This window comes from Odocoileus virginianus, chromosome 10 (genome assembly GCF_023699985.2).
Source record: "Odocoileus virginianus isolate 20LAN1187 ecotype Illinois chromosome 10, Ovbor_1.2, whole genome shotgun sequence".
NCBI classification, from domain to species: Eukaryota; Metazoa; Chordata; class Mammalia; order Artiodactyla; family Cervidae; genus Odocoileus; species Odocoileus virginianus.
The window spans coordinates 448,411-519,875 of NC_069683.1; the positions used below are offsets into that span (position 1 = coordinate 448,411).

The 71,465-nt window shown below is 44.5% G+C and overlaps 3 protein-coding genes across 3 annotated transcripts; 1 reads left to right on the plus strand and 2 right to left on the minus strand.

Annotated features, from left to right (window-relative positions):
* Nucleotides 1-671: 671 nt before the first annotated feature.
* Nucleotides 672-16,796, minus strand: CBLIF (cobalamin binding intrinsic factor). Its single transcript, XM_020900102.2, has 9 exons — nucleotides 16,564-16,796; nucleotides 15,450-15,626; nucleotides 14,452-14,565; nucleotides 13,896-14,036; nucleotides 11,839-12,020; nucleotides 7,280-7,457; nucleotides 5,533-5,734; nucleotides 3,242-3,360; nucleotides 672-790 (listed from the first exon to the last, which is right to left on the minus strand). The coding sequence occupies exons 1-9, from the start codon at nucleotides 16,640-16,642 to the stop codon at nucleotides 729-731; spliced, it is 1,254 nt and encodes a 417-aa protein (XP_020755761.2). The 5' UTR covers nucleotides 16,643-16,796; the 3' UTR covers nucleotides 672-728.
* A 6,596-nt stretch (nucleotides 16,797-23,392) lies between these two features.
* TCN1 (transcobalamin 1) lies at nucleotides 23,393-38,498 on the minus strand. Its single transcript, XM_020900103.2, has 9 exons — nucleotides 38,365-38,498; nucleotides 35,637-35,816; nucleotides 34,524-34,664; nucleotides 32,439-32,594; nucleotides 31,021-31,202; nucleotides 27,860-28,043; nucleotides 25,749-25,932; nucleotides 23,927-24,045; nucleotides 23,393-23,620 (listed from the first exon to the last, which is right to left on the minus strand). The coding sequence occupies exons 1-9, from the start codon at nucleotides 38,441-38,443 to the stop codon at nucleotides 23,559-23,561; spliced, it is 1,287 nt and encodes a 428-aa protein (XP_020755762.1). The 5' UTR covers nucleotides 38,444-38,498; the 3' UTR covers nucleotides 23,393-23,558.
* A 22,205-nt stretch (nucleotides 38,499-60,703) lies between these two features.
* Nucleotides 60,704-61,621, plus strand: LOC139037214 (uncharacterized). The gene has a single exon (XM_070473706.1). The coding sequence runs from the start codon at nucleotides 60,704-60,706 to the stop codon at nucleotides 61,619-61,621; it is 918 nt and encodes a 305-aa protein (XP_070329807.1).
* The last annotated feature ends 9,844 nt before the right edge of the window (nucleotides 61,622-71,465 follow it).

The window sequence follows — 71,465 nt, forward strand, 5'->3', positions numbered from 1 at the left end:
GATAGGGTGAAGTTATTGATACATACCTATATTTTACATCCAAAATATTATATGTGTTATTTATGGAGCACAGCTACAGATATATGTCTACGTTTAATATATAAAACATTTTATATGCTAAATTTATATTAATATTAAATATAATTATGTATAAATATAAATTATACCAAATATATTTGAAATGTGATTTACCCAGAACAAATATTGGAAATGGAAGGGGAGAGTTGTGATATAACATCATTGATCTAGTTCTGAACCTTCTGGGAGTTTCGTATGGAATAATTTTTGTTCCATGTATGGATGCATGTGTGTGTGTCTATGTTTACAATAGGTAATTTGAAAAGGAGTACTTGGTATAAGATATAAAAAGTTTTTTTTTCAAAGATTTCCTTTATAGAATAAAAGACTGCGTTGGTTAATCAATCAAAAAGAGATCAGAATGACCTTCCAATATATCAGCCAGGGGCCCCTTTTCCCTCACCCTACATTTAAATGATGTCTGGCCATCATGGTCGTGAAAAACCAGACTTCTTTCATGGATCACAGACATTGAGACTCCGGTGATTTGCATCATTTATTTTACATTGTGGTTTCCATATTTTAACCAGTAATACGGTGGCATCGTAAATACCCACTTTTTTTTTTTTTTTGCATAGATTTCAAATGCTGTGAAAAACGATTCCAGCCATCCTTTGGGGACGTTTGATAGAAGCTCAACCCCCCTTCTCTTAGTACTGTGTGAAGTTGGCTGTGATGTGCTCCTGGTTGAAGGGCACGTAGTCAGCGACTCCTGGGAACAGGCAGACAACAACCGGCAGTGACCGCGGTGCCCGTGGCACGCCCGCCCCCCGCAGGCCCCCCGTCACGTTGGCTGCCAGGCGGCTGCTGAGTCGCGTCAGTCGTGTCCAACTCTCCGCGACCCCATGGACTGTCGCCCGCCAGGCTCCTCTGTCACGGGACTCTCCAGGCAAGAAGACTGGAGTGGGTGCCATTCCTCCTCCAGGGGGCCTCCCCCGCCCGGGGATGGAAGCTGCGTCTCTTACGTCTCCTGCACTGGCAGGCGGGCTCTTTACCACCAGCGCCATCTGGGAAGCCCGTTTAACTGGTCAGGGGAACAAGATCTCCAGAGTTGACTAGTAAGAAGGAAGCATGGAGTTGAGACTTCGAGGTCTTTTTTTTCAGGCTCGCAGCTGCCATGTGGAGCAAATGTTTGGCCAAACCCCTCAGACTGTCCCAGCCTCCTTCCCTCCTACGTACAACTGGACTACTAGTATTTATGCTGGAGAATTATCTCCAGGATTAGAAATAATGACTGCCAGTGCCTAATACAGTACCTGACACATAATACATGTGCAAGAAAGTTGTTACTATTAAAATGGCGCATGTAAGCCAAATTTAGAGCATTCAAGTTGCGAACGCCTACATTTTGGAGGGTTTGAGGAAGGGCAGTTCGTTGAGAATTTTTGTCTTTCTGGGCAGGGAACACAGATTATGACATAACTGATGATTAAGTTTGAAGTAGCCAGGCGTCAGAAAGCATGACAATTCCAGGCCCAAATCTTTCTGGATCTCAGAGGACATTTTTTTCCCCCAGAGAAGAAAAGTAACTAGCAGACAGCAGAATAAGCCTGATTTAAGTTTCCAGGGCAATTAATGAGATGAAAACTGTAAGAGAATTGATAACAAGAGTGATGCACATTTTTGAACAAATACCATGCAAAAGGCAGTGAACTTACTCATCTCAAATGTGTTATTTCTAACCCTCACAGTAACCTAAAGGGTATTGCTATTTCCAATTGATAGCTGGGGGCACTGTGGCTCAGAGAAGAGTCATTATCTGCTTAGCGTAGCTAGAAAATAAGAAAAGGGGCTTTGGGAGTTGCCTCTTGGTCCCGTGGTTAGGACTCGGTGCTCTTTCTGCCAGGGGCCAGGTTTGATCCCTGGCTGGGGAACTAAAATCCCACAAGCTGGGCCATGTGGGGGCTAAACAAGAGAGAGAGGGGTTTCAAACCAAGGCTTATGAGACTCTAAAATCTTTCTTATATGCTTGGCTGCAATTCCACCAGTTCTGACGGGCCAGATTTTGTTCAATCCTGACAGGTGCTAGGAAAGACATCTCTCTCGTTGTTATCTTGGATAGTGAAGCATCTTAAAGCTCCAGTCCGACTCTGCTAAGACTCTACTGACTTCACAACTGTGTGAAGGGATAGTCACATCTCTCTGTGAACATCTGGTTAACTTAACATCATCCTTAGACAAAGTAGACCAGTGCTCTTTAAGTCAGATAATATTTTAGCATTTGTACAAACACTTTGGAGATAGTTAAGGTTTTTGCTGAGTCTGAGTTTCATTCTTCGCAATTTCTCCAAGCAAACATTCTTCTTTTTGGCAATTTTTAAAAACACTGCTATGAAAGAAGGTGAAAAATGGACTTTGAGGGAAGCTGTGGACTTGATTCCTGCTCCATTACATACTATGTGTGTGCCTTGGGCAAGTCTCTTTTTTCTTTCTGAGACAGGTTTTTTTTTTTTTTTTTTCTGCTTAAAAGGACAGTTACTAATACCTACAGAGTTGATCTGAACAGGAAATAAAATAACGCCACGACATTGATAGCTGTTATTTTATCCCGCATTGATTTCCTCTGGCTGTGAGTTTGCTGTTCTCTTGTTTCATGCACACGTGTCTTTTAACCCTAAAGTGGCCATCTTCTTAGATCACACGCTTTTTTGTTGTTATTTTTTGTTGGTTTTAAGTCTCTCACATCTGCTTTTTCTTTCTTTAGCTCTTATTACTTTAGGTCAATCCACTTTTCTTCACTGACTTTTTTTTTCCCACTAGCTCAGAGTGATGTTAGAATTCTTGATTTTTTTTTTTTTTTCTGAGCCACACAGCATATGGGATCTTGGTTCACCGATCAGGGATCAAACTCTTGTCCCCTGTAGTGGAAGCATGGAGTCTCCTCTGCTGGACCACCAGAGATGTCCCAGGATTCTTGATTTTTTAAAAATACATTTTAAAATAACTACTCATTTGTTCTATTTATTTATCTATCTAACACCACTGTATATTCATGATATAAGTGCATATGTACATACAAAGCTGCTATATATACAACTATTGTATATACACATACTCTCACAATTATTTATTGATTAAATAAATGAATGAATTAAATTTGGAAATGAAAGAATTTAGACTTCAAACAGTGGAAAAAGTGCCTACATTCCTTTTCTTCACTCACCTTCTATTAAAGGTGTTTTGCCACTCAGGAATTGCCAGTATGTCTTGTCATTAACATTTCCAGCGATATTGTTAATTGAAGAGACCTGAAGTCCCCAGGATGTCATGGTGGTTTCAAATCTGTGAGAATAATATCATACATGATTAATGCCTCACTCCAAGTCAGGCAATAAGAAAAGATGAAGGGCCAGAGACCTTCTAAATGCTTCAAAGATCAGAAAGATGTCTAAAAGAGAAAGTGCAAATGACTAATGAACAAATCATTTACTTCACTTGGAATTAAATAAAAATACAAATGGGTTTTAAAAAACTTATCAATAAGCAAATTAAAAAATGTTAATGTCCAACAATGGGCAAAAAATTAGGTGAGTGATGGAATAAATATCCAAGATTGACTCTTTGGCAGTTATAAAATGCATATTTTTCAACAGTTTTCAGTAACATGGAAAAATGCTTATGCAATAATATTAAGTGAAAATGTGGGGTACACATTGGATGAGAAATATTTATCTATTTCATGTATATATGGATCACAACTATTTGTAATACACATGGACAAAATACCTGTAAAATTATAAAAACTATCAACAGTGATTATGTTCTGGATAGACTATGGATGCTTTGTTTTCTTCTTTACGCTTTTCCCCCTCAAAATTTATCCTATGTGTATCTACTACAGTTTAATTAGAAAAATAAAATTCAGGCACAATTAAAGCTAAGGTTGGAGAGGAAGTGAAGTATATTCAGAGGATCGTTGGCAAGTTAAGTCTTCTAGGAATGCGATCTCTATCCCACCTGTTCTACAGAAGTGGGAGAAGTTCCGCAGCTGGTCTGCAGACACGTGCACTTACCCTAACCCTGAGCCACTGCTCCCGCGCCACCCATTCGTCAATTCCTCGGCCTTTGTCAGTCTTTCTCCCGGACATCTCTCTGCAGAATTTGGATTATGTCATCTTTCCTTTGAAAGTAACTCATCTTTTCCTTCCCATGGCTCAGCATCTTCCCTTTCCCCCTCTTACAGCTTAGCTTCTCCATATTTCCCTACTGTTTCCTCTTTTTGCAAACTACAAATATTCCCCAAAGCTTAATGTTCTCCTTTTTATTTAATTTTTTCCCCAACTGGGCAGTGGGGAGAACATGGGCTTCGGAATCAGTTAAATGTGGCTTCAGATCTCAACTCTACTAGTGACATGTTATGTGATCTTTAGAACATTACTTAACTGTGTTGGATATAAGTGGTTCTGTCTCTAAAATGGGGATAATTATATCTGTCTCAAGATTTTAGTGGAAGCATTGTATCTGCCACCTACTACACAGTCCTTAACTTCCATCATCGTCTCTGTCGGATGGGACCCAGTCTCTTTTGCTTATCCTGCCCTCTTTTTCTAGGACTTCTTTCAGACCTCCAAAAGCTTCCTGATGATTCCACTTCAAACTCAGACAATTAAACATGTCTAAAGGGATTGTTTTTCTCTGAAGGACACTCTTTCTTCCTGACACTCCCATCAACAGTTTTGAAGCTTCTTTCTCTTGCCCCTACACGTCCAGTCCCTCCCAAGCCCTGGGGCATCTTCCTTGGTATGGGTGCCTTTCTCCTATATAAAGTCCTCCTCACTTTGTATAACAGCTCCGTTTCTGTAGTCACGCCCCTGCTTTCCTCCTTGTCATTCATTCTCCAACCCAGTTAACATTTTGCAACACTTATCTTACTCAAAAACTTGCAATGCTTCACCACAGCATGAAGTCCCATTTCCTTAGCCTGGGATTTCAGGCTGTCTATGGTATCACCCAGTCTATCCCTTCAGGCACCGTTCATTTAGTTCAGGCCTGTATTCTGTTCTCTAGTCAAGCTGGTTTATTCATTGACCCTAAATTCCTTGCTAGTTCTGTCTCAAATGTTTTGTCCTTCTTTAAGAGTTCAAGGAATTTATACCCAAACTTGTTATCTCTGGGGTGATAAAATCCCCTCCTCTTGGAACACCATCCTTTCATATCTTCCTCTATGAGACCTATTCTTTGAGGCAATCAAAAGCATCCCTGGACCCTTCTAATCCACTCTGTGCTCTCTCTCTGAATTCCTGTTTTGAAAACTCCATCATCTATCAACTTGAGTGATTTAATTTTTATGAGGGCCTTGCCTCATTACTAGATCGCAGACACCTCAAGGGGCTATTCGATAAAGATCTATTACTTTATCAGAAGGGAAAAAAGCAAGAACATGAAGGAAGGAGAGAGAGAATGGGGATTCAGACTGAACTTGGGAGGAGCGTCGAGTGTCACTGGAGCACTCACTTGAACTTGGGGTTCCGGCGCTGTGCTTCCTCCAGGACAACGAGCAGCACGGATCCTTTCTTCACGCTCACACTGATGGTCACGTTGAAGAGCAGCTCCACACCCCTCAGCTGGTTACTTATGGTGTAGATGACAGTGATGTTGGAGGCTGAGGTGGGAACAGGGCTGGGAAAGTCAGACTGAGTTGGTTTCACCTCTTGATCTGTGAAGAGCACAGAGGCCAAACTCGTTAAAGACTATGGAGTTGGCAGTCTAGGTGCAGCATCTCTATCTTTGGCGGAGCTTCCCAGAAACATTTCAAGAAATTACAATGATTCTGTGTGCTTTGTGGAATGTTCTGAGAAACTGGTGTGATCTATGAAGCTGTTTACCTTTCTAGAGAAATGGTCACAGCCAAAGAATCAACAGCTCCCTTAACAATGAACATTTCTTTTGTTAAAAGAATTTTTAAACTGAAGGGAAGATTGTGACCGCTAAGTCACTTATTGTACATGACACTCCCTGTTCACTTGGGGCTTTTTGTCAACCCAAAGAATCTGGAAGCAAAGGTAATATGTTTCAGACCATTTAACAAAATACCTGGGTAACTAGTGTGGAATCCTAGGAAGGACTCTATGGTCACCTTGCTCAAGTTGGGAAATCTTTGGTAAGCAGCCTAAGGAGTTAGGTGAGTGTAGCTGAGTTTGGTACAATTGGGGCTGGATTGCTTAATTGTGGTGTCTGTACATTCGTACTGAGACTGACAAGGAGCTTGCTAATCACTGCTTGTACCAGGAAGTCCATGCAATGTAAGAAGAATCATATTTTATGTTAGTATGTGACTAGAAGGAAATATATAAAATCTCTGTGCCCGGTTTTCAGCCCATCCCTGTGGTGCACTGTGGGAATATTCTTACGTCTCTAAGTCTTGACCACAGAGTCAACTTTGCTCTCCTCCAGGCAAACTCAACGATTGGTCAGACTTTCTTTGCTTTTGCAGTGTGTGCGCTTCTATTTCTACTCAGTACTTCTTTCTTTTTAAAGATTTTTTTGATGTGGACCATTGTTTAAAGTCTTTGCTGAATTTGTTACAATTTTGCTTTCATTTTGTTTTTTGGGTTTTTGGCTGTGAGGTGTGAAGGGCAGGGAAGTCTGGCATGCTGCAGTCCATAGCGTCATAAAGAGTCGGACACGACTGAGCGAGTGAACACATATGGGGTCTTAATCCCTTAATCAGGGATCAACCCTTCACCTCCTTCGTTGGAAGATGGAATCATAATCACTGGAGTGCCAGGAGGTCCCTACTTAATATTTATTTCACTCTTCCAAATGCTGTAGTTTTTGTCTACACTTTATCTCCTGGCTTTGTAATGAGCAGATATGATGAGATATTGCATCATGTTTGGTGCACTTGTCAAATGAATGAATGAGGTCATTAATTTGCAGGCCCATGGACCTCTCTCCACCAGCATCCCACAAAACGCCTTACCTATAGTAGGTGCTCAATAAACGTGTGCCAAATGAGGTGGACGTGGGGCTGAATTCCAAGAGCAGGACAGCATGGCTGCATGCTGGCACACAGCTCTGGGGGACCGGACGGCAGATGTGGCTCTGTCTGCCTGGAAATCACGGGTGTAACAAGCCCTTATGCCACTTACGATTGGTCCACTTAGGCTCATCTGTCATTACATGTATCGCTTAGGTCCACCTGTCATCCCTGGCATAAGACGCCACTTTATAGGGAGGGAGAGATGTTCAGAGTCCTTACCAGGGCTGCAGGACACTTGGGGCACATCTAGGTAGGTCTTGCCTTTCAGTGAAGGGAGGATTTGGGCGATGGACATGGGGTTTTGGAATTTCCCTTCCTTGACCTCGTCCAGTACAGTATCCACGGTCTGCTGGCAATCCCACTCCTTGTTAGGTCTCTCAGGTGTCACGGAGAGAGCCTGGGGCCAGGGGGAAGTGACACACACACACACAGATTAGGTATAGTCCAGAGTTGGCCTTTATAAGTCCTGTGAGGGTTAGACTCCATCACTAACCTTTGTGATCAGCCAGAGGCTCCAGACAATGTCTGTCTCATTCACAGCTGTGTCCCCACTGCTTAGCGATAGCAGTGCCTCAGTAAATATCTGAGCTACACTTAGATGGAGGCTTCCCAGGTGGCTCAGTGGTAAAAAAAAAAATCTGCTTGCCTATGCAGGAGGGGTAGGAGATGCAGGTTCAATTCCTGGGTCAGGAAGATCCCGTGGAGGAGGAAATGGCAACCCACTCCAGCATCCTTGCCTGGAGAATCCCATGGACAGAGGAGCCTGGCGGGCTGTGGTCCACGCGGTCGCATTGAGCCGGACACGACTTCGGGACTGAACAACACTTAGATCCAGGGAGCGCTATCCGGGCGGTTGCATTTGCTCACAGTTCTTAGATGGAGAAGGGCGAGGAGAGCTGGCAAAGTTAATGGGTTGGGGTTGCTGACAACTGATCCATCTGATGCTTTGAATGAAAAATGGGAGATGGGAGAGGGGAGCCAGATGTAGTTGTGAGCTGGAGGCAACAGTGTCAGCAAACAGGCAGTTCTGACAGGCACTGTTGACCTCCGCAACCATGACAGTGGCTCTTCCTAGAGTCCACTTTACTGGGCTCTTTGGTTAAAGGGCATCCATTAGGACTTTCCAGCAACCATGTCTTGTCCACTAGCCATGTTCCTCTCCCAGATCCTGCTAAGTGATCTGTATCCCTTTGGGATAAAACATCACCAACAGCAACTCTCTAGAAAGGAGTGATGCATTAAGCAAAAAGGAAGGGGGCGGCAGAGGATGAGATGGTGAGACAGCATCACTGACTCCGTGGACACGAATTCGAACAAACCTGGGAAGATGGTGGAGGACAGAGAAGTCTGCTGGAGTGCACGGTGCTGCAGTCCATGGGCTTGCAGCGTCGGACACGACTCAGTGGCAGAACAGCAACAATGATGCGTTCATTGTTAGAAGTCAATAGTAGCTTGGCAGGAGAAGTTTACCTCTCCAAGTTAAGTTCTTGCCAGAGGAAACTTGAAAGCATTGGCATGTTGATGGAAGAAAGAGCAGGGATTCAGGAACAGAGGGAAGGCCCCATGAGTGCCCCTGGGAAGCAATGTGAGTGGCCTAGGTCACTTTAAGGGCAATGATAGCAGGCAGAGGTGAGTGAAGGCTGAGGAGAAAGCTTAATTCACCTTATTCCCTTGGGAGAGACCTCAGTTATTAAAAGCCATGTTATGTCTGTGATTTTTTTATACCTTTGCTATTATGGGGAAAATTAAATCCCAAGAGAGTCAATATTTGCCCAAGATGGTGGTCAATCTGGGATTCAAACTCAAGTTGTTAGAGCCTTAGAAACCTTGATGCTGAAGCTCCAATACTTTGGCCGCCTGATGTGAAGAGCGGACTCATTAGAAAAGACCCTGATGCTGGGAAAGACTGAAGGCAGGAGGAGAAGGGGGCGACAGAAGACGAGATGGCTGGATGGCACCACCAACTCAATGGACATGAGTTTGAGCAAGCTCCGGGAGATGGTGAAGGACAGGGAAGACTGGCGTGCTGCAGTCCGTGGTGTTGAACACGACTGAGAGACTGAACAGGAACAGAAACACTTGGCTTTTGACACCAGAATATTTTAGATTAGGAAAAGTTTGTATAGTAGATACCTGGTGATTTCAAACTTCAGATTGCCTGGGTAAGAAACTCCGGCATGATGGAGTTAGGGAGAGGCTATGTAACTGACGAGAAATTCGCCTGGCCTTTGATATTTGGATATGGATGAGGCCCTGCCTTTTTCCAAGGGAAACTTTTAATTCTCAGGTACAGCTTATCACAGTGTACCTTGCAGAACTGACAAACTAAATTAGCAAAAGCAAACACTTCTCTTTCTGGCACTAAGGAGAGCAAGGTTATTTTAAGTGAGTCATGAACAAAACACCATGAATTTCTTCCAGACTTCCTTTGTTCCACTACAAAGCTTTCTAGACCAGATCCCTGGGAATGCTCTTGTGTGATTCAGCCAGTAAAACAGTGTTTTGTTCTCTGGCAAAATTCCACTGACCAAAACATGATGTAGAAACTGATTTTATTTTCACTAGTTGGTTCCATGGCACATTGGGGGTTTTGTATCCACTCTTATGTGTAACATGAATGAATTTCTAATCTACTTATGGCCTTTGCTGGTTTTTTAATCTTAATTTTAAAAATATTTTAAAAATTGAGATATAATTGACATGTAACATTATATTTGTTTCAGGTGTACTGTATATTTTATGCTTGTATATACTGTCAAATGGTTGCAATATAGTCTAGCCATCCATTGCCACACATAGTTCCACTGTGTTTATACTGTGATAAAAACTTAAGATTTACTCTCTTAGTAACTTTTAAATATATCATATAGTATTATTAACTATAGTCACCATGCTATACGTGGCATTGCTAATTTAATATATAGAACACCAAACCATTCTATACATCCTCCTGCACTAATCCAGAACTAAATTAGATTTAGGACTGGCATCATAACACCATGATTCAGTTTCTTTATTTTTTATTGATGTACAGTTGATTTATGGGTTTTCCTGGTGGCTCAGCTGGTAAAGAATCCGCCTGCAATGTGGGAGACCTGGGTTCGATCCCTGGGTTGGGAAGGTCCCCTGGAGAAGGGAATGGCTACCCACTCTAGTATTCTGGCCTGGAGAATTCCATGGATTGTATAATATTATTTTAGTTTCAGGCATATAGGATAGTATTTTTGCAGATTATACTCCATGATAGGTTATTACAAGATAATGGCTATAAAGCCCTGTGCTACATCGCATACCCTTGTTGCGGATCTGTTTTACACCTAGTAGTTTGTATCTGTCAACCCCAGGCCCCGAGTTCGTCCTCCCACTTTTCACTCCTTTTTGGTAGCCACAAGTTTGTTTTCTTTATCTATGAGAATGTTTCTGTTTTGCATATACATTCATTGTATTATTTTTTAGATTCTACATGTAAGTGATATCATATAGCATTTGTCTTTTTCTGCCTGTTTTATTTCACTAAGCATAATATTATGATTCTCTGGCTCTTGGGCATTCCATGTTGGCAAGGTCATAATGTAGTTTTTCCATCACTCCTATAGGGGTCAGAAGGTAGACCTCCCTCCAGCAATGCGGGAGAACCGGGTTCGATCCCTGGGTTGGGAAGATTCCCCTGGAGAAGGAAATGGCTTCCTACTCCAGTATTCTGTCTTGGAAAATCCCATGGACCGAGGAGCCTGGCAGGCTACAGTCCATGGGGTCACAAAGAGTCGGACACCACTGAAGCGACTTCACTTCACTTCACAGGGCATTTTGAGATGATTTGGCTGCAGATAACCCTTTAATTTCTGATTCTAGCTGGTTCTCTCTCCCTATTTTATTGGTGTGTTTTCCATAGGAGGCTGCTGCCCTAATCAATGGAGGGAGAGGTAGGTGTGTGTGTGTGTGTGTGCGTGTGTGTGTGTGTGTGTGGTTGTATTTGGAGCTATATCAAGCAGCATCTCACAGCATCCGAACCTGAGACTCAACCCCAGGGGAACGCTGCACAGAGTATAGACTGGATGGCCATACATATCTGGCGTTGCTGTGTAGTAGGGATCTTTGTGAGGTTCAATTGACATCGAGAGAGTAAAACAGCTTGACAAAAATTAGTTGTCTAGGCAGCTTTGGCTTATTTTCATTAATCATTTCGAATATGATCCCACATTTTTTTTGGATCAAGATATAAGGCTGGTAAAAGAACATTTGATTGGCAAGATGGAGTCAGAAAAGTCAATGTTATTTGAGGACATACTCTAATAGCCTTATTTTTTTTTAATAGACCAAACTGTCGTGCTAAGTCACTTCAATTGTGTCCCTTTTGAGACTCTTTGCGACCCCATGGACTGTAGCCTGCCAGGCTCCTCTGTCCATGGGATTCTCCAGGCAAGAATACTGGAGTGGGTTGCCATGCCCTCCTCCAGGGGGTCTTCCCGACCCAGGGATCGAACCTGGGTCTCCTCTGCCTCCTGCATTAGCAGGTGGGTTCTTTACCACTAGGGCCACCTGGGAATTTTTATGAACAAACTGATCATTATTAATAGCAAACAAATACATTTCTTGGATTTATTATTTTTCCCCAAGGAAACAAAGAGTTCATGTTTATTTGTTTTTATACTTTACCGGTGAAGTTAGGGGAATTAAGGCTTACCTGCATTTTTTTTTTTTTGGCCAGGCTGTGCAGCATGTGGGGTCTATTTTCCCGACCAGGGATTGAACCTGTGTCTCCTTCAGGATGCGTTTACCTGCATGGCAAGGCCAGTGCTGTAGATGTCTCCAATGATGCCGTTGTCTCGGATCCTTGTGCTGATATCCTCCACGATCTTCTTTAGTAACTGAGTGAACAGGGCACGGTACCCTTCCTCCGAACCTATGGGGATCCTGTTGTACATACAGGTCAGAGCCAAGGTCGCCACTGCTCCTGTGTCTGTGAATCAGAGCAGAGGGTAAGACCACCACTCCCTCCACAGCACGAACAGCCCACGTTTTCCTGTTGGATTGCTGCGTCCAATGGGGGCTTTCCTAGTGGCTCAGCTGGTCAAGAATCTGCAGCGCAGGAGACCCGGGCTTGGTCCCCAGGTCAGGAAGATCCCCTGGAGAAGGAAATGGCAACCCACTCTGGCACTCTCGCTGGAGAATTCCACGGACAGAGGAGCGGGACAGGCTGCAGTCCATGGAATCTCAGAGTCGGACACGACTGTGGGGCTAACTTCACTTTCTCACTTTACAGTGTTCAGTAACCTCCCTGACCCTTCAGGATGGCCTCTGAGATAGGCCCTCTGATGGTCTCCACTTCAAGGATGAGTGTGAAGGCTCAGAGAGGTTGGGGAACCCCCAGGGGCGGCACAGCTAGTAAGCAGCAAGGACCTGAGAGCCGCTCCGCACGACGCCCAGGCTCACGCCTGGAACGAAAGCTGACTGGTAGCGTTTTCAACCCCGCTTTCCACGTCCCAGCGTTTATCTTTCAAAAAGTCAGTGCTTGGTGAAGTCCCAGCCATCGTCACTTCTCAGCGAAGCCTCCTCTGTCATCCCACCCAACAGGCGTGGTCTCTTTTCTGAACTCCTTCAGCATTCGTTGCTTGTACCTGTTTTTCCCTCTTGGCCCTCTCTCCTGTTGCTCTCAGATGAAGGGGAAGGGGGGCCTGCCTCCTCCGGGGTACCCGGTTACAGGCGTCCTCATCCCTTTCCTTCTTACTAGGTGTGAACTAAATGGGCAAACTCTGGTACAGTGAGAGCAGGACAAACAGGAGACTCACCAGATGGCATTTTTTTTTCCTCACTAATCTTTTCCTCCCCACCCTAATCTCCACCCCAAAGTTGCATCATCTTGCTAAGGATGACAGTGTTGGCCGAGAAGTCCCAATTTCCTGAACTGGCAGAGATGCCCCAGTCATGGGAAGGCCCCTGATGGGAAACAGAGGCCAGTCTGTGTTTGACCCACAGGGAAGATGCTTGAGCAAACCTCGACCTGAGTGTTGGTCTAACAGAGGCTGGAATGAGACAGGCCGCTGAAGCTGCAAATCATGCGTGAGGGGTGAAAACATGAGCTGATGCCATTGCTTAGACAGTGGTGGAGGAGAAAAGATGACCACAGATGAGGGACCTCACAGAGGGCATCGTGCCGAGAAGGGGTCATTATGTGTGATGGGGTGGAGGAGAGAGTCTCCATTCACAGGCAGCCTCGCAGGATGCAGGAATAAGAAGGTTCCAGTGCACCCTTGAAGGAGAGCGCCATGGCTTTAAGGTTCAGAGAGGAGCTGTTTAATATAAAGAGAATGTTTGGACGTTGTAAGGAGAAGCACTGAGAAGAATAGAGTGTGGACGCATCAGTTCAGTTCAGTTCAGTCGCTCAGTCATGTCCGACTCTTTGCGACCCCATGAACCATAGCATGCCAGGCCTCCCTGTCCATCGCCAACTCCCGGAGTTCAGTAGGGTTTAAAGGGGAGGCTCAGGGTGGGGCTGAGTCTAGACGTTGGTTTAACAATTTAACTGCTGTTTGGGAACGACTCCTGACTTGGATGACATGCTTATTGGTTCCCGTGGAGATTCTGTAACTGCCAGACACGTCGAGTTTTGCCCTGGTTTTCTGTTTTCCTTTCTCTGTTCGTGTGTGCCTTACGTTTCGTTTATCCCTCACACGCCCACCAACTGTTTGCCCAGCATCTCTCACCTGCGGGCATCTTCCTGGTCCTCGCCTCCTCCTCGGTGGAAAGCCCCCCCCCTCCCACGGCACCCCCAGCTCTACCCTTCAGTGACCTTGGTGTTCCAAGCTCAGGGCAGTGTTAAAACCCGGCCACTTACCCACATCAAAGGGAGATGAGTTGGCCAGCAGGATCTTGGCGAAGCGGGCTGCTATGGGTAAGGTTGTCTCTGGGTTGTTCTGGCACAGCGCCAGGATGGCCAAACTGGGCCCATAGAAGGTGGAAGCATAGGAATCCAGGCCTTGAGAGGGGACAGGAGCCTGTGTAAGACCAACGTTCACCACAAGGAAGGCATTTGTGAAAAAGGAAAAGCCAGACCTTTGAAATGAGCATGACTAGAAATCCTGTCCAAAAAGAAAGATACCGTATTGACAAGAGATAACTTCCTGTGTCTCAGAACAAGAATGGCAGCTGGCAGGGGAGAGGAATATAAGGGAGGCTGCTGTCTTCAGGTGAAGGCATACAGTCATGTCCTCCCGGGAGGGTGGTCTTTCTAGTTCGTTAGACCAGAAGTGGAGACCTCACGTGGGGATTATGAGTGTCCCTGAGTGGAGGAACATCGGGTCTTTTCCCTCCACATCCACCCTCCTGTCTTTTCTTTACAGAAATTCTCAGGAAGGGCCTCACTCCCTGCCCCCCTTCTGATGAGGTCTTACTGGAAGGTGTCCAGTTCTCCATTTGTGTCCGCAGAGTTGATATTTTGTCCCCAGGGTCTCGGCAGGAGGAGGTGAGGGCCATGATGGTGAGGGCGAGCTGACCAGCGGTCAGGTCTGTGGAGGAGAGAAAACCGTTAAACAAAGGCATTCCCAGAGGGGACAGCTCCAGCGGTCAGGTCTGTGGAGGAAAAAATACCATTAAACAAAGGCATTCCCAGAGGGGAGAACTCCAGTGGTCAGGCTGAGCTCTCTGCTTCTTTCCAGATAATTTTCATTTTTTCAAAAATAATGTGATCAGATAGCTTTTTGACCTTTCTTAAGGAAAGAGTTAGGGGAAAACACTGCAGGAATGTTCAACCTGGTGGCCTCTATGTGGTTTGACCACCTCATTCGGATTTCCTAGAAAGGCAGCAAGAATACCCCTGCAAATTCACATGGAAACATGTCTAGTTATAAGACACTTTTAACTCTACTCGTTTCTCTAACTTGGACCTCAAGGAAACTCCTGTGAGGTAGGCAGAACAGAGATTTTATTGCTTTTGTTATTATTGCTGTTCGTGTTTATTTTTTCGGTCATGCCATATGGAATATGGGGTCTTAGTTTCTCCCCCAACCAGGGATTGAACTTGCGTCACCTTACATTGGAAGTGTGGAGTCTTAACCACTGGACCGTCAAGGAAATCCTGCTACTAGTGTTACTGCTATTTGAATGACCAGCATTTTGTAAATGACAGAGGTGAGGTTGACGGGAATCTGTGACCACTTCAAGGTCACAGAGTTAGTAAGTGGAAGAGTCAGACCTGGAAGCCTGCTCACTTATGTTTAATCTAGAGCTCTTTCTGCTTTACTGCCCTCCTATGTGAGTGCCCAGACTCGAGGTTCTGCCCTTCCAGGGACGCAGGGAAAGGTGTTTGGGTAGCGTTGGGGTGGAGGGACTTGGGGAGGGGGGTCTGGGAGTGGAGATTCAGGGAGCCCGCTAAGGGGCTCTCGTTTCTCACCGGCTGTGTCACTGGCCATGAGATCGAAAGTCAGGAGCTTCTGGGCTTCCAAGTTGTAGGCTCCGGCCAGGTTCATGGCAATCAGGATGCTGGGGTTTGGGAACGTGGAGTTGATCACTGAGTCCTCCATGATCACTTGGATGCCGTTGACCCAGGGCAGCTCTGCTGAGGGAACAGCTGCGAAGGACAAAGCCATTTACTAAGCCCCTCATCTTCACTGTCTCTCCTCAGAAATGTTTTCTGCATCAATTAGGAGAAAGCATCTCTTAGTATCCTTGGGGATGCCCCCACTAGGGGTGATTATTAAAGAGAAATGGAGAAAACGCTGAGGTTTCCTTTTGAGGCCAGTCAGTTCCTGCACGCATGGTCAGTCACTTCAGTCATGTCTGACTCTTATGACCACGTGGCCTGTAGCCCACCAGGCTCCTCTGTGCATGGGATTGTCATGGCCTGTAGCCCGCCAGGCTCCTCTGTCCATGGGATTGTCCAGGCAAGAATACTGGAGTGGGCTGCCATGTCCTCCTCCAGGAGATCTTCCCAACCCAGGAATCGAACCTGTGTTTCCTGCATTGCAGGCAGATTCTGAGCCCCCGGGAAACCCCAGTTAGTCCCTACACCTTTCCAAAGAACTGTGATCTTTAAGAAAGTGATTTTTTACTTAGCAGCATCAAATGCTATGGCCCACAGACATTTCATCTATTTCTAGCATGTTCGAAGAAATCACTGATTTCCTTGCACCCTCTTTTTCTCACTTTTGCATGAGATATAAGAAGGATCTGGGCTCCGACCTATCCTCAGCAGGTACCCCACATTCTCACTGCTAGTGGCGCATGGTCAGAACAGTCACTGAGGGCTTCCCCTGAATCATCAACCATCATTCGTGCAACAGTATTTCAGTTTCTCTTAATGTGAAATGCAGAGATCTGCCTCTCAAAGAACTCATGCCATTAAGTCAGGAGAGATGAACCATACACACTCACACCCTGTGGTGGAACTCCTGTCACAATTGCTACTTTCAGGCACTCTCTCATCATTAGATGTCAGTGTCTGAGGTTTCTGCCTGTCCCCAGGGTAGCCGCTTCCTCGACCTCCTTGGAAAAAGTGCCCTACTCACAGCAGGAGCTTTGGGTCTGGGTGCTGGTCCTCGTCACAGCCCAGAGAAGGGTCAGGAGCAGGAGCGCAGCTCGGGCCATCCCACTGTCTCCTGGAGTGTCCGTGTCTCCTCTTCCCAAGTCCCAGCGTGTGCAGCTTTCGCGTGTCTCTGCTTCCCCTTATGTATGCTGCTCTTTGTAAAGCAGTCTGCCTGCCTCCCCATCCCAGCCACTCCTAACCGCTTATGCTGATTTCTGTTTGCTTATGTAAGCTTATGTACTCCAGACCTTCCAGGGTGTCTGAAGGTCATGTCTAGGCAGCACGATCATAGGAATCACTCAGGACTTAGTATGCGATGAAGGCCAAGTGTCCTTTACTCAAGTCCCGGGAGGCTGGCTAATGGGTGAGTCTTTAGGGGACTTTCTCCTAAGCCTTTTCATACCCAGAAACCTCTTGGCTATTTATCGGCAACCACTTCATTGAAGTTGGAGTGATTCCTGGGGCCCCACCTCACTTACAGTTCATGGGGTTCTCGTGGCAAGAATATTGGAGTGGTTTGCCACTCCCTCCTCCAGTGGACCGCATTCTGTCAGAACTCTCCTCTATGACCCATCCGTCTTGGGTGGCCGTGCACGGCATGGCTTCATGGAGTTATGCAAGCCCCTTCGTCACAAGGAGGCAGTAATCCGTGAAGGGGGAACATGGGCAAGCCCCGGGAGATGGTGATGGACAGGGAGGCCTGGTGTGCTGCAGTTCGTGGGGTCGCAAAGAGTTGGACACGACTTGGCGATGAACAGCAACACCTCAGTTACAGTCTGAGGCACCTGTTTTACGAGAAGTCCTCTGAGGCTCTCAGGTGAGCGTCGGGGGTGAGGGCTGGCTTTATGCAACGAACTAAGTCATCATGACTTGGGTTCCCCACTTCCCCAGAATTTTTTATTTTTTAATTTCTCTTTCCTTTCTGGGGAAGAAAGCCATTTCAAACACCCAGGGCTTTCAGGTATTGTTTTTTAAAGTAAATAATTGGAAAACATGGGATCAATGAACTATATTAATATGTATATATTAATTTTTTTAGGATTGTGGCTGTATAACAAAGTAAAGTAAGCCTCCTTATCATGGAGAACTGAAAATAATCAGATTATGAAGGAGGGAACTACTTTTTTCTTTTCTAACAACCTAGACAGCATATTAAAAAGCAGACACATTACTTTGTCAACAAAGGTCCGTCTAGTCAAGGCTATGGTTTTTCCAGTAGTCATGTATGGATGTGAGAGTTGGACTATAAAGAAAGCTGAGTGCTAAAGAATTGATGCTTTTGAACTGTGGTATTGGAGAAGACTCTTGAGCATCCCTTGAACTGCAAGGAGATCCAACCAGTCCATCCTAAAGGAGATCAGTCCTGGGTGTTCATTGGAAGGACTGATGCTGAAGCTGAAACTACAATACTTTGGCCACCTCATGTGAAGAGCTGACTCACTGGAAAAGACCCTGATGCTGGGAGGGATTGGGGGCAGGAGGAGAAGGGGACGACGGAGGATGAGACGGCTGGATGGCATCACCGACTCGATGGACATGAGTTTGAGTAAACTCCGGGAGGTGGTGATGGACAGGGAGGCCTGATGTGCTGAAGTCCATGGGGTCGCAGAGTCAGACACGACTGAGCGACTGAACTGACCTGAACGACCTATTTTAAGTAGCTTCTTTTAGGAGGTCATTCTCCAGTGACTCCCAACTTAAACTAAGATTCAAAGTCCTTCAAACAACCTCCGGCCCCGTGAGATCTGCCCTGGTCTTCCTTCTGGACCTCACCTCCGTCCACTCTCCCTCGCCCTCGCAGCTTCTGTAGCACCTCTTGTTCCGCGAGCCCGTCGGTCGCCTTAGGTCTTGCCGGACCCCCTGCCCGGGACATCTTCACTCCAAGCGCTGGCACGACGGCTCCCTCACTTCTTTCACTACTCCGCTCAGAGGTCAGGTTCTTAATTTTATTTATGTTTTTACTTCCGACGATGCTGGATCTTCGTTGCCGTGTGCGTCAAGTGGGGGCTGCTCGCTGGTCGGAGGGTGTGGGCCGCCCTTGCGGCGGCCTCTCCTGTCGTGGAGGCCGGGCTCTGGGGCCCGTGGCTCGGTCGCCAGGGCGCGCGGATCTAGGGTGCGGGCTCAGTGGTTGTGGCGCAGGGCTGAGCTGCTCCGCAGTGCGTGGGACCTTCCCGGACCAGGAACTGAACCCGTGTCCCCTGCGTTGTAGGCGAGTTCTACACCACGGAGCCACCAGCGAAGCCCAAAGGCCAGCTTCTACTTGTTTTCCTGTTTCCGTTTCATTTTTATCCTTTTAATTTTAAACTTTTAATTGGTGTGTAGTTGCTTCACAAGGCGCCCGTCCCTGCTGTGGGCACAGCGAATCAGCCACGTGTGTGCGCACACCCCATCCTGGGGTCTCCTCCCGGAGGTCAGCCTGGAGCTTTGAGTGGCGTTCCCTGTCAAAGGTCAGCTCTCGGAGACGCCTTCCCAGACCCCTGTGTGCGAGGCGGCCTCCACCGGACACCCGCCGCCCCTGTCTGCGGCAGTCCTCACCCTCCATCACACCGCGCGCGTCATGTCCCGTCCACCTCCTTCCCGCGACGGTGTCGGCTCCAAGGTGCCAGGGACGTCCTCTGTTTTGTCCACGGCTTTGTCCCAGGTACGTGAGATGCTACCTCGCTCCTAGTCTGAATCAAAGGAATATGTAAACATTTTTAAATTTTATCTTTTTATTGAAATACAGTTGATTTACAATGTTGTGTTAGTTTCTGGTGTACAGCGAAGTGAGTCATACATATGTATATTCTTTTCCATCATGATTTGTTGCAGGATCTCGAATATAGTTCCCTGGGCTATACAGTAGGACCTTTATCTATTTTATCTATAGCAGTGTGTATCTGCTACTCCCAAACTCCTAAGTCATCCCTCCCCTACCCCTTTTCCCCCTGTGGTAACAGTACATTTGTTTCCTAAATTGGTGTATCTGTTAATGTTTTGTAAATAAGTTTATTTGTATCACAGTTTAGATTCCATATATAAGTGATGTTGTAAGGCATTTGTCTTTGTCTGACTTGGTGTGATCATCTCTACATCTCTCCATGTTGCTACAAACAGCATTATCAAATGAATACTTTTTGAATGAGTGAATTAGTGAACAAATATATAGCATAGGTGATAAAGCATTTTTTTTCTTTCTTGGAGAATGTCAGTGGTGGTGTGGGTGAGAACACAGGATACATATTAGGGTGTGATACACGTCTAACATCATCTTATGTTTCCACCTCCTGGCGTTCATGCCCTTATATAATCACTCCTCTTGAGATGGTTGGATGGCATCACCGACTCAATGGACATGAGTTTGGGTGAACTCTGGGAGTTGGTGATGGACAGGGAGGCCTGGCGTGCTGCAGTCCATGGGTCACAGAGAGCCAGACATGACTGAGCGACTGAACTGAACTTCTTTAGCATATGAGTTGACCTTGCTTCTAACAATCATAATACAGGAAAAGCGATGGAATGAGTTTGCAGAAGAGCAGCTCCGTCTGGCTTGCAGTCCCTGGCTCTTCTTGCTTCTTGCTCTGATGGAGCAGCTGCTGTGTTGTGAGCTTCCTTATGGAAGAGCCTGTGTGGGGAAGAGCTGAGAGCGTCTTCCAACCCACAGCCAGGCAGGGAGGAATCCCGCCACAGTTACATGAAGGAGCTTGAAAGCAGCTCCTTCCCCAATTGAGTTTCGAGATGAAGGCAGCCCTAGCCAACATCTTTTTTTTTTTTAATTTATTTTTTAAAGTTTATTTGTTGTTTTTTCATTTTTATTCAGTTTGAGTTTTTTTTTTTTTTTTTCCTTCTGCCACACAGCATGCTAAATGCCAGTTCTCTAATCAGGCACCAAAACATGGCCCCTGCAGTGGAAGCTCGGAGACCCAGCCACTAGCCTCAAGGGAAGTCTCTCCAGCTGACATCTTGCTTGCAGGTTCATGAAAGACTGGAGCCAGAGGACCCAGGCCACCTGTCCCTCCATTCCTCACCCAGAGAAACTGAGATGACGTCTTGTTGTTTTAAGCCATTAAGTTTTAGGGCAACTTGTTACACAGCAATATGTAACTAATACACAGTATTTGGTGGGCGGTGATGAAAGAGAAAGGGGAGAGTGAAACAGTTGTCTTAAAGCTCAATATTCAGAAACCTAAGATCATGGCATCCAGTCCCATCACTTCTTGGCAAATAGATGAGGAAACAGTGGCTGACTATATTTTTCTGGGCTCCAAAATCACTGCAGATGGTGATTACAGCCATGAAATTAAAAGATGCTTGTTCCTTGGAAGGAAAGTTATGACCAACCTAGACAGCATATTAAAAAGCAGAGACATTACTTTGTCAACAAAGGTACATCTAGTCAAGGCTATGGTTTTTCCAGTAGTCATGTATGGATGTGAGAGTTGGACTATAAAGGAAGCTGAGCACCGAAGAATTGATGCTTTTGAACTGTGGTGTTGGAGAAGACTCTTGAGAATCCCTTGGCCTGCAAAGAGATCCAACCAGTCCATCATAAAGGAGATCAGTCCTGGGTGTTCATTGGAAGGACTGATGCTAAAGCTGAAGCTTCAATCCTTTGAACACATGATCCGAAGAGCTGACTCATTGGAAAGGACTCTGATGCTGGGAAAGATTGAAGGTGGGAGGAGAAGGTGACGACAGAGGATGAGATGGTTGGATGGCATCACTGACTCAATGGACATGAGTTTTAGTAAACTCCGGGAGTTGGTGATGGACAGGGATGCCTGGTGTGCTGCGGTTCATGGGGTTGCAAAGAGTCAGACATGACTGAGTGACTGAACTGATCTGAACTTCACTGTCATTGACTGAATATTATTGAAAATAAGCTAGATGGAACTTCCGTGGTAATCCAGTGCTGAAGACTCTGTGCTTACACTTCAGGGGACACAGGTTCGATCCCTGGCCTGGGGACTAAGATCCCACAGGCTCATGACACAGCCAAAAAAAAAGAAAAGAAAATGAGTGAGAATTATTGAGAGAGAGTTAGGGATCTTGGAGAGAACTATTCCAGCTTTTTATATTGAGATTAAGTCTCATTGGTTAATTTCAGGGGCAGTATTTTCTGTCATTTTGACATATATGTGTTTGTATTTTTTACTTGAGCTTTCTTATGGACAACATTGTACTGGTTTTCCCAGGATAGTCCCCGTTTTTAACCTGTCGTTTTTCTGAGTGTAATTAATAGTACTCACTTTCACTGTTAACAGAGTTGTGGTTGGATGATAAACTGTATGGTCCCACTATGATGGACAATAATGGCCAGTTCTGAGATTTTGAACAGAAAAGACCCTGATGCTGGGAAAGATTGAGGGCAGGAGGAGAAGGGGACGACAGAGGATGAGAGATGGTTGGATGGCATCACCGACTCAATGGACATGAGTTTGAGCAAGCTCCGGGAGAGAGTGATGGACAGGGAAGCCTGGTGTGCTGCGGTCCATGGGGTCGCAGAGCGACTGAGTCACTGAACAACAACAAGAATCTTAAGCCATTATTCTCCAATTTCATGTAGATTGTATAGTCTCTAAATATATCTGACAGCTGGCACCCTGTGCTCACAGCACCATGGAAGTCCTCTGCCTCAACTGAGTTCTCAGGATGTGACGCAGACCCCAGAGGATGGAATCCATCGCTCTGCAGCTGAGAAGACTGCGTTCACACCGGTTCATGAAGACCAGGGCAGGGGTGGATCTGAGAGTCGGTGATCAGTGCCCGAAGCAGTGAGCAGGAGGAGTGCTCAGCCCCTGATTGTAAAGCAGGGCTGCTGGTCAGGGGAGGAAAGAAGAGCATCTTGAAAACACAAGGAGAAATGAGGGAGATGTTGCTGAAATAAGTTCACAAATTCGACCTGCAGGACTCTTCCTTTTGGAGACTACTATCATGTTTTTTAAAGATTTTTTCTTTAATGTGGACCATTTGTGAGGTCTTTACTAGACCTGTTAAAATGCCGCTTCTGTTTTCCCGTTGTGGATGAGACACGGACGGCCTTAGCTCCCCACCCAGAGACGGAGTCTGCGCCGCGGCCCTGGGAGGTGACGCCTCAGCCTCGGACCACCGGGGGAGTCCCGTGCTGGTGACTTTAAATGGGCTGCTTTGTGCTTCATCTGAAGCACCTTTGGCATCTTAAATGCATCTCTGGTTCCTAACTGTGCCCACAGCTCAGATAGTCAGTATACAGTATAACCCAGTTCAGGTTTAGACACGATTCAGCTTTTTTTTTAGGTGAGTTCTGCTGAACTGAACGTTGGAGTCATTTCTTTTTTTGCATGTGGATTTGGTGATGTGACTATGAGAGTGATTTTCATGGTGAAATAAGAGACAAATAAGAAATAAGATTTTCATGGTGAAATAAGAGCAGTGGGACCTAGGGAAGGCTGCTGGAGATGGGGATGAAGTGGTTCCTCAAACCTTGTGCTCTGACTTGTATGGATAGGCCTCACATTTTACTTTGTCTAGGGCAGCATTTTTCTCTCTACCCACTGGCTGCCTGTGTGAGGCCAACGTGTCTCCTCAGTTCCTCCCTTGCCCCGGGTCTCAGAGAGCTCAGTCTCCCATGAGACGCCTCCTGATTTCACTGGCTGCTGCTGCGCTGTCTGACTCAGAACCTTCTCTCCATTTCCCCCAGTTGCCTGAGGTCACCCAGAAAGTTACCAGGGGAACTGTGAGCAGAACTCAACTTCTTAGACAGGTGGGTCTAATCTTTCTCATTTTGCTTCTTCCTGAGGTAGTCTTCCCTCTAACAGTAATTCCCTTTGATATTAAATGATTAGAACGTGCTCTTTTTGTGTAGCTGCTGGTCTTTTATTGGACACTCAAAGAGAGAAGTAGACGTTACTGATGTGCTGTGAGGATTGAGATATAAACAAAAAGGAATGTGTAAGATCAATTTCCACATAGAATTGTACCACAGAAGCCTCAGACCCAGCTGAGGGAGGTTTGAATTTATTAGTAATTGCTCCAACGAACCTCCAAATTCTCTCCATTTTGGACAACATAACTCCCAGCTCCTGAAAAGGAAGAAGGAGACGTGGGTCCAGTGATTTGATCACCAAATCATCAAATAAGGGATCTGGCACTCCCAGACCCTCGGAGAAGGAAACGGCAACCCCCTCCACCACGTGTTCTTGCCTGGGAAATCCCACGGACAGAGGAGCCTGGCGGACTACAGCCCACGGGGTCACAGAGAGGCAGACACGGCTGCGAGGCTGGGCACACGCTCACACCCTTGGCGTGTCCCCACTGAAGCTCACACACGCACACGTGAGCGCTTCGGGTGCCTCGCTCTGCAGGGCTGTTCTCGTCCTCTGCCTTACCTTGCCCCAGTGGCTGGCCATTGCTCAGAAGTTTCCAGAAGGTTCTGTCACAAGTGTTGGCCTTTATGCCCTGGACAGAGGTGACATAGGGGCCCCACGAGGTCTCCTCCACTGTGAAGCTGTGGGGAACAGTGAGTTGGTACGCGGATTCAGGATGTCCAAAGGCAACCCTCCCATGGGCACTTCTTTTGTGCACCTAAGAGTCACTGGAAGATATTACACAGACCTCCTGGCCTTCTTCCCAGATACCTTGATTCTGGAGATCTGGGCCAGAACCAGGAATCTGCATGTTTTATCAACATTCTAGATCATTCTGAGGCAGACAGTCTACAACCCATGCAAATTATAGAAACACTGCCCGTGGTTTCTGCCCCTCTCTCCTGCCATAGTAGACACTTTGCCATCAACAGTTCCTAATCTTCTATCCAAGACAGTAACAGTTGAAGACGTTAAACAGTACAAGAAAGTGTTAACTAGTTGTCCTAAAGGTACTTGGGAAAAAGGAAAGGATAATTTAATAGCTCATGTTTACTTATTAAGAAGTGACATAATTGGTATTTGTTTCATATTCTTTAGTCAGATTTTTCTACCTTCCTGGGAACACTTGAAAACAGGCTTTATATATGTACACACAGATACATATTTTCTTGTATATGATTTTCTCTGTTGCATCTTAGAGCATGTTATTAGACACAATAAATGCCAGTTAGGCTTAAGGAGCCGTTTAAGCCATATTTTTCAGAGGCAAAGTCAATATCTTCAATTTAACATTTGACCTCTCTAGGCCAGGGAGCCTTAACTGGGGAGTCCCTGATTCTCCTGTAAGGTGGCAGTGGCCTGGAGAAGCTTCCCAGGGTCTGTGAAACCTCAGATTCAAGTGACAAGTCTTGCACTCAGATTTAGAGAACGAACTCATGGTTACCGGGGGAAAGGGTGGCGGAGGAGGGGGGCGGCTTAGGCTGGGAGTTTGGGATTGAGACGCACACACCGCTGCGTGTGAGACAGACAACCAGCAAGCCTGCTGGACGCGGAGGGAACTCTGCTCTCCAGTCTGTAACAGCCTGAATGGGGAAAGAATCTGAAAAAAGTAGAGACTCTCACGGGTATACTTTGCTGTGTACCTGTAACTATCACATCATCGTTAATCAACCACACTCCAACACAAAATGAAAAATGACAAATGACACATTTTATGCATTTGTTCATTTTCTGGGATGAGAATCCCACTCATCTGACTTTCAAAGGGGTCAGTGGTTAAAAAACAGTTAAGAACCACTATTCTAGACACAAAATGTCTGACTTAGATTCTGTTAATTGAAGGAGCTCTACTGACAGAAGAGCGATCCCTGGTGCTTATTTATCTATCTATTAATATCTGCTCTGTGCTGGAAGAGGAAATGTTTCACCTCCCTTTTTTAAACCCCTGCTGTGCTGTGAGGATGAACAGCGAAGCTACTGACTGAGAAGTGTTTTAAATGTACATTGAACTCTGGTGTGGATGGGTTCCTGCTGAGTCATGATCACATTAAGTTCCTTAATCTTAGGTTATCTATTGGGCTTCCCTCATAGCTCAGGTGGTAAAGAACCCGCCTGCAACTCCGGAGACCCTGGTTCGATTCCTGGCTTGGGAAGACCCCCTGGAGAAGGGAGAGGCTACAGACTCCAGTGTTCTTGGGCTTCGCTGGTGGCCCAGCTGGTAAGGAATCGCCTGCAAGGCGGGAGACCTGGGTTAGATCCCTGGGTGGGGAAGATCCCCTGGAGAGGGAAAGGCTTCCCATGCCAGGATTCTGGCCTGGAGAGTTCACGGACTGCACAGACGTACCGAAACAGAGTCTCATTTTTCTCCTGAGCGGCCTTCATGACGTCCAGGAAGACAGAACCGTTTCTCACGGTGACTTCGGTTTGACTTGTCTCGTTGATTCGCACAGAGTATTTGACTGAGATATTCAAGGGTGCCGTCGTAGGCATCACAGCACCAGGCTTTTCAGGGGAGATGTTGAATTTGACTGGCAGAGACAGAAAAGCAGAGGAGAATTATTATTCAGAAGAATAAAAACGATGTCGGAGTCTGCACACCTCTCCACCCTATGCAACAACTCTTTCCCCATTAATGCGGAAGAGGGTTTACACCAGGATCCCGGGTCAGCAATCAGAGGTGGCGGGGGGGGGGGGGGGGGGTATCTCTCAGACAACTAAAGCACGAATTAAAACCAGATACTCATCAGCTTGTGAAGGCTTGTGTTTGCCTCAACCTCCAGCTGTTGCAGCAAATCAGTTGCCCCATTTCCCGTTGCTCACAGAGGCTCCTGACTTTTCTTTTTTGTTTTGCATTGGTGCAGCATGCAATAATGCCCCCCCCCCCCGCCCTTTTCTTTTCTTTCTTTGTGTGCTTTTTTATTTTTTTCCTTTTTGTGATTTTAAAAAATAAGTCATTTATTTATGTGTTTAGCTTTGGCTGTGCTGGGTCTTTGCTACTCTGTGGGCTTTGCTCTAGATGCGGTGAGTGGGGTGGCTGCCTCTAGTGAGGTGAGAACGCTCTGGATCTCCTTGCTGCGGCTTCTCTGGTTGTGGACACAGGCTCCAGGGCACCCGGCCTCCAGGGGTTGCGGCTCCCAGGCTCAAAAGCGCAGGCTCAGGAGCCACGGTACGCAGGCCGAGGTGCGCCTCAGCACGTGGGGTCGTCCCCGGTCAGGGATTGAACCCATGTCTCCCGCACTGGCAGGTGGATCCCATATGACTGAGCCAGCAGGGAAGCCCCTGGGCCTTTTCATTTTTTATTTAAGTGTTGACACACAGCATCACGTCAGTTTCACATGTAAAACATGATTCAACATTTATATACGTGAGGAGGCGATCGGCACTGTGACTCTAGTAACCACCCGTCACCATACAAAGTTACTGCAATGTTATTGACTGTATCTTCTATACTGTACACTATACTGCCATGAAGTATTTATTTTATGACAGGAAGTTTGTGTCTCTTAGCATCCTTCCCATATTTTTCCCAACCCCCTGCCTTTTTATTTATTAACATTTATAGAGAACATTACGTGTGGGCACTGTGTGCTAATCATCTTGCCTGAATTATCTTCTTCAATCCTTACTAATGCCTGATACATACTATTATCATTTGCATTTCTTATAGTAGAAAACTTTTAAGCTTAAGATTTTGTCCAAGCTCCGTAAACCTATATGTGGCTGAACCAGAAATGACCAAGACAGAAGGAAAAGTCTCCTTTCTTTATACCTTGTTGCTAAATCAGTGGTTTGATTAATGGTTCAAGCTGTAATTTTCTTATAACACTGCCACATTCTTTCCGCATTAACGGCACGTCTCTGGGTGTGCACGCATCAAGCCTAATGAGAAGCCAGAGACGTTATACTTTTTAGGTTGGGAATGATGCTCAGAAAATCTCTCTGTATCCAGAAATCAGAAAGCACCCCTTGAGAGACTGACACCCTTTAGTCACTTCCCAGCTGGCTTCATGGCAAAGAATCCGCCTGCCAATGCAGGAGACACGAGAGAGGCTGGTTTAATCCCTGGCCAGGGAAGATCCCCTGGAGCAGGAAACAGCAACTCACTCCAGCATTCTTGCCTGGGAAATCACATAAACAGAGGAACCTGGTGGGCCACAGTCCAGGGGGGTCCCAAAGAGTGGGACACGACTCAACAAGCATGCTTATCCTTCAATCAACGCTACTTTGTTGTCAGTGTTTGAACCAAGAAGAGTGTCTACTACCTTGATAACGACAAATCCTCTGGCAGTTATGGTCCCTGATGACATGGAGGATGGAGTTCTGTCTGGGATCTGTCTGGGAACTGTTATACTTTAGAGGTTTAACTGGTCCCTTTTGGCTCCTGAGGACGTGTTAGTCTTACACACTTTGGGTGTTGTGCTGAAAGGCAGAACAGTCTGCTCATTAGTGCTATACCTGGATTGTGGCTGCAAGAAGAGTTGGTGACATCCAAATAGGTCTTTCCCATCAAGGCAGGTAAGATCTGGGCTGCAGAAATCGGCGGGAAAAATGCTTTCTGAGAAATGTTGTAAAATACTGTGCGTAGAGTTTCTTGACAATTTGTTTCACTTTTGTAATAGTCCGATGAGACAAAGAGAGCCTAGTGTGTGTAAGAGAGAGAGAAAGAGAGAGAAGGAGAGAGAATGAGAATGAATGGGAGAGACTTCACATCGTGGGAAAGCTTGAATCTAATTTAGTAAATCTATTTTGGACATTGACTACATGGGAACCACCTTAGACCGCTAAGATACCTTTCAAGAAGCTTATGAGCTAGTTTGGGTGGGGAGGTGGGGATTGTTTAATCACTCAAACTTTCATAGTGTCAATGAGAACAGTCTTTACCGTATTTACTCTTTATTGCTGACACTGAAACCATATGAGATAGTGTTAACTATGAGATAGTGTTAACCATATGAAATACTGTCAGATAGTGTTAACAGATTCTTGTAAAGGAGTCCCTAAGATAAAGGCCCTAAGACTGGTGTCTCCAACCCCCACCCCCACCCTGGGGACCGCACAGCAGGGGGTGAGCAGCAGACAAATCAGGAAAGCTTCCCTTACCCCTCCCCATCGCCCACCTTGCCTCCTGAACCTCTGCCTACATAACTGTCTGAGACGTCCCCCCACCCCCTTCCATGGAAAAATGGAATTGTCTTCCATGAAACTGGGCCCTGGTGCCAAAAAGGTTGAGGACCTCTGCCGTAAGAGAAGGGCTTCCCTGGTAGCTCAGCTGGTAAAGAATCTGCCTGCAATGCAGGAGACCCTGGTTCCATTCCTGGGGAAGGGATAGGCAACCCACTCCAGTATTCTTGGGCTTCCCTTGTGGCTCAGCTGGTAAAGAATCTGCCTGCCATGCGGGAGACCTGGGTTTGATCCCTGGGTTGGGAAGATCCCCTGGAGGAGGGAATGGCAACCCACTCCAGCAATCTGGCCTGGAGAATTCCGTGGACAGAGGAGCCTGGCGGGCTCCAGCCCATGGGGTTGCAGAGTCAGACACGACTGAGCGACTAAGCACAGCGCAAGCTAAGAGAAGCGCCCAGTGGCATGGTCCTTCTGAAGGGGAAGCGCTCCTGAACATTAGCGAGACGGAGGAAGGCTTGACAGGGAAGGCGATACGTGAACAGGGCTCGGCACTATGATGGTGTCTCAGTAGGTGACATGCGGAGGTGAACAGGTGGCTGAGGGGCATAGGAACGGCCAGGGCCTGGCCTGTTTGTGGTGACAGTGTCTGAGTTTCAGGAAGCTCCCCAGAGGATTCCTCTCGGCTTCAGAGGACTGGTGTCGAGAGCACATGCAAAGCACGGCAGGAGGACAGCCTGGAGACAAGGGCTGGAGCTGGGCCGGCCAACCCTGAGTGCCATGGGGTGGTTGCTGGACAGTGGGCAGTCTAAGAGGTTCTTGAACAGAAACCCTCCAGGCAGCAGATGCAAAGTGGACTCAAGGGGCAGAATCACAGGGCAGGAAATTTAAGAGGGTGTTAATTAATTTCCTGGGAAGTCCCATGGACGGAGGAGCCTGGGGCTACAGTCCATGGGGGTCCAAAAAGAGTTGGACAGGATTCAATGACTAAACAACAACAACGATAAGAGCAAGACAGGGACCAAGATGGGCTGAGCTTGAAGATATTGTTCTGGAGTTTCTCGAGGAAGGACAGTTTCCCTTTTCATCTTTTCTTGAAGACTCTTAAAGATAACCAAGTGGTCAATGAGGGTTTTTGTGTGTGTGTGTGTGAGTTATTAAAAACAACAGAGAAAGAAAATTCATAAGGGGCTTCTCTGGTGGCCCAGGGGTTAAAACTCCATGGGGTGGAGCGGTTGAAACTCCATGCTCTCAATGCATGGGGCACAGGTTTGATCCCTGGTCTGGGAATTAAGATCCCACATGCTTTGGGACATGACCAAAAAATAAATAAAAATTAAAAAGGTCATCCTGAAAAAACTCATCACATTGTATCTTCTTTTATAAACAATGTAGTGGGTAAGCAGCTCTTGATCCTGCCATGAATGAATACCACCTATAGGCTGATCAAGACCAAGCCCAGGCTCCAGACCTGAACTTGTGTATTAACTGATTGATGTGGGGTGTAAACATGAGCATTTCCTGAAAGCTCCTCTCCTCTAGGGAAATCAGATGTGCACCCGAACAGGAAACCACTGCTTTATATTAATTTCTAGCATAGCAAGTGTAAAGAGGAACAACAACATGGACAGTCTTTAAGACTGGACCCTGACTTACATCATCAGCCTCATCTTGTCGTTCTTTGCAGGAGCCCTGTGCTGGCTGGGCTGCATGCTCTGATCTTCCTCAATTACAGAAGGTGCCTCTGCACTTTTTTCCTCGCTTCTGCTCGCCCTGTGAAAGTCCTCTCATCCCGGGTCAGCCTGGCAGGCCCCAATTCATACCAAAGACTTGGTGAAATCCTTTTTTCCACCTATGTGCTTTTCCTCATCTCTTCTTGTATGTACCCCTTAGAGTTGAGCTGATCAGTGACTAAACTCAGGAATAAACTCTTGGTCTTCAAAGAACATATACAGGACAGTGTAAGCATTGAGTGTGAGTTTTGACACCAATTATTTTGGTCCTATCACCTCTCCGTCACCCTTTGGCTTTGTTCTATTAGGCAATTTACTGGTACTCTGTGATTCATGCTCTTATTCTAGGAAATGGAGGTAAAAATTCTTTCTCCATTGGGTGGTTGTGCGTTAGTGACAATGTCAATAATTATCAGCTGCTGTTACTGCCTCTACTACTTCTTATTTCCATAACAATAACCTAATTTGGGAGGTAAGATGAAACACTGAACAATGGTATGTGGTAAAGCGGGAAATGACATGTTAAAGAAAAACAAAATAGACTGCAGTAGGCACTAGCATTTCCTAATGTAGTCAGGAAAAGCTGCATAGAGACATTGGATGTGGAGAGTGACAGACAGGGCGTACATTTCAGGCAGGGGAGGGACATCACATGATTAAAACAGTCAGGTGGATAGTAAGTCCTCCGGAGAACAAGAGGGAAGGAGGAAGGTGCTGCTTTCTGCCATGACCCGGTTCTGTCTCCTGTTTTGCCTTCTGACTTACCTGCATAGCTTCTCCCGTGCTAAATGTGTTTCCCAAGAGACCCTGTTTTCCCTCAGACTGGATCTTGTCTGCCAGTGTTGCTGTATAATTCTTGATTTTATCCTCTGTACTTGCTTCCGTTTTCTTTTGCATTTTATTCCTCTGCACACAGGTTAGAGCAAGAACGGCCACCGCTCCAGTATCTGTCAGGAAGCAAAACGCTGGTGACCGAGTGACTAATCCTCCTGGGTTCACCCTGGGCCAAGTGGTTTCCTGGCATGTGGGACTTTCCAAACTAACAGTAGGAGGACTCTGGGCAGAATGGGATGCTTGGTCATGCTAGTTAATGATGCAAGAGAAGAATTTCCAGATACAGTAGCCATCCTCTCGCCCTGACCTCTCAAGTATGTCAAGATTCCTTCCTTGTGTGGATACCACGAGCCTTGCACTCAGGGACTCACATCTTGGTCATAGAAACACTCATCGATTTGTCGGCGCAAACGCACAAACAGTCTGCCTTTACATTGTGGTTGTTCTCATCTTTTTCATCTTTCAGCCACGTTGGCAAAGAAATTAAGAAAACCGAGGATGACATACCAAACAAAAACGTCTCTAAATTTCCAAGTTTTTCATTAGACTGACTTGAAAATAGCACTTAGGAGAACTGTTTATTCAGTAAACACCCTTAATGGGGAGGATATGGCAAGAGATTAGAAGAATGGGATAAGATCTGTTTTTCTGGCTCATTTCTTGGTTCCTTCTGTTTTCTTTAGGCCTGGTGCTGTCCCTCTCATAGGAAGAGAAATATAAGAAATTCACATTCTCCTTGTTACTCTGAGACACTGAATGGTGGCTTTCTTAGAGCTTCTTGGGGAAAAATGAGTTTGTGGATCTGTCTAAAGGGGACTTCTTTTTGGATGTGTAAGCTGATCCAGTGGGAAATTTCTGGTCCTTTTCCATGGTGGATACACACTTTATTGATCAAAATATTGCATCTTACCACTGGAGAGATTGTATTGTTCAAGTAAGCCCAGGCATCCAAATGATCCCAATGGGTTAGAGAATGGTGCAGGGTTGAGATAAGTGAATTCCACCACACCCCCTTTCTCTAACATTTATGCTTCCTAAGATGCCTTATTGATCCTCATGATCTAGCCTCATTTTACAAGTGGGAAAATTAAAGTTGAGAGCTAACATCCATTGGCTACTCAGAGAAAAGGGGGAGAAGGAACTGGATCCTTTCACTGTACTGCACACCTAGAAAGAGGCTTAAGAACCATCCAACATCCGCTCTTCTAAAAAAAAAAAATTCTCTTCTGAGAAGACTAGGGTAGCGAGGAAAGAAAAAATTCAAGTACTTATTGGTAGAAAAATATAAAAGACAAAGCCTCCTGGTGCCCATGTCCTTGAAACCAAGGGAACTGGGTTTAATGACTTACCTACTGAGAACTGGTCCTCAAAATAATAGTTCTTATTTTCAGGAGTGAAGTAATAAGTAACATCGGTGATTGAATAGCTCCCATTGAACAGACACAAGGCCAACAGGGCCAGACTGAGCTGGTAATAGTTAGTCAGTGGATTGCCATCATGTGTTTCTGTTGGGGAGCAAAGGAATACCTTATTCACACAGGTGGTACTGGAATGGTGCATTTTAAGCTTATTTCTACTTACTCTATCTCCATTTCTTTACATTTAAAGAGAGATGAATGAGAGAGGGGAGAGATTGCTCAGAGAAACAGCGAACTTGAGACATTTAAAGGCTTTTAAGGTCCACCAAGGGCTCCTCTGGTGGCTTAGACAGTGCAGAATCTGCCTGCAATGCAAGAGACCCAGGTTCGATCCCTGGGTCAGGAAGATCCCCTGGAGAAGGCAACAGTCACCCACTGCAGTGTTCTTGCCTGGAGAATCCCATGGACGAGGAGCCTGGCGGGCTACAGTCCATGGGGTCTCAGAGTCAGACATGCCTGAACAACTAATGCTTTCACTTTCCAGGGCCACCAAATTCAACTCAACTCCTTTTATTTTATGCCTGAGGCAATTCAGCATGAAAGAGATAAAAATACTGTTCTCCCAGCAATCCCAATCCTGGGCATGCATCCTGAGAAGACACTAATTCAAAATGATATGTGCACCCCAGTGTTCATTGCAGCACTATGTACAATAGCAAGGACATAGAAGCAAGCTAACAGAGCAATGCATAAAGAAGATGTGGTCCATATATACAATGGAGTATTACTAAGCCATCAAAAGAACAGAATAATGCCATTTGCAACCACATGGATGGACCTAGAGATGATCATACTGAGTTGAGTCAGACACAGAGAGACAAACAGCATATTATATCACTTACACGTGGCATCTGAGGAAAAGGTACAAATGAACTTACTCACAGAGCAGAAGCAGAGTCGTAGACGTAGAGAACAAACCTATGGCTATACCACGGGGTGAGGCGGGGGGGAGGGGTAAACTGGAGACTGGGGTTGACACGGACAGTCATGTCCGACTCCTTGCGACCCCATGGACTGTCGCCTCTGTCCATGGAATTCTCCAGGCAAGCACACTGGCGCGGCAGCAGCAAGGCTGCACCCAGGCCTGGCGCGTGGTGTGTGCCCGGCTGCTCAGTCGCGTCTGACTCCTCACGGCCCCCTGGACCGTAGCCCTCCAGCCCCCGCTGTCCTTGGGATTTCCTAGGCAGGAATACTGGAGCAGGTTGCCATTTCCTTCTCCAAGGTTAAGCCGAGTCTCCTGCATTGCAGGCAGATTCTGTACATATGAGCTACCAGGGAAGCCCATATCCACACTACTGTGTATAAAATAGATAACTAATATGAATGGGCTGTATAGTACGGGAAAGCCTACTCAACAGTCTGTAATGGCCTATATACGAAAAGAATCTGAAAAAAGAGTGGGCAGATGGCTATTAATGTATAACCGATTCACTTTGCTATATACCTGAAACTAATACAATATTATAAATCAAACACCTTCCAATAAAAAGAAAAAAAATACTATCTTGATGTTCAGATGGTTACGGAGCTAGAACTAGAACCCAGAAATGTATCTCACTAGTAGCTGTGATGATCAACTTATTTTACTTTTGCCATCTTTGTTCTTGTACTAGAATCATTAAGTATACACTTTGGTACTTATGACACAATGTCTCATCTTGATCAGCTATTTCTGGTGTAATTTGTCCAAAAGTCAAGCTTCTGAAGGACTAGAGAACTGTGACCTGTGTGTTTGCATGTGGGTGTGTGTATTTATCATCCAGTGTAAGGTAAGCTTGACGTAGGGTCAATGCTTAACTGAAGATATTGGAAAAGAAAACTCAAGACACATCTGAAAGAAAGAAGGGAAAGTGGTCTTCAAAGGAACAGGGGGAGGTACAAAGGGAAGATCTTCATAGGCACACATGGGATGAGTGGAGTGAAGAAGAGAAGGAATGAGTAGGTAGAAACTTCATACAGTTCTGAATCAGTGGAGGAGACAAAGACATCCAGGGTCTCTGAGCATGTGATTCTCACCCATATTCTGAATTTCTGCTTGGAATTTGTCTCCAAGTTTGCTAACCAGATGAGCACCACGTATAAACTCTTCATCTGGATTTTCACATGCTCCCAAAGCCAGAATACCCAAGGCAAGCTGTCCCGAGGTTAACTCCATCTCTGAAAAGAAAAGTATTCAAGTTAAACAAGGCACATGCTTATGATTTTTTTGGCCTCCTGTCTTCCTTGTGATTTATATTGCTGTCACTTTTTTGTCCTGTTCTACTCTTTATTAATGTTTTATTGTCCTCTTCTTTATCCCCCCAAACAGAGCCTTTTCTAGCAGTACTGTATAAATGCAACCTAGATCTTAGTCTTTCCCATGAAATTGCTGGCTCTTTCTGGAATCAAGAGATCCTTGAACAAAGAATAGAAATAGATAAATAATAAAGCCTTGGGATCTTCCTCCTTGAGGGTGCCTTCTCGCCAGGATAGGACTAATCGACTTGTATTTAAAATATCCAAGTTCTTAGGCTCCTCCTATCCTCACAATAATATTGTTGGGTAGGTAGCAGTGGCTATATTTTCCTCTTATACTCGTTAGAAAGCTCAGTGTTGAAATGAAAGTTTCAATGTGGAATCTGGTCTCAATTCCAGTCCATATCTCCACAACTCTATGGTCACCTCTCTGCTGTCAGCTTTCGTGGTTGTGGCCCATGCTCTTGTCTGGTCATGAGCTCAACTTAATGATGTAAATCTCAATGGATGAGAGTGTACGATTTCTTTTGCTTTTCCTATTTTCAGGGCCCAAAGAAGGAAAGCTTCACTCTACAGTAAGCGGCAGGGGGTTGAGGATTTGAGGTACCTTTTTGTCACCTCAATTTTAAAAAATTTTATGTAAACTTTATTTTTAAAAAAACCCCACTACATACTTGGACTAGATTTAAAAACAAATTTAGGTAACATTTATAACATTATATAAGTTTCACGTGTACAATATTTTATTTCTACTCCTGTTCATCTCAAGTTTTCTACAGCTAAGATGGATGTACCAGGGATGACTTGGACACACAATTTTTAGGACTCACTGGAGATGATCTTTATAGATGGGTAAGTCTTTCTCTAAGTATTCCGGGGAATATAGGCACTCACCTCTGCTATTTATGTCTTCTTTGATTTGTTGACTCAGCTGTTGTTCTAGGCTTTGATTCTTAATCCCAACAAGTCTGAGGGTCAACAGGACGTTGGCATCTTGGATCCCTTTGGTGTAGCGTGCCTTTAGCATCGTGTTTATCAGAGGTTCTAGCCTCCTGGAGTCAGTTGCACTTACCTCTGTGGAAGGGAGAGAGGAAACAAGAGGCACACACATAGAATATGGGGGCTAAGAACAGGAATGATGTTAAAATATTTAGTAACGTATATGGCATAGACACAGACCCACTTGGTAGCCACTGGCAATGTTGCTGGAATGATGCAAGGGAGGTCTGGAGCCCCACTCTGCCATGTATTATTTTTTTGCCAACCAGCATGGAAGTGTTAAATATTTAAACAACTGGTTCAGCCTTACCATTGTGTCCTGCCTGGTAGCTCGTGTGTGTGTGTGTGTGTGTGTGTGTGCACGTGTGTGCGTGTGTGTGTGCGTGCGTGTGTGCATATGTGTGTGTGTGCGCGCGCGCGCGTGTGTGCGTGTGTGTGTGCGTGTGTGTGTGTGTGTGCGTGCGTGTGTGTGTGTGCGTGTGTTAGCCGCTAAGGCCCAGAGGGGGCCCTTACGGGGCCTTGATAATAGGACCTCTGACTGAGACTGCAGTGCACATCTTCCCAATCCCCGCCTATAACCCAGTCTGCTTTCTGGATTCAGTCACTTCCCCCTCCATCTTCTTCTTATTCACCTGGCTTAATGCTGACAAGAAGGAGAGAGAAGAGAAGGCAGAAGTTCTACATGTCATTAGTGATTGACTGCAGTGACCCAGAGCTGCATTGTCTGATTGCCCAACTGGCCAGGCATCAAGATCAAGGCATTATTCAGCAGGGAGGACCCTTTGAAAACCTTCCAGTTTTAGCCTACAATGTGTCCAAGTCCCAGGGGCAAGGATGGAGGGAGTCCTCCTATACTGTGGAATTAAAAAGAGAATCCAGAGCTCCCAATAAACCTGGGGGATAAGAAGAGTTAACTATCACTGAAAATATTTCTCAGCATACCTTGACCATCACCTAAGAAAATCCTTCCCATCTCCAGATTATCTCATGGGCTTGGGGAATAGTGAAAAGAATGTGAACCTTGGGCTCAGGAAGATCTTTGCTGGGGTCTTTATTCTTTAACTTATAACTGGGGGTAAGTTATGCAACCTTCTTGACTTCAAGAAGTCAAGAAATAGCCAAAGATAATGGACAAGAAACCATCAAATAAACTATAAGATACTGTATGTATTATTACTTCTAGCTCAACTCTAGTTTCTGTCACTATCCTTAGCGAGTCCAGGAAATGTTATTTTTCTTGCCCACCTGCCTTTAATAGAGAGAGACAGGAAGATCTGAACAGAGTGATTGAGAAAGGTCATGGTTTGTTAACAGGCATAACTGGACAATTGTGAGTCACCTCTGAGATTCAGTTCAGCAGATTTTTTGGGCACTGAAATAGACTTCTTTAGTTCCTGGTAAAGGAACAACTGAGGTCAACTTCCTTACCCACTAAAAGCAAAGTTAATTATTTTCTACTGTGAATGAAGCTTCCAAAGCTCGATGGAGAACCCCTGTTCTTACGCCACAACTGAGGAAATAACAGGCCAGGAGAAAGAATTAAGAGCTGGCAGATTCTGAGCTTTCATCTTTCCGCCGTGGGATGGATTTCTTCTTGTAGGCTAGAGAGACCAGGGAGATGTAGCCGCAGCTGGTACCACATAGTAGCATCACCTTTGGCCTGGTTTGAAGCTCAATTCCACGGTAAAGAATTCCAATAGAGAAATCATACCTGTGAGCTATATAATACTTTAACAAATCACCTGCTTCAACAACCTTCTCTGGTTATTCTTCATTTCTGGATGAAGTTAAAATGATCCATGGGACTTCCCTGTCAGTCTAGTGGTTCAAATTCTGTGCTTCCAAAGCAGGGGGTCCAGGCTCAATTCCTGGCCAGGGAACTAGATCCCACATGCTACAGCTAAGACCCAGCACAGCCAAATAAGCAAATAAATAAACATTAAAAAGACATTGGTACATTCAGTTACTAAGGGGTCACACTAGACCTGAGACCAGCTTTTCTTTCTCTCAGTATTTTTTAAATAGAATCACATATTCTCTGGAGCCTATACCCAAAGGAGAGATGATGGGTTTTTACCCATGTCCTCTGGGGAAGAGTTGAAAAGAGGAAGCTGTACTGCTTAGAATATCTAAACTCAGTAAGGACAAGAGAGCAATCGTCACTATTTGAAAGACATTATTAACATTAATTTTTTTCTGTGTAGTTACAAGGAGTTAACCCAAAACCTCTGGGTTGAACTTCTTAAAAATAGATTGTATCTCAAGGTCACAAGATATCTTTCCATGATCTGAAAACTTTTTGAGATCACGAGTTTTCTGTTCTTAAAAAGGAACGAGCAAAGACAGCTCCTTGACAGGGCTGTTGTGGGAGAAAGGATCTCAGTCTAGGAAGAAGAGTAAAACACGTAAATCCTGAACCTCTGAGCCCACTTGGAACAACACGCGTCGTAGACCTGTCCCCACCACCTCCTGCCACCCTTCAGTCACGCAGAGTCCAGCGACGCCCAACAATGGAGTCAGCCTTTCCTCCGGTAATGACACAGTAGCCTCCAGGAGACTGTCGTGCTGTTTATAGCTCAAAATGCTCAAAGTTTAGAACAATTTTAGCTCAAAGCATACTCACTACAGATCTGGCATAGTTGACTTGGAATAAGAGAAAAGAACAGCAGCCCCACTAGGGGGAGCCAGCGTGGTGGTCTCATCTCTCCCGCTCGCTCAGAGTGGTGAGGCTGGGCTGGCTCTTTATGGGTGATGGACGGGGGTTCTGGGCGCTCCTCCTTTTATTTGCCTCAGTCTCTTTCACTCAAGCAGATATTGAGTAATATCAGGAGGTGTGGTCAAGTGCGCTTGCCCAAGTAACGTAATAAACCAGGATGACTTGAAAGGTATGGCTAGGGAGAATGAGGAAATAATATTTCTTTGTTTCCTATCTTAAAGCATTAGGGTTCAAATTCCCTTCAGTCCAATAAGAATAAATTATGTGAATGACTGTTTTCAGTAATGTTTCCTCCTTCCCATTTCACTCTGGATGTATAAGCAAATTATGTCTCCTGAGAGATTAAATGTGATGGGGGCAGGGCTTACAACATATAAAAATGGAAACAAAAGTTGTAATTTGAAGTTGGAGCAGACAGGATGGGGGAGCTTGGCACATGGGAAGATCTTTGGCATAGTTGTGTGTGTGTGTTTAAAACATTTTAGGCACAGTGGTTTTTGACCTAAGATTTTTTTCCCTGAGAGTTTTCTGGCCCAGGAGGAAAACACTGAGATACACATCAGATGTGGATTTTCAGGGTGCCAGGAAGGATGCTCCATGCCACGTGTAAGAAATGTCCATCCTGGTTCTTCCAAAAGCTACTAATGAATACTCTGGCTTTAAAAGGTTTGCTCAGGGTCAGCAAGGTGGTGGAATACAAAGTCTCTGATACAGCCCCCCATAGAAATAGTTATTTTAGCAGTCATTCATGGACAAAAGTTCCAACCTGAAAACTTCAGGTTTCAGGTAGGATGTTGTAAAACCCCAGTGACGTCCTCAAGGAGGGCTGTACTGAGAAAGCAAACCAAAGGAAACGGACTTGAGTTTACAAAGAAGCAGGCAAACATGACACCACCGAATGAAACCGGTAAATAGGCCTGACAGATGTACACAAAACTGAGGGAAGAAGAAACTCCTTGACATTTGTCTTGGCAATGATTTTTTTGGATATGACACCAAGAGTGTAAATAGTAAAAAGAAAAATAAGCAGGATGGTATCAAGCTGAGAAGCTTCTGCACAGCAAAGGAAATCATCAGCAAACTAAAGAGGCAGCCTAGAGAATGGGAGAAAAAATATTTATTGGATACCTTATATCTGATAAGGTTGTTGTTGTCGCCCCTCAGTCACGCTGTGTCTGACTCTTTGCGACCCCTTGAACTACAGCACGCCAGGCTCCTCTGTCCTCCACAACCTGCGGGAGTTTGCTCAGATTCATGTCCATCGAGTCACTGATGCTATCTAACCATATTATCCTGTGCTGCCCTCTTCTCCTTTTGCCCTCAATCTTTCTCAGCATCAGTCTTCTCTAATAAGTCAGCTCTTTGCATCGTGTGGCCAAAGTATTATAGCTTCAACTTCAGCAATAGTCCTTCCAATGAATATTCAGTGTTGATTTCCTTCAGGATGGACTAGTTTAATCTCCTTTGCAGTCCAAGGGACTCTCAAGAGTCTTCGCTAACACCATAGTTCGAAAGCATCAGTTTTTTGGCACCCAGACTTCTTTATGGTCCAACTCTCACATCCATACTTGACTACAGGAAAAACCATAGCTTTGACTAGACCTTTGTCAGCAATGTAATGTCTGGTCTTTTTAAACCTAAACACTGTTTAGGTTTGTCATATTTTTTGTTATGAAAAACAGCATGCATTTTCTTAAGAAATCAAAAATAGAACTCTTGTTCAGTTCCACAATCTCAGTTTGGGGTGTACATCCAAAGGAAATGAAATCAATATTGTTGCAGAACTTGGACTCTGTTGCTTGTTCCTTAAGAAACCTTGCTGAGAGACAAGTGCTGGGTAAGTGAAAAGTAGCTTTATTTTAAGGAAGTTTGCCACCTGGGGAGAGGTGGACTACTGTCCGAAAGAACCAGCTCCCAACGCCCCAGGTGCTCTCTGGGATCTACACTAGAAGGGGAGCAGGAAATGGCTGCAGGCTGTGTGCTGAGGCTACGCTGCTCTTTCATCATGAGACGCCTCGATGTTGGAACCTGACTGTGGTCATGACATTGTCCAGATCAGTACCTTTGTTTTATGGGCCAGCAGTCATATATTTCCCAAAAAACAGGAACAAAGGCAGAAAGAGAGCAAAAAGGTCTAAGTGAACAAGGAACCAGTCCACCAAACCCCCAAGCTTTAACCATGAGCAGTTCTTTGGTTGTGAAACAAGCATGATTACAGTACCTCAAAGTGGTATCTGTAGCCCCATGTTCTTTGCAGCATTGTTGACAATAGCCAGGATTATGGCATCAACCTAAGTGTCTGTCAACTGATGAATGAATAAAGAAACTGGACACACACACACACACACACACACACACACACACGCACTGGGACATTTTTCAGCCATGAGAAAGAGGGAAATTCTGCCATTTGTAACAAAATGAATGGATCTTGAAGGCGTTATGCTAAGCGAAATAAGTTAGAGAAAAACAAACACTGCATGGTATCAGTTATATGTGGCATCTAAAAAGAGTCAGACTCACAGAAGTGGATGGTAGAATGGCAGTTGCCAGGGGCTGTGGTTTGGGGGAAACAGGGAAACGTTGGACAAAGTGTACAAGCTTTCAGTTATAAGATAAATATATTCTGGGGATCTGATGTACAGCGTAGTGCCTATCGTTAATAACATTATATTGTAAGCTTGAAATTTTGCTAAGAGTAGATCTTACATGTTCTCCCCCTCACATACAAAAAAAATGGTAACCATATGAGATGATGGATATGTTAATTACTTGATTATGGTGATCATTTAATAACATATGTGTATATCGAATCATTTTGTTGATCACCTAAATGTATATATACAACTTTTGACAATTATATCTCAATAAAGTTGGGAGAAATAGAATCTATCAGCTTAGCTATGGACTTAATTATGCTGTCTTTTCCTCCATTTTTTCCTTCTGCTAAGGCTAATGTATTGATCACCCCTGGGTTTGCCTCATTTGCCCATTACAATGGACAGACTCACCTACTGGTAATATTCTACACCTCTGTTTCATTTTGTCTGTATCACTTGTACAGTTCTCCAATCTCTTCAAAATACGGTTTTTAAAATGTGTCATGCTATCCTAGTTATTATATCAGAAACAATGTCCTGCAGCTACCAACTACTTTCTCATTTCTGTTCAGACCTGAAATCCCCTACCCCTTCTCTGAACCTGGGGTGTGGTGGGGTGTTCAAGTCACAAGCACATGTCACTTCCACACTGCTATGTTCAACATGGTTTTAAAATTCTCATTTACCTCACTTGAGAATTGGGTACTCTTTTTCTTGTTAAAGACTTACTCTAATAGTCTGGAACACCATCCTTTTATGGAGTTTCCCCCCTAATTTTCTGACTGATACTCTTTGGTTTTCTCTCACTGGTGTACCCTAAGGTGCCTGATTTTCTAAAAGTTATAACATTCTAGGGTTCAGTTCCTAGAATTCTTCTTTTTCCTTAGAGATCTCATTAAATCTCAAGGCTTTTTAAGATTTTTTTTTATGTGGACTGTTTTTAAAGTCTTTATTGAACTTGTTACAATATCACTTCTGTTTTCTGTTTTGGTGTTTTGGTCATGGGGCATGTGGGATCTCACCTCCCCAAATAAGAATGAATCTGCACACCCTCTGCTTTGGAAGGTGAAGTCTTAACCACTGGACTGCCAGGGAAGTCCCTAAATCTCAAGGCTTTAAGAGACACCTGGTTATGAATGTTTGTAAAATTTTTATCTTCACACCAGAGACCTGCTTAATTCTAGACTTGAATTTGAGCTTGGTCATGTGAATTACTTGGATCCACAGGAAGTCAAAGCTATGGTTTTTCCAGTAGACATGCACAGATGTGAGAGTTGGACCGTAAAGAGAGCTGAAGGTCAAAGAATCGATACTTTTGAACTGTGGGGCTGGAGAAGACTCTTGAGAGTCTCTTGTACAACAAGGAGATCAAACCAGTCAATGCTAAATGAAATCAACCCTGAATATTCATTGGAAGGACTGATGCTGAAGCTGAAGCTCCAATACTTGTGGCCACCTGATGTGATGAGTGCATAATTGCACTCATCTCACACACTAGCAAAGTAATACTCAAAATTCTCCAAGCTCAGCTTCAAAAGTCGTGCACTGTGAACTTTCAGATGTTCAGGCTGGATTTAGAAAAGGCAGAGAAGCCAGAGATCAAATTGCCAACATCCACTGGATCATCAAGAAAACAAAAGTGTTCCAGAAAAACATCTACTTCTGCTTTATTGACTACACCAAAGCCTTTGACTGTGTGGATCACAACAAACTGGAAAATTCTTAAAGAGATGAGAATACCAGACCACATGACCCACCTCCTGAGAAATCTGTATGCAGGTCAAGATGCAACAGTTAGAACTGGACATGGAACAACAGACTGGTTCCAAATTGGGAAAGGACTATGTCAAGGCTATATATTGTCACCCTGCTTATTTAACTTCTATGCAGAGTACATCATGAGAAATGCTGGGCTGGATGGAGCACAAGCTGGAATCAAGATTCCTGGGAGAAATATCAATAACCTCAGATATGCAGATGACACTACCCTTATGGCAGAAAAGAAGAACTAAAGAGGCTCTTGATGAAAGTGAAAGAGGAGAGTGAAAAAGTTGGCTTAAAACTCAACATTCAGAAAACCAAGATCATGGCATCTGATCATCACTTTATGGCAAATAGATGGGGAAACAGTGGAAACAGTGGCAGACTTTATTTTTGGGGGCTCCCAAATCAGTGCAGATGGTGACTGCTGCCATAAAATTAAAAGAAGCTTACTCCTTGGAAGGAAAGTTATGACCAACCTAGACAGCATATTAAAAAGCAGAGACATTACTTTGACAACAAAAGTCCATCTAGTCAAAGCTATGGTTTCTCCAGTAGTCATGTATGGAGGTGAGATTTGGACTGGAAAAAAAGCTGAGCACCAAAGAATTGATGCTTTTGAACTGTGGTGTTGGAGAAGACTCTTGAGAGTCCCTTGGGTTGCAAGGAGATCCAACCATCCTAAAGTCCATCCTAAAGGAAATCAGTCCTGAATATTCTTTGGAAGGACTGATGTTGAAGCTGAAACTCCAATACTTTGGCCACCTGATATGAAGAACCGACTCATTGGAAAAGACCCTGATGCTGGGAAAGATTGAGGGCAGGAGGAGAAGGGTCCAACAGAGGATGAGATGGTTGGATGGCATCACCGACTCGATGGACATGAGTTTGAGTAAACTCTAGGAGTTGGTGATGGACAGGGAGGCCTGGCGTGCTGCAGTCCATGGGGTGGCAAAGAGTCAGACACGATTGAGCACCTGAACTGAACTTAACTGAACTGATGCGAAGAGCTGACTCATTGGAAAAGACCCTGATGCTGGGAAAGACTGAGGGCCAGAGGAGATGGGGATGTGAGAGAGGACAAGCTGGCTTGAGGGCATCATCAACTCAATGGACATGAATTTGGGCAGACTCCAGGAGATAGTGGAGGACAGAGGAGCCTGGTGGTGTGCTGTGGTCCATGGGGTTGCAAAGAGTCGGACATGACTGAGTGAACAACAACAAATTCTGAAGTCTTTATTGAACTAGTTACAAAAGTGCTTCTATTTTATGTTTGGTCTTTTAGCCTCAAGGCATATGGGAGCTTACCTCTCAGAGCAGGAATTGAATCCACACCCTCTGCATTGGAAGGCAAAGTATTAGCCACTTAACTGCCAGGAAAGTCCCTAAATCTCAAGGCTTTAAGTGACACCTGGATATGAATGTTTGTAAAATTTATGTCTCCCTACAGGAGATCTGCTTAATTCTAGGCTTGAATTTGAGCTTGGCAATGTGAATTACTTGGGTCCACAGGAAGTTAGAAAATGTGATGTAACAGGAAGGTTGAAAAATTGCTTTCACACTGAGTTCTGTTGTGCAAATCTGAAGACCTACTGTATGTGGATAAAGCTTGCCTACTGGAAGGACCATATAGTGAGGAACCGAGACAGTCTAGCTGTCAGGCTGCCAACTCCTGACATGGAGAGAGGTGATTTTAGATCATTTCACATCAGCTGAGCCACCAAATGAATAAAATAACATGAGTAACTATTTAGCTAAACCCAGAGCAAATTGCTGACCCAGACATTTAAGAAAATGATTGTTAATCCACTAGGTTTAGGAGTAGTTAGCTATGCCACAGTGTATAACTGATACCATGCTTAGATACCATGCTTTTCCAGTTATATAGTTCAAGCAATACTTTTGTAAGCTAACCATCTATTTAATTTCTAGCTACTTCATTATTCATTAAATAATGTCTATCAGGCAAAACACTCTCATTGTCACTCTGATTCTGTTACTAATTATAGTAATTGCTCCAATCTTGTCTTTGATGGTTAAGTACTGTCATCTAATCTTGGCTAATTTAGGATCCCCTAAAGCTTTCACTTTTTTCCTAACTTGACCACTTTTAAAAGAAAACAGATTTTTGGTGGGGAGATATAATTTACATCCTATACAATTGAGCCATATAAAGTAGTTTCAATGGTTTTTGGTTCAGTGGTCTTCCATGTATTCAGACAGTGCAGCCATCACCACCATCAATTATGGAACATTTTCACCACTCCAAAAAGATCCTTTGCCCATATTTAAGTTGGATCATTTATCTCTTTAGTATTTTGTTGCAGAGTTCCTTCTATATTCTAGATACAAGTCCCTTATATATGATTTGCAAATAACTTCTCCCATTCTGTTGGCTGTCTTTTCTACCTGAACTCTAAAAGCCTTGAATATAGCTGATGCTCCAATTTGAGACACATTTCCCACATCATTTCTTTAGCAATAGCACCAACCTCCACCCCTGATTGTCCTCCTTATTTTTTTTTTTGACTGCTCCTGCTTTGTCCTCACTGTATGTATATTTAAACTTTACATGCTTTATGTTCTCAGGCCTTTGTATTAAACTATTATTTTTTCTCAAGCTGCATATTCTAGGTGTTCTCACATCAGGTCAAATCCTTCAAATATTAAAATATTTCCCAGATTTTTATTCCTGTCTTAGATTCCCTTCTGAGCCCCAACTTATAGCCAAATGTTTTCTCCACATTTCTGCTTGCATAACTCGTAAGAATCTCAAAATTAGAGCACCCAGAGTTGAAATCTTTTTCTTCTCCTGCTAATTGCTCCTTCTTTAGCACTGCCATCTTTGCTGTGCCGCCCTGCTGGTGCAGACAGTAGAGAATCCGCCTGCGATGCGGGAGACCTGGGTTTGATCCCTGGGTCGGGAAGATCCCCTGGAGAAGGGAACAGCAGCCCACTCCAGTGATCCGGCCTGGAGAATCCCATGCACAGAGGAACCTGGTGGGCTACAGTCCATGGGGTCACAGAGAGACAGACACATGTGAGTGACTTTTTTCATTTCACCATCTTTGCTATTTAGCAGCTGTGTGATCTTAGGTACATGCCTTAACCTCTTGGAATCTCAGTTTCCCTGTCAGTAAACTGTAGATACTAACAGCTCTTGTCTCCTAAGATTTGTAAAAATATGATTGGTTACCATAAGGGTGATTAGAATAGTACCTAGTACATAAAAGGCAGTGCATAATTGTTAACTTGTTTCTCACTAGTAACTATCAACTCAGTTGTATATACCTGACATCTCGTTGTCAAGCCTGATAACCTCTGTCTTCCTCAATCACTGATCTTACCAGTGTCAAACACTGTGCCTTTAGGAACCTGCATCTTTCAGCCTTTACTGCCATGACTCTAATCTAAATTACCATAATTTCTGCACCCTCACCATAACTTCCAAATTTTTGTCTTAGCCACTTGTTCAGTTCAGTCACTCAGTCGTGTCCAACTCTTTGCGACCCCATGGACTGCAGCACACCAGGCTTCCCTGTTCATCACCATCTCCCGGAGCTTGCTCAAACTCATGTCCATCGAGTCCATCGAGTCCAAACTCATGTCCATGAGTGATGCCATCCAACCATCTCATCCTCTGTCATCCCCTTCTCCTCCTGCCATCAATCTTTCCCAGCATCAGGGTTTTTCCAATGAGTCAATTCTTCACATCAGCAGGCCAAAGTATTGGAGCTTCAGCTTCATCATCAGTCCTTCCAATCAACATTCAGGACTGATTTCCTTTAGAATGGACTGGTTTGATCTCCTTGCAGTCCAATGGACTCTCAAAAGTCTTCTCCAACACCACAGTTCAAAAGCACCAATTCTTTGGCACTGAGCTTTCTTTATAGTCCAACTCACATCCATACATGACCACTGGAAAAACCACAGCTTTGACTAGATGGACCTTTGTTGGCAAAGTAATGTCTCTGCTTTTTAATATGCTGTCTAGTTTGGTCATAGCTTTTCTTCCAAGGAGCAAGTGTCTTTTCATTTCATAGCCACATGTACACCCTTCCAATTCATTCTCCATCCGCCTGCTAGAGCAGTAATTTTCAAACTTGTCTAATACATAGACACCATTTAAAGGAAAGGAATTCTCAAGGAAGACAGTTTGACATACACTCCCCTAAGATTTTAATGTATGAAAATGTCAGTTTTGAATTTTCCTCGCTGAAGAGATATTTTATCATTGTGATGATCTAGTGTGAAAAAGTCCTTTAAATCCCCTTACAATTGAAAATATGTCTATGACTCTTTGGGCGTGGAGTATTCAGCTTCACACCTAAAACCATAACTTTTCAGAACCATATTTATGATTAGTTACTTCCTGGTTAAAACCTTGAAAGAGAAGAGGAGCCAAGATGGCGGAGGGATAGGACGGGGAGACCACTTTCTCCCCCACAAATTCATCGAAAGAACAACTGAACGCTGAGCAAACTTCACAAAACAACTTCTGATCTCTAGCTGAGGACATCAGGCGCCCAGAAAAGCAGCGCATTGTCTTCGAAGGGAGGTAGGACAAAATATAAAAGATAAAAAGAGAGACAAAAGAGCTAGGGATGGAGACCCCCTCCCGGGAAGGGAGTCTTAATAGAGGAAGTTTGCAAACACCAGGAAACCCTCGCACTGGTGGGACTGGGTGAAGTTTTCAAATCTCGGAGGGCAACCTAACTGGGAGGGAAAAATAAATAAAACCCACAGATTACATGCCTAAAAACAACTCCCAGCAGAAAAGTACCCCAGACGCCCGCATCTGCCACCAGCAAGTGGGGGCAGAACGGAGCGGAGCGGGCAGCTTTGCTTAGGTTAAGGACCGGGCCTGAGTGCCCTGAGGGCAATTGGGGGGAGCTTTTGTGAGATACCAACTTAAACTGTGGGATAGCAAAAGAGAGAGAAAATTAACTGGCCTGAACACACTGCCAGCCGTTTGCAGAACAAAGGGTCTGAGCAAGTCCAGAGGAGCTAGCCGGCTGTGGACCGGCCCAGCCCCGCCGGAGGCAGGAGGCAGGGGGAGGGGAAAGGGGCAAACTCGGCCCCAGAGATGGCATCCCCTACCACACTGCAAACAGGCTCCAAGTTTCTATCCAAAGAAGTCCTGAGATTCTGGATGGTCGACATCCGCTGGGAGGGTCGTGGCTAAACTCAAGGCACACGCACCTGACCGGCGCGGGCGGAAACTGAGGCTGGGGCCGCGGAGGGGAGAAGGCGCACCGTACCCGGGGAGAGTGGGCCCGTCAAGCTTCTGGCTGCCTGAGCTGCTCACGCCGGGGAAGGCACAAAGCGCAGGCGCAACCGAGTCCGCGCTTTTGTGGAACACCTGAAAACTGGAACCGCACGCAACGCAGGGCACGCTCCATATAGAGCAGCCGGGAGCCTGAGCAGTGTAGACGGGGAAAGCAGCGCCCCGCCCTCCCCGCAGCGCGACGGAACTAGCGAACCTGAACAAGAGACCACCTCCGCCCGCCTGTGTCAGGGCGGAAATTAGACACTGAAGAGACCGGCAAACAGAAGCCAAATAAACAAAGGGAACCGCTTCAGAAGGGACCGGTGCAGCAGATTAAAACCCCAGTAGGTAACACCAACTACACCAGAAGGGGCCTATAGATATCGAAAAGTGTAAGCTGGAACGAGGAGCAGTCTGAAACTGAACCGAACCCACACTGACCGCAACAGCTCCACAGAAATTCCTAGATATATTTTTACCTTTCTTTTTTTAATTAAATTTTTTTCTTTTCTTTTCTTTTTGATTTTTTTCTCTTTTATTTTCTTTGAAAATTCTCTATTACTCCCCCACTACTCCTTAACTTTCATTTTCATATATTTTTACGATTTTCTTAATTAGGAAAAAATATTGTTTTGCTTTTTTTTTCTTTTTCTCTTATTTTCTTTTAAAGTCCTCTATTACTCCTCTACTACTCCTTAATTTTCATTTTCATTTCACTATAACCTTGCAAAAAAAAAAGAGAGAGAGAAGCCCTATTTTTAAACCGAACTTCATATATACCTCTAAAATTTTTTGTGTTTTTGTTTTTAATATTGTATCTTTAAGAGTCTAACCTCTACTCTAGATTTTTAATCTTTGTTTTTCAGTGTGTGATATAAATTTTGGACATTTAAGAACCCAATATTCAGTTCCCATTTTTATTCAGGAGTGTGTTGATTACTCTCTCCCACTTTTGACTCTCTGTTTTCTACCTCAGAGCACCTCTTTTTCCTCCTTTCCCCTTCTCTTCCCAATCCAATTCTGTGAATCTCTGTGGGTGTCTGGGCTACGGAGAACACTTTGGGAACAGACAACTGCGTAGATCTGCCTCTCTCCTCCTGAGCCCCCCCTTTTTCCTCCTGCTCATCTCTATCTCCCTCCTCCCTCTCCTCTTCTTCATGTAACTCTGTGAACCTCTCTGGGTGTTCCTCACAGTGGAGAATCTTTTCACCATTAACCTAGAAGTTTTATTAACAGTGCTGTATACTTGGAGAACCCTTGAGGCTACTGGAAGAATAAAACTGAAATCCAGAGGCAGGAGACTTAAGCCCAAAACCTGAGAACACCAGAAAACTCCTGACTACATGGAACATTAAGTAATAAGAGACCATCCCAAAGCCTCCATACCTACACTGAAACCAACCACCACCCAAGAGCCACTAAGTTTCAGAGCAAGACATACCACGCAAATTCTCCAGCAATGCAGGAACATAGCCCTGAGCATCAACATACAGGCTGCCCAAAGTCACACCTAACACATAGACCTATCTCAAAACTCATTACTGGGCACTCAATTGCACTCCAGAGAGAAGAAATCCAGTTCCATGCACCAGAACACCGACACAAGCTTCCCTAACCAGGAAACCTTGACAAGCCAATCGTCCAACCCCACCCACTGGGTGAAACCTCCACAATAAAAAGGACCCACAAACCTCCAGAATACAGAAAGCCCACTCCAGACACAGCAATCTAAACAAGATGAAAAGGCAGAGAAATACCCAACAGGTAAAGGAACATGAAAAATGCCCACCAAGTCAAACAAAAGAGGAGGAGATAGGGAATCTATCAGAAAAAGAATTTAGAATATGATAATAAAAATGATCCAAAATCTTGAAAACAAAATGGAGTTACAGATAAATAGCCTGGAGACAAGGATTGAGAAGATGCAAGAAATGTTTAATAAAGACCTAGAAGAAATAAAAAAGAGTCAATTAAAAATGAATAATGTAATAAATGAGATGAAAAACATTCTGGAGGGAACCAAGAGTAGAATAACAGAGACAGAAGATAGGATAAGTGAGCTGGAAGATAAAATGGTAGAAAAATGAAGCAGAGAGGGAAAAAGAAAAAAGAATCAAAAGAAATGAGGACAACCTCAGGGACCTCTGGGACAATATGAAATGCCCCAACATTCAAATCATAGGGGTCCCTGAAGAAGAAGACAAAAAGAAAGGCCATGAGAAAATACTCGAGGAGATAATAGCTAAAAACTTCCCTAAAATGGGGAAGGAAATAGCCACCCAAGTCCAAGAAACCCAGAGAGTCCCAAACAGGATAAACCCAAGGCAAAACACCCCAAGACACATATTAATCAAATTAACAAAGATCAAACACAAAGAACAAATATTAAAAGCAGCAAGGGAGAAACAACAAATAACACACAAAGGGATTCCCATAAAGATAACAGCTGATCTATCAATAGAAACCCTCCAGGCCAGAAGGGAATGGCAGGTCATACTTAGAGTAATGAAAGAGAATAACCTACAACCTAGATTACTCTACCCAGCAAGGATCTCATTCAGATATGAAGGAGAACTCAAAAGCTTTACAGACAAGCAAAAGCTGAGAGAATTCAGCACCACCAAACCAGCTCTTCAACAAATGCTAAAGGATCTTCTCTAGACAGGAGACACAGAAAGGCTGTATAAACGTGAACCCCAAACAACAAAGTAAATGGCAACAGGACCATACCTATCAATAATTACCTTAAATGTAAGTGGGTTGAATGCCCCAACCAAAAGACAAAGGCTGGCTGAATGGATACAAAAACAAGACCCCTATATATGCTGTCTACAAGAGACCCACCTCAAAACAAGGGACACATACAGACTAAAAGTGAAGGGCAGGAAAAAAATATTTCACACAAACGGAGAACAAAAGAAAGCAGGAATCGCAATACTCATATCAGATAAAATAGACTTTCAAAATAAAGGCTGTGAAAAGAGACAAAGAAGGACACTACATAATGATCAAAGGATCAATCCAGGAAGAAGATATAACTATTATGAATATATATGCACCCAACATAGGAGCACCGCAATATGTAAGGCAAACGCTAATGAGTATGAAAGAGGAAATTAACAGTAACACAATAATAGTGGGAGACTTTAATACCCCACTCACAACTATGGATAGATCAACTAAACAGAAAATTAACAAGGAAACACAAAATTTAAATGACACAATGGACCAGCTAGACCTAATTGATATCTATAGGACATTACACCCCAAAACAATCAACTTCACCTTTTTCTCAAGTGCACACAGAACCTTCTCCAGAATAGATCACATCCTGTGCCATAAATCTAGTCTTGGTAAATTCAAAAAAACTGAAATCATTCCAGTCACCTTTTCTGACCACAGTGCAATAATATTAGATCTCAGTTACAGGAAAAAAAATTGTTAAAAATTCAAACATATGAAGGCTAAATAACACGCTTCTGAATAACCAACAAATCATAGAAGAAATAAAAAAAGAAATCAAAATATGCATAGAAATGAATGAAAATGAAAACACAACAACCCAAAACCTATGGGACACTGTAAAAGCAGTTCTAAGGGTAAGGTTCATAGCATTACAGGCTTACCTCAAGCAACAAGAAAAAAGCCAAATAAATAACCTAACTCTACACCTAAAGCAACTAGAGAAGGAAGAAGTGAAGAACCCCAGGGTTAGTCGAAGGAAAGAAATCTTAAAAATTAGGGCAGAAATAAATGCAAAACAAACTAAAGAGACCATAGCAAAAATCAATAAAGCTAAAAGTTGGTTTTTTGAAAAAAATAAACAAAATTGACAAACCACTAGCAAGACTCATTAAGAAACAAAGGGAGAAGAACCAAATTAACAAAATTAGAAATGAAAATGGAGAGATCACACCAGCACCTCTATACCAATAAAATGGACAATTTGGAAGAAATGGACAAATTCTTAGAGAAGTATAACTTTCCAAAACTGAACCAGGAAGAAATAGAAGATCTTGACAAACCCATCACAAGCAAGGAAATCGAAACTGTAATCAGAAATCTTCCAGCAAACAAATGCCCAGGCTCAGATGGCTTCACAGCTGAATTCTACCAAAAATTTAGAGAAGATCTAACACCTATCTTACTCAAACTCTTCCAGAAAATTGCAGAAGAAGGTAAACTTCCAAACTCGTTCTATGAGGCCACCATCACCCTAATTCCAAAACCAGACAAAGAAGCCACAAGAAAAGAAAACTACAGACCAATATCACTGATGAACATAGATGCAAAAATCCTTAACAAAATTCTAGCAAACAGAATCCAACAACATATTAAAAAAATCATACACCATGACCAAATGGGCTTTATCCCAGGAATGCAAGGATTCTTTAATATCTGCAAATCAATCAATGTAATACACCACATTAACAAATTGAAAGATAAAAACCATATGATTATCTCAATAGATGCAGAGAAAGCCTTTGACAAAATTCAACACCCATTATGATTAAAACTCTCCAGAAAGCAGGAATAGAAGGAACATACCTCAACATAATAAAAGCTATATATGACAAACCCACAGCAAGCATTACCCTCAATGGTGAAAAATTGAAAGCATTTCCCATAAAATCAGGAACAAGACAAGGGTGCCCACTCTCACCACTACTATTCAACATAGTTTTGGAAGTGTTGGCCACAGCAGTCAGAGCAGAAAAAGAAGTAAAAGGAATCCAGATAGGAAAAGAAGAAGTGAAACTCTCTCTGTTTGCGGATGACATGGTCCGCTACATAGAAAACCCTAAAGACTCTACCAGAAAATTACTAGAGCTAATCAAGGAATATAGTAAAGTTGCAGGATATAAAATTAACACACAGAAATCCCTTGCATTCCTATACACTAACAATGAGAAAACAGAAAGAGAAATTAAGGAAACAATACCATTCACCATTGCAACAAAAAGAATAAAATACTTAGGAGTATATCTACCTAAAGAAGCAAAAGACCTATACATAGAAAACTATAAAACACTGATGAAAGAAATCGAAGAGGACACAAACAGATGGAGAAACATACCGTGTTCATGGATTGGAAGAATCAATATTGTCAAAATGGCTATACTACCCATAGCAATCTATAGATTCAATGCAATCCCTATCAAGCTACCAACGGTATTTTTCACAGAACTAGAACAAATAATTTCACAATTTGTATGGAAATACAAAAATCCTCGAATAGGCAAAGTAATCTTGAGAAAGAAGAATGGAACTGGAGGAATCAACCTGCCTGACTTCAGACTGTACTACAAAGCCACAGTCATCAAGACAGTATGGTACTGGCACAAAGACAGAAATATAGATCAATGGAACAGAATAGAGAGTCCAGAGATAAATCCACGAACCCATGGACACCCTATCTTTGACAAAGGAGGCAAGGATATACAATGGAAAAAAGACAACCTCTTTAACAAGTGGTGCTGGGAAAATTGGTCAACCATCTGTAAAAGAATGAAACTAGAACACTTTCTAACACCATACACAAAAATAAACTCAAAATGGATTAAAGATCTAAATCTAAGACCAAAAACTATAAAACTCCTAGAGGAGAACATAGGCAAAACACTCTCCGACAGAAATCACAGCAGGATCCTCTATGACCCACATCCCAGAATATTGGAAATAAAAGCAAAAATAAACACATGGGACCTAATTAAACTTAAAAGCTTTTGCACAACAAAGGAAACTACAAGCAAGGTGAAAGGACAGCCCTCAGATTGGGAGAAAATAATAGCAAACGAAGGAACAGACAAAGGATTGATCTCAAAAATATACAAGCAACTCCTGCAGCTCAATTCCAGAAAAATAAATGACCCAATCAAAAAATGGGCCAAAGAACTAAACAGACATTTCTCCAAAGAAGACATACAGATGGCTAACAAACATATGAAAAGATGCTCAACATCACTCATCATCAGAGAAATGCAAATCAAAACCACAATGAGGTACCATTACACACCAGTCAGGATGGCTGCTATCCAAAAGTCTACAAGCAATAAATGCTGGAGAGGGTGTGGAGAAAAGGGAACCCTCTTACACTGTTGGTGGGAATGCAAACTAGTACAGCCGCTATGGAGAACAGTGTGGAGATTTCTTAAAAAACTGGAAATAGAACTGCCATATGACCCAGCAATCCCACTTCTGGGCATACACACTGAGGAAACCAGATCTGAAAGAGACACGTGCACCCCAATGTTCATCACAGCACTGTTTATAATAGCCAGGACATGGAAGCAACCTAGATGCCCATCAGCACACGAATGGATAAGGAAGCTGTGGTACATATACACCACGGAATATTACTCAGCCATTAAAAAGAATTCACTTGAATCAGTTCTAATGAGATGGATGAAACTGGAGCCCATTATACAGAGTGAAGTAAGCCAGAAAGATAAAGACCATTACAGCATGCTAACACATATATATGGGATTTAGAAAGATGGTAACGATAACCCTATATGCAAAACAGAAGAAGAGACTCAGATGTATAGAACAGACTTGTGGACTCTGGGAGAAGGCAAGGGTGGGATGTTTCAAGAGAACAGCATCGAAACATGTATATTATCTAGGGTGGAACAGATCACCAGCCCAGGTTGGGTGCATGAGACAAGTGCTCGGGCCTGGTGCACTGGGAAGACCCAGAGGGAGTGGGTAGAGAGGGAGGTGGGAAGGGGGATCAGGATGGGGAATACATGTAAAACCATGGCTGATTCATGTCAATGTATGACAAAACCCACTATAATATTGTAAAGTAATTAGCCTCCAACTAATAAAAATAAATGAAAAAAAAAAAAAAAACTTGAATGCTTCTGTTGCTCTTTGAGTAAAACTCCATATTTTACTTTTTCATTTTGAATCTGTTTTTATTGAAATACAGTTGTTTACAATGTTGTATTAATTTCTGCTGAGCAAAGTGACTCAGTTTCTATACGGAAAGACATTTTTTATGTCCTTTTCCATTGTAGTTTATCCCAGGATATTTAATATACTTCCTTGTGCTATGCAGTAGGACCTGTTGTTTATCTATTCCATGTATAATAATTGGCTTCTACTAAACCAGACTCCCACTCCGTCTCTCCCCCCATCCCCTCCCCCTCGGCAAGCACAAGTCTCTTCTCTGTATCTGTGAAAACTCCATATTTATATGTGGTCTCCAAAGACCTGTCCCGTCTGACCTTGGCCTGTCTCTCCCACGTTCCCGAGCCCTCCGGTATGTTAGGTCCCAGCCTTGCTCTCTCCGGTTTTTCTATTGAGCCAGGTTTCTTCGTGCCTCAGGCTTATTTGCACGTGCGCCTTCCTCCTTAGAATGCTGGCTTTCACGCGGTGATGCTTCCTGTTCTCTCTATTGGCCCTCTCCTGCACGACTGCCTGGTTGCTCAGCCATGTCCCACACTTTGGGACCCCATGGACTGAAGCCCGCCAGACTCCTCTGTCCGTGAGATTTTCCAGGCAAGGATACTGGAGTGGGTTCCCATGTCCTGCTCCAGGCGAACTTTCTGACCAGGGATCAAACCCCCGTCTCCTGCATTTCCTGCTTCGGCAGGCTGATTCTTTACCACTGAGCCACCTGGGAAGCCCAACCTTCAGCTTAAATACCACAGTATTTAAACCCCCTGCGGTTTCAGTTGTGTCTGACTCTTTGTGAGCCCATGGACTGTAGCCTGCCAGGCCCCTCTGTTCATGGAATTTCCCAGGCAATAACACTGGAATGAGTAGCCACTCCCTTCTTCAGGGGATCTTCCAAACCCAGGGATCTAACTAGGGTCTGCTGCATTGCAGGTGGATTCTTTACTGTCTGAGCTACCAGTATTTTCAGTTACCTGTGATCCCATGGTATAAAAATGTTAAATGGAAAATTCCAGAAATAAACAATTCATTAGTTTAAAATTGTGTGCGCTCCTTTGTAGCATGATGAACTCTCATGCCAATGGCTCCATCTAGCCTGGGACCTGAATCACCCCCTTTTCAGGTGTATCTGGCCCATCAGCCAGCAGCTGCCAGGTTCCCAGACTGACTGTTACGGTATCACGGTGCTCCTGTTCAGGGAGCTCTTATTTTATTTAATGGTGGCCCCAAAGTGCCAGGGTAGTGATGCTGGCCATTCCCGCATGCCAAAGGGAAGCACTAAGTGCTTCCTTTAAGTGAACAGATGAAAGTTCTCGGCTTAATAAGGAAAGAAAAAAAATCATATGCTGAAGTTGCTAAGACTGACAGTAGGAACAAATCTTTTACCTGTGAAATAGTGAAGAAGGAAAAAGAAATTCGTGCTAGTTTGCCTGTCACACTTCAAACTGCCAAAGTTAAGGTCATAGTGCATGAAAATTGCTTAGTTAAGATGGCAAGGGCATAATATTGGTACAAAATGTTTTGGAACAGAGAGACCACATTCACATGCTTCTTGCTATAGTATGTTGTTATAGTTGTTCTATTTTATTATTTCTTTTCTTAGTCGTTTACTGTGCCTAACCTACATATTTATCTTTATCTGCATGCTGCGCTTAGTCGCTCGGTCGTGTCCGACTCTTTGCGACCCATGGACTGTAGCGCCCCAGGCTCCTCTGTCCATGGGGTTCTCCCAGCAAGAACACTGGAGTGGGTAGCTGGCCCCTCTTCCAGGGGATCTTCCCGACCCAGGGATCCAACCCATGTCTCCGCATTGCAGGCAGATTCTTTACCATCTGAGCCCCCAGGAAAGCCAAACTTGACTCCAGCAATCTACCTATGGGGAAAAGAAGCATATGCAAAGTTTGATAGATTCTCAGATTCAGTCCTCCACTGGGGGCTTGGAACACATCCCCCCTGGCTAAGGGGACTGCACTTCCTCAGGGTCGCTCTCTCTGCATCCCGAGACTTGGTTATGTTCCCCTGTTATCTACTGTCTGGGTAGTCTGTACTTTCCTTTGCAGCACCTATTAGAATAATAGAATAACTAATAGAATAACTAATAGAATTACTATTAGTTATCTGCAGAATTATTTAACTGTGTTTATTTAATGTGTATCTCTCTGCCAGACTGTGAGTTCCTCAAAGGCAAGGTTATATCTTTCTTTTTTTAATTTTATTTTTAATTGGAGTATAATCACTTTCCATTGCTGTGCTGGTTTCTGTCATACAGCCGTGTGACTCAGCCACCAGTACACAATGTCCCCTGCCTCTTGAAACTCCCTCCCACCTCCCACCCCATCCCACCCCTCCAGGTTTTCACAGAGCGCCAGATTCGAGCCTCTGTGCCACACAGCAGCTTTAGATTAGCTATCTGTTTTACACATGGCAATGTGTGTGTCTCAGTGCTCCTGTCTCAATGCATCCAAGCCCCCCCGGCCCCCGTGCCCACAAATCTGTTCTCTACGTCCGCATCTCTATTCCTGCCCTGCAAATAGGTTCAAAATCCTCCTTGTTCACACTGTATCTCCTATTGCACCATGCAAAATACTTGCCATGTGAGAGGTTGTCAAATATTTGCTGAAAGGAACTGCCCTGGATGCTTAAGCCAAATAATAAATTAATAACATGTATTAGCTGATAATCACATTAGAATAAATGTTATATGTTTACTAGAAAATAAAAGATTGAGGTGGCTTCCAGCAAGATTGAGAGAGAATTCAGACTTTAAGCATCTGAGGTTTGGAGTCAAGGTCACCCATTATTGAGAGTCATCTATTACTTGGTATTTGTTTATCTAATCAAGCAGGTCCATTTGAGATACTCTGTACTCTGTACCCCTTTTGTTCTGCTTCTGTACACATCGATAAACAGGACTTATGTAATGCTGGTTATTTGCTTTATTGATTAGAGGTGAACACTGCGGAGTGAACCAAGATACCTAGTAAAACCCAGACCCTTCAAGGTCATTGGCTGAGCTACACAAGATCTTAAGAGCTTCCCGGTTCAGATGGGGTCAGTTCAGCCGCTCAGTCGTGTCTGACTCTTTGTGACCCCATGGACTGCAGCACGCCAGGCCTCCCTGTCCATCACCAACTCCCAGAACTTGCTCTAACTCATGTCTGTCAAGTCGGTGATGCCATCCAACCATTTCATCCTCTGTCATCCCCTTCTTCTCCCACCTTCAATCTTGCCCAGCATCAGGACCTTTTCAAATGAGTCAGTTCTTTGCATCAGGTGGCCAAAAGTATTGGAGTTTCAGCTTCAACATCAGTCCTTCCAGTGAACACCCAGGGCTGATTTCCTTTAGGATGGACTGGTTGGATCTCCTTGCAGTCCAATGGACTCTCAAAAGTCTTCTCCAACACCACAGTTCAAAAGCACCAATTCTTTGGCACTGAGCTTTCTTTATAGTCCAACTCACATCCATACATGACCACTGGAAAAGCCATAGCTTTGCTGAAGAAGCTGAAGTTGAATGGATGTATGAAGGCCTACAAAACCTTCTAGAACTAATGAGAGAGTCAATTCCTAGGCAGGTTGGTAAGTAGTCCAGGGGTCCCCAAGGAGAGAGGGAACTGGGGTTCTCAAGATGGAGGAAAGGGACAAACATCTTTGTTTTCTGTACATTCTTTATTTTTAGTCACATAAAATAGTTCTTTCCTTTAAATCTGAATCTGATGATTATACAACAAACAACTCAGTTTAAACTCTGTACTAGGGATTATACAACAACAATAGCAATGTATCCTCCTTGAGGACAGTTTTTCCTTCCTGAAAACCTTCTAAGGAAACCTGATATCTTCGAATGTATATTATGGGAGTGGGTCTGGTAGGATCTTTCTATTGTTAAGTTCTAATCCTAAAATGTAAATTGTGGGAGCGGGTCTGGTAAAATTTTCACAAACTTGAGACATTCTTTTGATTTATTGTAATAACTAATTAAAAAGTATGTAGCTCCCTTGCTAACACTAGTGAGGGGGCACTCCCATCCCCCTTCTGATGTCTATGTCAGAAGCTTTCTCTGTCCTTCTTATGCTTTAATAAAACTCTGCTACACAAAAGCTCTCATGTGATCAAGCCTGGTTCCTGTCCCCGAAGCTAAAGCTTCCTCTTTGGAGATCAGGAATCCAACACTGTTCACCGTAAACTATCACTAACACCAAAAAAAAGATGTCCTTTTCATTATAGGGGGCTGGAATGCAAAAGTAGGAAGTCAAGAAACACCTGGAGTAGCAGGCAAGTTTGGCTTTGGAGTACAGAATGAAGCAGGGCCAAGGTGAACAGAGGTTTGCCAAGAGAAGGCACTGCTCACAGCGAGAGCTTCCAGGTAGATCAGCGTATATGACCCGGAACTAGCTACTCTGAGCTGAGCCCAAATGGCCCCGAGTCTGTTCCTGTTCAGCTTGTATGGAGACAGCAGCAGGTGGAGGCACCATCATGAATCAGTCATAGAGACCATTACACAGGGTACGTTCTGCCCTCTTACTGTTTAAAAACGGTCCATTTCATTATTGACTTTTGGCTGTGCTGGGTCTTCCCTGCCAAGCCGGGCTTCCCACTGCAGAGCCTGGGCTCTTGGGCAGCAGGCTCAGTAGTCGTGCCGCGTGGGCTGAGTTGTCCAGGGGCAATCGTCCTGGGCCAGGTATTGAACCTGTGTCCTCTGAACTGGCAGGTGGGTTTTTAATCACTAGACCAGCAGGGAAGTCCCGCCCTCATGTTTTGACAAACCAGCTCTCATAATTTGGAATTTTCGGAGTCCTCGTGAAATTGTGATTCAGATTGGGACTTGCACCCACAAGGCAGGGACTCGAGCCCAGCCAAACCCTCCCTGGGGCTGGAGCCTAGTCTTTCAGCTGAGATCACACACTTGGTTTCAAGCCTTGATGAAGTTCAAGTTCTTGCTGTCTCATCACAGAAAGAATTCAGTGAGAGACAAAGTGACAGGTAAGAAGTGGATTTACTTAGAGATACACAGAAATACAGCATGGTTAGTTTTTGTGGTGCTGGAGAAGACTCTTAAAGAGTCCCTTGGACTGCAGGAAGATCAAACCAGTCCGTCCTAAAGGAAATCAACCCAGGATAGTCATTGGAAGGACTGACGCTGAAGCTGACGCTCCAGTACTTTGGCCACTTGATGTGAACAGCTGATTCATTGGAAAAGACCCAGATGCTGGAAAAGACTGAAGACAGGAGGAGAAGGGGACAACAGAGGATGAGATGGTGGGATGGCATCACTGATTCAATGGACATGAATCCGAGGAAACTCTGGGAGTTGGTGAAGGACAGGGAAGCCTGGCATGGTGCAGTCCACGGGGTTGCAAAGAGTTAGACATGACCGAGTGACCGAACAACAAAAATGCATTGATAAATTGCTTCAGTCACATCCAACTCTGTGATGCTTTGTGAACCTATAGTCTGTAGCCCACCAGTTCCTCTGTCCAAGGAATTCTCCAGGCAGGAGTAGTGGAATGGGTTGCCATTTCCTACTTCAGGGAATCTTCCCTATTCAAGGGTTGAACCCACAACTCTTATGCCTCCTGTATGGCAGGTGGGTTCTTTACCTCTAGCAGCACCTGGGAAGCTTAATATACTGAGTATATACTGAAGCCCAAGGTCTGGTGAGAGTCAACTCACCCGCCATCTTGGGCCCGTTTGATTCTGATCAATCTGTGTCATGTTTTCGGGCTATGTCGTTCTTCTAGAGTTTGTGCCCTGCCCCTTCCCTCCTGTTTCACTCAGAGTTCGACGTCAGAGCACTGCAGCGGGGCCAGACCCACCACCACTCCCGCCGCGCTCTCCCCGCCTCACCCGGGGACTCACCGCCCCTCTGTGCCCGCTCTCCCCGCCTCACCCGGGGACTCACTGCCCCTCTGTGCCCGCTCTCCCCGCCTCACCCGGGGACTCACTGCCCCTCTCTCCCCGCCTCACCCGGGGATTCACCGCCCCTCTGTCCCCGCTCTCCCTGTCTCACCCGGGGACTCACTGCCCCTCTGTCCCAGCTCTCCCCGCCTCACCCGGGGACTCACTGCCCCTCTCTCCCCGCCTCACCCGGGGACTCACTGCCCCTCTCTCCCCGCCTCACCCGGGGACTCACCGCCCCTCTGTCCCTGCTCTCCCCGCCTCACCCGGGGACTCACCGCCCCTCTCTCCTCTGCTCTCCCCGCCTCACCCGGGGACTCACTGCCCCTCTGTGCCCGCTCTCCCCGCCTCACCCGGGGACTCACTGCCCCTCTCCCTGCCCTGCCCGCCTCACACGGGGACTCACTGCCCCTCTCCCTGCCCTGCCCGCCTCACCCGGGGACTCACTGCCCCTCTGTCCCCGCTCTCCCCGCCTCACCCGGGGACTCACCGCCCCTCTGTCCCCGCTCTCCCCGCCTCACCCGGGGACTCACTGCCCCTCTGTCCCCGCTCTCCCCGCCTCACCCGGGGACTCACCGCCCCTCTGTGCCCGCTCTCCCCGCCTCACCCGGGGACTCACTGTCCCTCTGTGCCCGCTCTCCCCGCCTCACCCGGGGACTCACTGCCCCTCTGTCCCCGCCCTGCCCCACTCCACTCCAGTCTGCATTGGAAGGGGCCCCCAGACATGGAGTGAACGAGTGTGGGCACTACAGATGTTGTGTCCAAGCTCTGGTCATCTTTCTAGTAGGCAAATGCCCCTTCGCGACCTCCTGGCCCAGGAGTACACACAGTGGGGGGATAGACTCAGGGGAGAGCCTCATGTGGGCCTTGGGTGTGAGCCCAGGGCAATTTTGGTAGAAAGTTCTACAGGTTTGGTGTCTTGGCGGCTTGTCCTCTGGGTCCCACACATCTTCTCCCTGAGGGGAAGGACCCAGTAGAGAAGGCCAGAGTCTGGCCCTCTGAAGCCCGAGTCCCAGAGCAAAGGCCCTTCCTTCTCAGATCCGGGTGTGACAGAAAACGGCCTGGTGGCACGCTGACTTACATGTGTGCTCACCCACTCAGTCACCTCCAACTCTGCAGCCCCGTGGACTGTAGCCCGCCAGGCTCCTCTGTCCATGGAATTCTCCAGGCAAAAATACTGGGGTGCGTTGCCATCTCCTACTTGAGGGGATCTTCCGACCCGGGGATCGAACCTGTGTCTCCTGCATCTCCAGCATTGGCAGGCAGATTCTTTACCAATGCACCACCTGGAGACATGTGTGCTGATTTTTCCCATCCCTTTTCTTCCATTATAACTTGTGGATGTCTAGAAGAAACTACAAATGGAAGGGAGGAGGGAATGATGCATTGGGTGAAAGTCACCCCCCCTCTTTTGGAAAGACTTTGTTCAGATTGCTGATTCTGGAATTTGGTCCAACATCACCCTAGTTGGACTGGTCTCTCTGATTTCTTTTAGGTCATTCCAGATCCTTAAAATATCATGACTACTAGCACAAATAACATACATGTTCTGTAGTGTTTAAATTATATAGATGTTGGAAATACCAGGAGAACACATGAAGGGAAGTAGCACTAGGAATCAGTTTTTAATTCCTCATTAATTTATCAAGATGACATTCATAGAGCTATCCCTAATGACATCTAGTTTTTAATTTAAAATTAAGATCTTCACTTCAACATACAGATGGCCAGAGGCACATGAAAAGATGCTCTACATAGCTAATTATTCAAGAAATGCAAATCAAAACTGCAAGGAGGTATTACCTCACACCAGTCAGAATGGCCATCATCAAAACGTCCACAAATAATAAATGCCAGAGAAGGTGTGGAAAAAAGGGAACACTTTTTACCCTGTTGGTAGGGCTGTACATTCATGTGGCTGCTATGGAGAACAGTGAGCAGGTTCCTTAAAAAGCTAAAAAGAGAACTACTGTATGAACTAGCAAACCCACTCCCGGGCATATATTCAGAGAAAATCATAATTGAGAAAGACACATGTACCTGAATGCTCACTGCAGTGCTCTTTACAACAGCCAAGACATGGAAGCAACTTCATGTCCATTGATGGATGAATGGGTAAAGGAGATGTGTGGTACACACAGAGACACACACTGGAGTACTACTCAGCCATAAAAAAGAGTGAAATGATGCCCGATGCAGCCACATGGATGGACCTAGAGATTCTCATATTAAGTGAAGTAAACCAGATAAAGACAAATAGCATATGATATCACTTATATGTGGGATCTACAAAAAAAATGATACAAATGAACTTATATACAAACAAGAGACAGACCCACATACACAGAAAATAAACTAATGGTTGCCAAATGGAAAGGGAGGGGAAGAGATAAAGAGTTTGGGATTAACATATACACTCTACTGTATATAAAATAATCAATAAGAACCTAGTGTATAGTACAGGAAACTATACTCAATATTCTTGAATAACCTATCATGGGAAGGAATCTGAAAAAATAAATGTATATGCATGAATAACTGAATCACTTTGTGGTACACTTGAAGCTAACACCATATTGTAAATCAACTTCACTTCAGTAAAAGTAAATTTAACAAATCTTACACTTCAAAGAATATAGAGGATTTACCTTTTTTGGCATTTAAAAAGTTGGGGGCTCTAACGTTAAACAGATGAAAGCGAAATGGAAATAACTGAACGAGGAGGACCGGAGGCCTCCCCATCCCTCATCAGTGAGGATTCTGAGGATCTCTTCTCCGGGTTTCTCCAAGTATGAGCTTTCCTGAATCACCTGGGTCAGTTGTTACAAATACAGATTTCCAGGCCCTGTTCCTCTTGTTTAGACCCTGGAAATTGATATTTTTTGAGAGGAGCCTGCAATGATTGAGATATACTCTAAAGCTTTTAGCCACAAGAGTCCCCATTGTCCTGAAGTGGAACTGAAACCTCTGTATTTTAAATTAATGCTCCAGATAATTTTGATAATCAACCTAAAGTTTGCCAGCCATTGAACTACGTGGCTCGATAAAGTGATATTATCTGAGTCAGTGGTTCTCAAATTGTGGTCCTGGGGCCAGCACATCAGCGTAACCTGGAACTTCCAGAAACACACGTTCTTGGGGCCGATGGCAGCCCCGAATCAGAATCCTGGGCACAGCCGAGCAATCTGTGTTTTAACAAGCCCTGTGTTAAAACAAGCCCAAGGTGATTCTGACTGTGGTAAGGTTTGAAAACCCCTGGCTTAAAATATCTTTAAATATCTTGTTGTTAGTTGCTCAGTCATGTCCTACTCTTTGCATCCCAAGGACTGAAGTCTGCCAGGCTCCTCTATCCATGGACTAACTCCAGGCCAGAATACTGGAATATTCCCTTCCCCAGGGGATCTTCCCAACCCAGGGATCAAATCCAGGTCTCCTGCATTGCAGGCAGATTCTTTACTACTGAGCCACCAGGGGAGCTATCTTAAATATCTTAAAATATCTCCCTTAATGCCATCCCCTGATAATTCAGTAAACACACATTGACACTCTCTGAACGTCTTCTCCCAGGAGCTTCAGAGGGCCCAGAGTTCGCTAACATTTGCTGGTGGCACTTTCTTTGTATTCCTGATTTCGGTACTGGGGTGATTAAGAGAATGTCAAGTTTCAGGTGGTAGAAAGAAGTCTTTGAATATTAAAAAGGGTGGCTTTTATAAAGAGTCTTAATTTCATTCTTTGTGTTTTCCATATTTTCCAGATATTAATCACTTTGGACCAGCAAAAACAAACAAACAAAAACAAAAACAACAACAAAACGTCTTCCTGGAGAATCAAAGCAATCGGCACAGCGATTTGTAAATGCAGTCAGCTGGGTGTGGTGTTGGCTATAAAATTACCTAAAGCAGACCAGATGCTACCAGTTTCCTGTGTTTTTTTCCCAGGGTCTTTAGTTGGCAGCTGACTCCGTGAAGGATTTTGTGGGATTACTACTGTCTTTATTCTTCTGCATGATTTTGGCTTTTTCTGAGCAAGAGTCCGGCCCAAGAGCAATGCCCATGTTTTGTTGAAGGGGTAGAGATTGCTGGGTCTTTTATTGTCGCTATTTGAGTAGAAGTGGCTTGCTATTTTACTTTCCTGACTTCTGTAGTGGGGTTGCTTTCTCTCTTTTGCCCCCTTTATCTCCACCCTCCTGAAGCAAGTGATTTATCCTTTATTTATTCTTTTTTCTCTCATTTGTTTTTCCTAAGTCATGAAGTTATCTTTTAATACCATTTGGACTGCACTGCAAGGAGATCCAAGCTGTCCATCCTTAAGGAAATCAGTCCTGAGTATTCACTGGAAGGACTGATGCTGAAGCTGAAACTCCAAATCTTTGGCCACCTGATGTGAAGAACTGACTCATTGGGAAAGACCCTGATGCTGGGAAAGATTGAAGGCGGGAGGAGAAGGGGATGACAGAGGATGAGATGGTTGGATGGCATCACCGACTCAATGGACATGAGTTTGAGAAACTCTAGGAGTTGTTGAGGACAGGGAGGCCTGGCATGCTGCAGTCCATGGGGTCGCAAAGAGTCAGACACGACTGAGTGACTGAACTGAATATGATATATTAATAATCCGCCTGCAATGCGGGAGACCTGGGTTCGATCCCAGAGTTGAGATGTTTCCCTGGAGGAGGGCATGGCAAGCCACTCCAGTAATCTGGCCTGGAGAATACCCATGGACAGAGGAGCCTGGCAGGCTGCAGTCCATGGAGTCACAAAGAGTCGGACACGACTGAGTGACTGAACACAGCACAGCACAATGTGATTGTTATTGTAATTTTTATAGTAGTCTGTATCCCTTCACTGTAGTATCAGTTCCAGGAGATTCTTCCCACTACTTGTGTATCTCCAGTACCTAGAACAGACCCTGGCATATAATGCATATAACATAACCTGGCATATAACATATATAATGCATACAACATATAACCTGGCATATAACATATATAATGTGTACAACATATAACCTGGCATATAATGTATTTCATTCATTCTAACAAGCACGTTCCCCCCCCCCATATACTAAAAGTGAAAGTGAATTTGCTCAGTCATGTCCGACTCTATTGTGACCCCATGGACTGTAGCCTACCAGGCTCCTCTGTCCATGGAATTTTCCAGGCAAGAGTACTGGAGTGGGTTGCCATTTCCTTCTCCAGAGGATCTTCCCAACCCAGGGGTTGAACCTGGGTCTCCCGCACTGCAGGCAGACGTTTTACCCTCTGAGCCACCAGGGAAACCCATATACTAAGGCTCATCTAAATATTAGGGGCTTTATAGTAACATTACAGGTGACTGTTCAACAGGTGTGCTCTAGCTGAGATCACTCAAGAGGCGCGCTCTAGCTGAGATCACTCAACAGGTGCGCTCTAGCTGAGATCACTTGCACATGAAGAAGCTGGTCTGGGGACATCCCTGGTGGTCCAGTGGCTAGGACTCCATGCTCCCAAAGCAGGGGGTTTGGGTTCAGTCCCTGACTGGGGACTAGATCCCACATGCCACAACTATTACGACTCTGTGCAGCCAAACTAAACAAACAAACAAAAAAGAATTTGGTGTGAAATTTTCTGTTGATACCTCCTGGTAAGATCAGAGAGGGTCAGCATGAAAACTTGAGAACTACGGTCCACCAATGGGCAGGCAATTCTGGAGATAAGAGTGGAGCTTTTTTTTTTTTTTAAGAGATATTGCATTATCAATGCTTGTAATGCTTCGAAGGATGATAAATATGTGACAATGATGATTCTGAGCCAAGAAGTGATTTTAAAAGAGTCAGACTCACTGAGAATATTTTAGGATTACTTTAACCAGTTAATTTTATTTATATTTGCTTTTGTATGCAGTCTGTGAGTGAGAGGGTTAAAATGTCCGCAAAGGAAAGTGAAGTCACGCAGTCGTGTCCAACTCTTTGCGACCGCATGGACTGTAGCCCTACCAGGCTCCTCCATCCGTGGGATTTTCCAGGCAAGAATACTGCAGTTGGTTGCCATTTCCTTCTCCAAAAAGTCTGCAAGAACTCTTAATTTGCCTAGAATGACTCTTAAGTGAGGAAATGGGTCAGATTAGTTGGTAGCTTTTTTATCTTAGTGGTCCATAAAATAATGTTGTATCTATAGTTGGAAGAGTCTTAGCTTCAAGGAAAAAGACTGGAACAGGTGCTCACTTTGCTAAATGAGTGAATGAAAGTTCACCCGACTTTTTTCCCTCCAAAGGCCCTCATGTCTCCTTCTAAAGCTATGAAACTGCCACCAGCAGGAAAGACAGCTCACGATATCTGGTTTGCTTGTGAAATACCAGCCCCGCCCGCTGCCCCCAGACAAATCAGTATTTGCTTTCTTTCCCCGTGTGCATGCCTGTGCGTTTGGGGAGGAGGCAGGCAAGGGTCTCTCTCTGTGTGAGATGGGCGGTGGTGGCCAGGATGAAGATCTAGAGTATACAGGTCCCAGCCTCGGGGTATTTAGAGTCTAGTGTGTTGTTCAGCTAGTCAGCCGTGTCCAGCTCTTTGTGACCCCATGGACTGCAGCACATCACGCTTTCCTGTCCTTCATTATCTCCCAGAGTTTGCTCAAACTCATGTCCATTGAGTTGGTGAGGCCATCCAGCCATCTCATCCTCTGCCACCCTCTTATCCTTTTCCCTTCAATCTTTTCCAGCATCAGGCTAGTGTGAGAGACTCTTTTTTTTTTCCAGCCATAGATAATACGTAAATGAATGAGAATGTCTGTGTTTCAGTAAGACTTTTAAAAATCGACACTGAACTTTGAGTTTCATATAATTTTCATTGTGGGGCTTCCCTGGTGGCTCAGAGGTAAAGAATCCTCCTGTAATGCAGGAGACATGAGTTTGATTCCTGGGTCGGGAAGATCCCTTGGAGAAGGGCATGGCAACCCACTCCAGTATTCTTGCCTGGAGAACCCCACAGTCAGAGGAGCCTGGCAGGATACAGTCCATGGGGTGGCAAAGAGTCGGCCAGACTGAAGTGACTGGGCACGCATAATTTTCATCTGTCATGAAATCATGTTCTTTTGGTTTGCTTTCACCCACTTAGCTTACAGTTCTCCTCTCTGCATAGGCTAGTTTTATATTTTACACAGTACATCTTTGTAGGGTGAGCATCTGGCAGGTTTATTTTATTTTATTTTATTATAATGCAAGTGCATTAAGCTTTTGATAACAGAGGTATCCTCTTCAAAGACAGAGATCTCGAATAAACACATTGCAGATGGAGTCAGTCCTCATCTGTGGTTGACTTAAATAACTGATCATCTGGCCACTTTAATTCCTGCTCTTATGCTACAAATTCATCATTAAAGGGTGTGTCTGAAGAAAAACCTAGGTCCCCCATCAGGGATCCCCAAAAAAGCAGAACCCCAGGTCCAAGCACTCTTTCCATTTCAACTAGATATGCTGAGTACCCTCCAGGACCTCTGAGTAAGAACCCTCATCTTTCAAACTCTCCTGATGGTTATTGCTGAGGGAAACTCGCAGTCCTAAGAAAGACTCCACCTCGAGGTGGGCCAGCCTCCGCCTCGGTTCTGCAAGGGGAGGCGTCTATGGAGAGGCACGTCTAGCCACATCCTCACTATTCCTGGGATGATGGCGGGAGACAAGCTGGCGGCAGGTCTCATACTTCAGAACTAATTAAAGACTTACTTTTATCCCCGAAAGAAAAGAGTAGGTGGATATACTCATGAATCGAAATGGGGAAATGTTAAAAATTGAAAGCACAATAAATACTTTATAGTAAGACTTTTGGCATTACTATTGCTCTTCTCGCAGGTCACACCCAAAATACTCAGTTCAAACAATAGTTGGACTTTGACAGACCATATTGCGGCAGTGTTTTATCTGGCATCTCTAAGCTCAATCTTTCTTTTTTTTTTTTTTTTCTTAAGGTCCTTCTTCATAGCATTTTATAACAGCTATTTCCATTCTAAACTGGTTCTTGGGAAGTTGTTCAGTCACTCATTGTTCACGTCCGACTCTGTGACCCCGTGGACTGCAGCACACCAGGCCTCCCCATCCTTCACCATCTCCCAGAGGTTGCTAAAACTCATGTCCATTGAGTCGGTGATGCCGTCCAACCATCTTATCCTCTGTCGTCCCCTTCTTCTTCTGCCTTCAGTCTTTCCCGGCATCAGGGTCTTTTCCAGTGAGTTGGCTCTTCACATCAGGTGGCCAAAGTATTGGAGCTTCAGTTTCTAATGAATATTCAGGGTTGATTTCCTTTAGGATGGACTGGTTGGATCTCCTTGCAGTCCAAGGGACTCTCTAGAGTCTTCTCCAGCACCACATTTCAAAAGCATCAATTCTTCGGCGCTCAGCCTTCTTTATGGTCCAACTCTCACATCCATACATGACCAATGGAAAACCATAGCTTACACTAGACAGACCTTTGTTGGCAAAAGTGAAAGACCTTTGTCTTTCCTTTTTAATGTGCTGTCTGGGTTTGTCATAGTTTTCCTTCCAAGGAGCAAGTGTCTTTCAATCTCATGGCTGCAGTCACCATCTGCAGTGATTTTGGAGCCCAAGAAAATAAACTTTGTCACTGCTTCCACTTTTTCCCCTGCTGTATGCTATGAAGTGATGGGACCAGATGCCATGATCTTAGTTTTTTGAATGTTGAGTTTTAAGCCAAATTTTTTTACTCTCCTCTTTCACCCTCATCAAGTCTTGATTCATGTTGATGTTTGACAGAAAGCAACAAAATTCTGTAAAGCAGTTATCCTTCAATTGAAAAATAAACAAATTTTAAAAATTTAAAAAGAAGCCTTTTAGTTGCTGTTCGTTTTCTGCCATTAGAGTGGTATCATTTGCACATCTAAGGTGGTTAATGTTTCTCCCTGTAATCTTCATTCCAGCTAGTGCTTCATCCAGCCTGGCATTTCACATGATGTACTCTGCATATATGTTAAATTAGCAGCGTGACAATATACAGCCTTGATGTACTCCTTTCTCAAACTTCAGCCAGTCCATTGTTCTATGCTTGGTTTGAACTGTTGCTTCTTGACCCACAGATTCCTCAGCAGACAGGCAAGGTGGTCTGGTATTCCCATCTCTTTAAGAATTTCCCACAGTTTGCTGTGATCCACACAAAGGTTTTAATGTAGTCAAAGAAGCAGAAGTGGATGTTTTTCTGGAATTCCCTTGCTTTCTCTGTGAGATGAGGAATGTTGGCAGTTAGATCCCTGGTTCCTTCGCCTTTTCTAAACCCAGCAGTTAGATCACTGGTTCCTTCACCTTTTCTAAACCCGGCTTGTACATCTAGACGCTCTCAGTTCCTGTGCTGCTGAAGCCTGCTTGAAGGAATTTAAGCATAATCTTACCAGTATGTGAAAGGAAAGCAATTGTCCAGTAGATTGAACATTCTTTGGTATTGCCCTTCTTTGGGACTGGAATGAAAACTGACCTTTTCTAGTCCAGTGGCCACAGCTGTTTCCAAATTTGCTGACATATTGAATGCAGCACTTTAACAGTACCATCTTTTAGAATTTTACACAGCTCAGCTGGAATTCCATCACCTCCACTCACTTTGTACATAGTAACGCTTCCTAAGGCCCAGTTGACTTCACACTCCAAGATGTCTGGCTCTACGTGAGTGACCACACCATCAAGGGTATCAGAATCATTAAGACAGTTTTGGTATAATTCTTCTGTGTATTCTTGCCAGCTCTTCTTTATCTCTTCTGCTTCTGTTAGGTCCTTACTGTTTCTGCCCTTTATTGTGCCCAGTCTTGCACGAAATGTTCCCTGATGTCTCCAGTTTTCTCAAAGAGATCTCTAGTCTTTTCCATTCTATTGTTTTCCTCTACTTCTTTGCATTGTTCATTGAAGAAGGCCTTCTTATCACTCCTTGCTGTTCTCTGGAACTCTGCATTTCAGATGGCTAAATCTTTCCCTTTCTCCCTTGCTTTTCACATCTCTTCTTTCTTCAGCTACTTTTAAAGCCCCCTCAGACACCCACTTTGCCTTCTTGCATTTCTTTTTTTTTGGGGATGGTTTTGGTCACTGCCTCCTGTATGATGTTATGGACCTCTATCTTTAGTTCTTCAGGCACTCCGTCTACCAGATCTAAGTTCGTGAACCTATTTGTCACCTCTACTGTATAATCATAAGGGATTTGATTTAGGTCATACCTGCATGGTCTAGTGGTTTTCCCTAATTTCTTCAATTTAAGCCTGAATTTTGCAATAAGGAGCTGCAGTAAAGATCCATCTCCTTCATGGATCACAGCCCTCTAAAGCGACTTACATAACTCAATGAAGCTATGAGTCATGCCGTGTAGGGCTACACTGGGTGAACGGGCCACTGTGGAGAGTTATGACAAATCATGGTCCACTGGAGGAGTGAATGGCAAACCTCTCCAGTGTTCTTGCTGTGAGTACCCGATGAACAGTATGAAAAGGCAAAAAGAAGTTCCTAGACCCTTTCAAAAAAAGACTGAGAATCCATAGACATGATGATCAGTTCAAAGAACATTCATGTGTGATCAATTTGTTGGTTTAGATATGCAGAAACTTCTCATGACACATGAAATAA

Excerpts from the sequence above, each read along its gene's own strand:
- CBLIF (XM_020900102.2), bottom strand. The coding sequence starts at position 16,642 with ATGGCCCGAGCTGCGCTCCTGCTCCTGACCCTTCTCTGGGCTGTGACG. Across the intron at positions 14,037-14,451 it reads GGAGAACTGGACACCTTCCA|GCCTGGATTCCTATGCTTCC; the intron begins GTAAGACCTCAT and ends TCCCCTCTCAAG. Across the intron at positions 5,735-7,279 it reads CCAAGTGTCCTGCAGCCCTG|ATCAAGAGGTGAAACCAACT; the intron begins GTAAGGACTCTG and ends TGCTCTTCACAG.
- TCN1 (XM_020900103.2), bottom strand. The coding sequence starts at position 38,443 with ATGAGACCACCACGCTGGCTCCCCCTAGTGGGGCTGCTGTTCTTTTCT. Across the intron at positions 34,665-35,636 it reads AGAAGACATAAATAGCAGAG|AGATGGAGTTAACCTCGGGA; the intron begins GTGAGTGCCTAT and ends TTTTCTTTTCAG. Across the intron at positions 23,621-23,926 it reads TGGCCAGCCACTGGGGCAAG|GAGCTGGGAGTTATGTTGTC; the intron begins GTAAGGCAGAGG and ends CTTCCTTTTCAG.
- LOC139037214 (XM_070473706.1), top strand. The coding sequence starts at position 60,704 with ATGTTTTCGGGCTATGTCGTTCTTCTAGAGTTTGTGCCCTGCCCCTTC.